This window comes from Patagioenas fasciata, chromosome 16, assembly GCF_037038585.1.
Source record: "Patagioenas fasciata isolate bPatFas1 chromosome 16, bPatFas1.hap1, whole genome shotgun sequence".
Classification (NCBI taxonomy): domain Eukaryota; kingdom Metazoa; phylum Chordata; class Aves; order Columbiformes; family Columbidae; genus Patagioenas; species Patagioenas fasciata.
This window is the reverse complement of record NC_092535.1, coordinates 4,947,137-5,004,723: the sequence shown is the minus strand read 5'-3', so window position 1 is coordinate 5,004,723 and position 57,587 is coordinate 4,947,137. Positions and strand designations below refer to the sequence as shown.

Below are 57,587 nucleotides of genomic sequence, written 5' to 3'. Positions count from 1 at the left end.
TGTGATGTGGTGCCTCTGCCACCAGCGCTGTGCAGGGGACAGAGATCTCCCTCTCGTCCTTTCCATGTTGACCCTGGGACACCCTCACAGTGACCGGGATGGAGCCAGCACCTCCCGCCCTCCTTCCACTCTCAGGGAATGAAGCAGTTCTCCAACTCCCACACAAGTCAGAGCCCGCGTGTCATCACCCCGGTGAAACCCACCTCGTCTGGAGCTGGAAGCAGGAGAACCACCAGAACCGGAGGCTGAGCCGGCCTCGTGCTCCCTCTGGATTCAGTGCGGTGCTGCCAGTGCCTGGTGGGTCCGTGCTCGTGCCGCAGAGCCCGGTACCTTACGATGCAAAAGCAAAGCCCAGCAGAGGCACCAGGGCTGGCGGCACAATGTCTGCACCGTGGAGCCTGTCTCGGGCAGAGGATGGAGCTGGCAAGGAGCCGATGGCACAGAAAGCAGGGCACCTGCTCGGGTTTGTTGCTGCTTCCGTGCAGTGGTGCTGGGGAATTTAGTTGCTTAGTGACAGCCAGAGCCCCATCCTGCTTTAGGAAGCTGGTGAGGAGATGCCATTCACGCCTCAGCGCTGGGCTGGCCCGCCCTGAGCTCCCAGCCACTCACAGGCTGGAGAACTCATCCTCCTCATTCCTCCACCTCTGCCCGCCCAGGGCTGTAGCTGCAGTGGATGGGTGGCTGAAACTCTCAGTGATCCGGGACACCGCAATCCCATGGGAAAAGGGCTTGCAGTGGCCCCCCGAGGAGCCCTGCACATGCCCGCCACCTCCTCCCGTGCACCCTGCAGCGGGAGTCAAACCACAGGCCCCAAATGCTCCCCAAGGGCTCACAGCTGGAGCCCATCCTGGACCTGCACGCACAGAACACCCACGGGTCTCCTTCCCCAGGCTCCCCCTGCACCTACCCTGACTCCTGGTCCTCCCAACAGCCAAGGCCAGGGGTATTTTTTTTATGCCAGTAGCATCTTCACCTCCAGGGTTTCAAAATCGACCTCTAATGGCCAGCGTTGACCACGAAAGGCCAGGAGCAGAGGGCTTTATGACTGGGGCAGTGAGCAGAGCACAAGCCAGGAGCAAGCTTAGCTCTGTGCCTGGAGATGCCCATGGCCAGAAGACATCTGGAAATGGTGCAGGGAAACGCAGGTGTGAAGCTGCGGTGGGTTCAGAGAGAGCACCGGGAGGGAGCCTGGGCCAGCTGAGCTCCTCATTCCCTGTAGGCAAGAGGAGAAGGGAAGGGACAGCTGAAATCTCAGGTTGGAGATAACAGTGGCGGCAACAGAGAGGGCAGAGACGCTCCACAGAACACCTCCAACACAGCGCAGGAAAAAAAAGAAAAGATTTTATTATCACCATTATCAACGTTTTCATTAGCTTAACACTGAATTGTAAATCACTCAATCATTACATATTGTCTGAATAAAACCTACGGACAGGAAAAAAATACAGCAGAATCCTCTCCTGCCGGCGGCACACCAGCCACGCCGGACCGCGTCCACCTTCCACCCAAGGCAGCCCACGCACCTCGCGAGCCACTCGCCATGGTGGCAAGCAGCCTGCCCAGCTCCATTGCCTGCGCTCCCTCCAGCTCCTCGGAGATCACATCTCACCAGATGACGGTAAAAACCTCCAAAAAGTTTTGGAGAGGGTTACAGAGCCCAAAAAGAGCAGAACAGCCGCCCCCACTCCTACGGAAAGGGAAGGAGGGGTAGCAACTGTGCAGTGCCCCTGCAAAGCTATCGGGTTTTGCGGAGCAATTAATGAAGTAAAAAGGCTGAACCCCATGAAAGCGGATTTCCCTCCCGTGGCCAGGCCCCCGGGCAGCGGGGGGCAGGGCAGAGCACAGCGCACTGGGCTGGGCGGCGAGCGGGGACGGGCAGAGGCCAGCTCTGCGGCACGGCTCCCCGCGGGATGCAGCCTGCGGTGCAGAGATGCTGCGGGCAGCATCAGCCCCCTCAGCTGGGAATAAGGCCTCGTATCGAGCGGGGAGAACCCACATAGGGAGCAGCGGGCGCAGGGGAAAGCAAAGGGACCCTGGAGGAAAGCTTGCTGGGAGCTTCCCTTCTCCCCGGCCGGCACAGATGCAGCTCCCTGCCTGCTCCATATGGCACTTCACGCCTGCGTGAGCTGCCGAGCCCTGGCTGAGACCCCTCGTCCCTACTGAGGACAGTAAAAGAATGGCCCTCTGTGGCCTGAACTAAGGGCTGCCACAAAACACAGGCAGGACCCTGGCATCCCAGGCGGTGTCAGGCCATGGCAGTGCTGCGTGAGGGGTCTCGGGGACCCATGTGTCCCCAGGGTGCCATTCCCACCAGGTGCAGGGAGCAGAATGCAGCCCACGGGGGGAAGGCGAGCCCAGCGCCGCGGGGCCGGGGGAACATGCCTTGGATTCACTCCCCAACCCTCACTCCTGCTCCAAAGCCAAAACCAGCTCCAGGTCGAGGAGATGGAATCACCACAGCAGAGACCAGTGAGCAGCACTGGGTATGGAGCAACAGCCCCAAAGAAAAAACTGCTGCAGGATTTGAAATTCCAGGCTGGTGTTTAGTGGGATCTGGAGCCCAGGTGGGCAGCTATCCCGACCTGTGGTGCCCAAAGTACAAATAAAAGTAGCTCCTGGAAAGCTTGTGGGCATGGCTCCAGCAGAAGGCGTGCCTTGATTCCTCCCTGGGGTGGCTTCTGTCCTGGAGAGCAGAGCTCAGTGCTGCCCCTGCTCTTTCCTTGCCCCACACGAGGTGCCCAGTGCGCCGTGCAAATGCAAAGGCTGCCTGCCGACCCGGCAGAGCGGGGTTTCACAACATCGCTTTGGTTGCCGTTTTAGGTACCGGAAAGCCGCGAAGGGGAAATCGTTAGGTCGTAGCCTCTGTTTTGCTGGTGCTCTGTAAAGGGCTGGTGCTGGCTCCTTCTCAAGTCTCAGCTGCTAAAGTGCAAAGAACCAAATGCTACAAGAAACTCTCCCCAGTTGTTCTCCTCCACTGGGATGAGAGCAGCTCCCGCGGGGAAGGGAGGGCAGGGGGTGTCCGCACCATGGGGACAGCTTGAGGCTCCCCGGGAACAAGCCTGATGCTGCTTTTGTGGGCGAGTGGCTGGGCAAGGGATGGACGTGTGGCTGCTCGGGCACCGGGACGTTGGTCACTGGGCAGAGGAGCCTGGCAGCCTGAGTTTAAGACTCGTTAGCCGCATTTTGACAATACCTAATCACCGGCAAACTCCCCAGGAATTCCGTGCTCACAGACGCAGGCTGCAAAGCCGGGCAGGGCGTGGAGAGCAGCCCCGGGTCTCTGCCACAATGGGTTTCACCAGTGTTCCGAGCAATGGGCTCACCCGAGGGGCTGGGACACCAACTGCATGACCAGATTTCACCTCCCCAAGGTAACCCGGCATTTTCCAAAGCGTTACTGTGCACCCTGTGCCCGTATACATTTGTACAGACACACATGTGTGGACACCCACGTGCACTGGGGTAAAACGTGAGAAGCCTTTCACTCGATCATCCTTGTTTCTAAATGTTTGGCTCAAGTTTGGCAGCTGCAATTTCATTTTAGATGCTCGCTCCAGGTTCAAGTATGCCCTTTCCATTACTAAAGGTGCTATAATGTGTTGTGTCCTGGACTTCTCTATGGACAGCATTTACATGGCTCTTTTTTATTCTCAAAGCATTTCACAAAAAAAAACCCAAAGAAAAATAATGTCATCATTGATTGGGGCTCCCAGCATCACTGGGCCAGTGACCTGCTGCCCGTATGGCCAGCACACTGTCCATCTCAAGAAAAACATGAAGATTTCTCCTATGGGAAACGCTGTGAGAAATCCACAGGCAATGAGCGGGGATGCTGCTTTGAAGCTGCTTTATTTTATGCGCTGCATCAATGACAGAGCTGAGTTAAAACCCAATATCCTGATCCTGCCACTTTGGAAAAATCTTTAGGCGAGCCCAGCATTATTTAACTTCTACAGAGCAGCAGGGAAGAGCCTGCTCCTGTTCCACACATCAGCCCCCGTGATCCCCTGCGAAGGTGCAACCTCTCTGCCTTGGGTGGAATTTTCTAACAAAATGGACAAATACCATCTATGGAATGGACAAAATAACCCACAAAGCCTTTAAAGAAGAGCAGCTCAATCTGCTGCTCCGAAAAACCCCTCCCCTTAGCTTGCCCCGGTATCCCGAGGAGAACAGGAGCTGTCAGGCAGAACTCGTGTGGCCCTGGAGTGCAAAGGCTTTTTTGCTTTATCAGGGCTACAGTGGCAGTGGGAACCATTCTCATCGGGTTACACACACTAGATAGCCTACGAAAAACAGGGAGATTGAAACAGTCGTGAAGTTTATACCGAACGTACTTTTTACCTCTGTAATATGAAGTCACCTACAGCCGCTTCATTCTTCGCCTAAGAGAGATTTCATGTCGATGGGCACATACACTCACAGAGAAGTCTATAGGATGAATATATCTCACAAGGCAATAAGCCCAGTCTTGGTTGGTTGGTTGTTTCTTTTACAATCAAAGTTAATATGGATCTTTTTCAAAAGTGATGTCATTGAGATTGAAGACAATTATAAACTGTATCAACAATATGTACTACAGCCCGCAAGTCACAATCTGTGCACACCAAATGGAATATATTATTGCTTGTTAGCCTATTAGACTTTCTTTATAAAAAGATTTTTATACAGAGTACAGGATTATGACAAAACTAACTAAGTAGTTCTCATCTGAAAATACAACATCAATTCTTTCAACAAAGGCCTGAATAGTATCTGAGAGTTAATGAACAATAACAAATACTTACTAATAATTTTATGGTCAGTTTGAACAGAATTTCTTGTAGGACTCTTTTCCGGTGTTTATTTACATATGCCTCTTTTCTTTTGGAAAAAAGTTGATAAAATAGAACGAGGAACATAGAAATCAAAAGAATGAGTAAACTTCATACCAAGAACATTAATCATTTTTGAAAACGCTAAATTATGTTGTCCGTTAAAAAACATACAGCATTTTGTCTTTAAAGAAAAATATTTCTTCCTGTTTTAAAATATTACCAACAGCATGTAATAAACTAACTTAAAATGAGTTTCATAAAAAAGTTGTCTTGCTGTCTAAACATTACCAAACATGCTCAGGTTGAGATTCTGTTAACTGCCTCAACATCTTAAAAATAGCTCCTTTACAGGAACTTGTGATATTCATACTCCAGAAGACCTGCAAATTTAGAACAGTACATTGATAAAGGTTCCGGTAGCTAGAAACAATAAATAGATATTTTAATTCAAAGCAAATAATTCTGCAACGTCCTTTTGAAAGAATCCACGGCCAAGAAGTGGGGATGTGCTTGGCTAAACAACAAAGTCCCCCGGCCCTGTCCCTGTCGTGGAGCACGGGATGCTCAGCCTGCCCAGGCGGCTTCGGCTGCGGGATCGGGACCTGGGGACTGAATCGCAGGGTGAGGACCTTGTGTGGGCTCTGCAGCATCCCGGCTGGGCCGGGGCACAGGGAAAGCAACGCCAGGAGATGGGGAAGATGTCACTTTTTATTTGCCTGAACGAGCCAGGACGCACACACGGTCACGGCCGCGTTCTGCTCGGAGCACAACGAGCACAAAGCCGGGAGGGAGCAGGTTCGCTCTGCTCTGCAGGGATTCCCACTGCGCAGAGGTCGTTCTGCTCCCAGGGATGCTCCCACCATCAGGATTTCTTTGTTTTCCATGGCAAGGTATCATTTAGGGACCAGCTCTCCATTATTTTTGGGGGTTTTTGGCAAGCAATCCTCCCATTACTACTAAAATGTGGTATTTTGGCTTGGCAGTGTTAGGCTAACGGTTGGACTCGATGACCTTGAATGTCTTTTCCAACCTAAACGATTCTATGATTTCATGCACAATGAACAGGGAATTAGCCCTGAGCTGGACAGGTGTTTCTCTCCTCAGTCTCATCCCTCACCATTGTGCTCAGACTAAAAATACTACGAAGCCTTTTTTTTTTTTCAAGTCTCCTGCTCTTCCTCTCTCCCCCTCGCTCGCTATAACCAGGAAAAAACCTCAGTCAGGACTTGCAAAGGGCACCAAAGTTGAGTTTTCAGCTGCTCATCACTCCAGCAAACTGCTGCTTTTTACACGACCACACTGGTAATCCCAGCTGTCATATCGCATCCCCTTAGAAACTGCCAAGTCAAATTGGCAGGGGCAGAAAAGGTTAGGCTTTGTAAGACTAAGCTTTATCAGCCCTGAGATTTGCCTTGGATGGACAACCAGGCTTCTTTTTTAATACGCCGTGGTTAGTGCAGGAATCGCAGGCGTAAGTGAAGCAAGGATTTAGGCCCAGGGAACTGTGCAACGCCCGTGGGCGCTCTCAGAGGGTCCTGCGAGCCCGCTTTACAAAGCCGCTCATCCCCAGGTGGCAGCGGATGGGACCGGCTGTGCGGGGCAGGCAGGGCTGCAGCGCTGGGCTGCTGGGGACAAACGGGGCTTGGGACTGAGGAGAAACAAAAGCGAGAACCACCAGACCACACAGAAACTGCAGCAGAAAACAGGACGGAGCAGATTGTTAAAACCGCCTCCGGATTGTAGGAGCTGAGACCTGAACAAAAATAACAGGAGTAGAATTGTAATTTTGGTTTTTTAACCTGACAGTGACCTTCTAGCATGATCAAAAACACAGGGAAGATAGTCCTTGGTGTTCAGTGGTCCTGTTGTAACTAAACCGATCGTGTTGGAGCCTGCAGAGCTTTCGGAGGGGTTGGATACAGAGACACACGGCCCCCGCCGAGCGCAGGAACCCAGCTCTTCAACAGTCATTAAACAAAGCGTTCTGGGGGGATATATTTGGCATACATAGTCTCCTACTCCCCACCGAAGCCTGCAAACCGTGATTAACTGTCTGTTCCTGGTAGATAATGTCCAAACTAAGTGCCAATATAAAGTTTTCAGCATAACTTAAGACAGAAGCCCTGTTAGAGCTGCCAGGTCTGGCATGGACCCGGAGCTCCCCGCAGTCCTTTTAAAGACATAGTTATTAAAAGATCCAGTGCTACAAACCACTAAATCTACCTAATCTATTCTAGTTCATACACATATTGTACAATATTGCCTAGTGCTCACTACATACCAAGAGGAAAAGATGCTGACTCGAATTACAGTAAATGTGCTTTTAAAAAAAAATGAAAATAAAAGAGAGCCACGACATAGTTTGATCAGCATGCAACAAACTTTCTTCAGCTAGTATATAGAAATTGTCTAATACGATTAGAAAAAATAATTAGTGAGAGGCCAGAGACATATTCGATCAAGGAAATTATGAGATTTATCTGAAATGTTGAGGCTTTTGCCACTGAAGACTCAAAAAACTATTCATTCTATGTCCCTTATCCTCCTTCCCTCTCCTTCACATTATATAATTTTTACAGAGATTATTGTAAGGCCTATTATTTTTGCATCTAACCTGTAATTTATCTCAAAATAATTTAAAATGCCACAGACAAGCTAGGACCAAAAGCGATTGCTTTCACCATCCACTCAACACTCATGCTTTTATTCTAACAAAGCTGAGGTCCACATGCAGAAATAAATGTCCAGGTCAAGAACCTGCTCATTCCTAAACGTCACATGGGACCTTTGCTTTTAAATTACAAAGGAAAACATCTCCAAAAGCTTATTCTGAGACAGCAGTCGTCAGATCCTCAGGAGGAACCAAGGCAAAACCGAACCGAAACAGGTCGATCAAGAGAAAATCTTTGGAGATTCTCTGTGATTCGGGGTAATAAGATTTTAATTGTCTGAAGGCTCTAGTGCACCCACTCCAGCTGCCCACAGCAGCTGCTGTAGCTCGGAGAATGTGCTTCACTGGCCTCATCTACAAGACTCGTTTAAACTTCAATTAACAAAATATACATGCTGTGACCACTGTGTCTTCAGATTCCTCACCCCGCTACCTCTCCATACTTTGGGGATCGCATCTCCTCTTGCAGGACAGTTGGCAGAGCTCATGTACTACCGAGACTGCCCACAGCACCTCTCTCTGCACCAGGAAGGTTCCGTGCTCTCCAGCACCTTCTTGTCAGATGGCAAACTGGGGTTTCTTTCTTCTGCACCCCCACAAACCTCAATCTCCTCTCCTGCGGCAGGATAAACCAGCCCTGTTCCAGGTCAGTCCACAGGCAGCATCTCCAGCAGATATGTATCAGTACAAAGGAGACGGGAGAAAAGCAGGAGGTAAAAGACATCGTGACTGAAGGATGCAGAGCAACAAGCAAGGGAGTCAGTAAATGCAGAACGTTGTATCTGACAATACAAAACATTTCTCAAGCTGTAAGTCTGATGTTCAGCTCCCACTTCTAGTGGTGTGTTTGGTGGTTGGTTTTCTGTTTTGTTTTTCTGAGAAAATGTGCAGTTAATCAGCCTGTTAAACTCAAACTCTGTTCAAACTGTCTGGCCTAAGTAGGCGCTACTTATTCTCCCACCAAGTATGCTTCATCAGCAGTGTTAGACAAGTAATGCAGTAAAGACACTTGCTGGTAATTTGGCACAGTTTGAAAACACAGCAATGACAGTGTTACAGTTAACGTGACTCACTGATAGGGAACTGATTCTAAAGAAAGAGTTGCAGGTTTCTTTCTTTTTCTTCCTTTTGAGAAGAGAGACCTTAAAAAACCCCTAATGCTTCCTGTCTTAAACTTCCTGCTCTTTTTAGGTCAGATATCGGCCTCTGAATTTTTCAGGTACTTCCTCGTGAAAGAATCCGTATTAGAAATTTCTAAGATGTACAGTTAAGAAAAACTTTCTTACTCCCCCCAAAATCTTGCAAACGCTGCAACTTTCCAAGGTTAATACTGATCTGAAACAAGGGTCCAAGAATGACAGCGAGAGAAGTGAAACAAGAGGTGTATGTCTAATTTGACAACTAGGACTCATGCCCCACGGCACCTCCTCCTCGGGCGGAGAGGGCTCAGCGCCCTCCCCTCATCTTCTGTCTAAGGTCACTGGTTTATCCTCCTCTTCCAGCTCCACAAGAACTGATTGAACATGCATTGCGCTTGAGGTCAGAGTTCCAGCAAACAAAACCTTGACAGCATGTTTAAAAAACAAAAGCAGTTCCCTTTCCTTACTCACTAAGACCTGTCACAGCAGGGTCCCACTGTGCTCTCCAGGGAAAGCTGGGAGGACTGGCGCAGGAGCGGGCCCGTCGTGGGATCCACCATCGAGGAGGTCGGGAAGAGCTTGTACCAGCCGATCGCTAAAGTTGACAAATCCAGTTCTTCCAGGAGGACCCTGGCGACTCCCATGAAGTGCTTGCGCTCCATGCGCCCGTAGTTTCCCCAGACTATCACCTTGGGAAAACGAGGGGGGAGCACAGTTAATCCTCTGACCTGCACATTTGTTTGGGAAGCACAAGTCTGATAAATCCTCCTTTTACTCATCCAACTTCCCAGGGCTTCACTACAGTCCAAGAACAGCAGAAAGGTTTATGCTACCAACAGGTGACGTGAAACTCTGGCTGATGATTTCACTTATTTTTTCTTTAAGCACAGTTTTACAAATCCTAATGTTGCCAGACTTTCTTTTCCTCCTCCATGGAAAAGGGGTGAATGCACATGGGGATGAGGCACCATTCTGCTGTTCCAGTTCTGTTCCAGCACGTGCACAAAGTATCCCCGGAGCTGCAGCTCCAACATCTGCATGTAAAGCCCGGCCCTGGCACAGTAACACACCTTGGGCACAACAAGGGGTGGTCCGTGCAAAAAGGGCAGGAAGGGCTCCTGATCTGGAAAAATACACCAACACAAAACAAAAGGAGGGCAACAGCTTGGGTCAAGAGCCAACAGTTTGAGGAAAAGAGAATGTCTTAACTTCTGCACTCAGAGCTCGTGACAGATGGTGACGAGGGACAAGCCACTCACCTGGAGAAAGGGCAGGAGCCGAGCGCTGGCAAGCGGGACGGTGACGTGAGGGACACACGTGGAGTGGCATGCAGGGGAGGCAGAACAGCCCGCGAGAGAGGCTGGCAGACGCAGAGGGAGGGCTAATGAGAGAGAGCTGGCAGACGAGCAGGGAGCGCTGAATCACGCTTACGACACGATGGAGACCGGTGGGTGGAACGACATGTGTGAGGGTCACGGGCTCGGGCATGCTGGGGCTCTGCACGTGACCAAGTGTCCCGGCGTGGCTCAGGACAAAGGTGACGACTGACAGCAGAGCGAGTCCATGTTCTGAGGAGGCGAGGATGAGCGCGATGGGTTATGACAGTGACCAGTGATCTCTGGCTAATCCTGACAGCTCCTTTCCCTAGGCTCTGAATAACCATCACGTTACAATTTTCTGTAAAACGAGGTAGGAAAAAACCAATGAATGTCAAATTAAAAGATAAAAAATAACACTCAGGTCAGCGTGAGATGGAGCAAGCCACCGCAGAGAGTTCATCTGGTGGCATGGCCACTGTCAGCCAGCCAAGCTCCTGGTGTCATTCTCTTGCAATAAGTGACTTTGCTGGCAGCAGGTAAGGAAACCATGCAAGGCAAGGGCAGACCCACCCAATTTCAGCTAAAATGTTCTCTCGTTGCAACAGGGAAAAATGCCTTTAATCAAGGTAAATGAGGAAGAGTTCACTAATGAGAAGGATCCAGCGGTTAACTGGCAATTCATAAGCCAGTGGAGGGAAGCAACAGAAACTCACAGGTTAATTACATCAGTATTACCAAGGGATTTTAGCCAGGCTTTATTGGAGGGAAATGATTTAGGTATGAATTAACAATGCAAATGACTATTTGCTCTGGAAACACAGATGCAGATCTGAAAATATGAGTGTGGCAGAAACTGTATGGCAGCAAAAGAAAAGAGGTAGAAAAAGGGAAGATATGCGACTGGGTGATGGCCAAAGCAGAGTGCTCTGAATACACGTAAATGCAGAAGACAACCTATGTTGCAAGATTGTTTAGCACCTATAGGCACTACCTACCTCCTAACAGGAAAAAAGAACTAAAAAACATAAAAATAACCTTTTCCTGGTAGGCACTCACGTTAACCTGGCAGGGTGTCAAATAATCATCAGTTTGAGCACGAAGAAAAGGTATTCCTTCCCATTTGTTACATTCAGACCGAGTGCATTTGGTTCAATTAAACATTGGCTTTTTCTCATCTATAGTCATTATACAGATCCCTTGCCAGACTTGGTATCTTCCAGCAGAGGTGGAAGAGACAGCGTGGCAGACCTGAGACTTGCTCATCTTACCTGTAACACTTTGCCCTGGGGGCTCTCAGGAAACAGTAACACCTGATTGTACAAAGGGTCTAATGATTTGCGAGCCACTTTTGTCTTCTTTTTCGCAATGCACACGCCATTCTCTAGCAGGTAAGCTTTGATGTAAGCAGCTGGAAAAAATAAACATGGTCAAATATGAAAGAATCTTCATGCTCACTTTAGAAAAGACAGAGTGCCGTGTCTCAGCTGTTTCTAAAGAAGGCATTTAGAGCAGCGAGATGTGCTCAACCAGCCTTGTTTTCAGTACCGCATACAGACTGCTTATGCTTGCAGAAGCCAAGCGGAATTAACATTTTCTCTATTCGCAAGCATGGCAGGAGGCTGGGGCTCAGGGAATTACTTCAAGAGGTCAAAGCACACTACCTGGCAGTGTTTTGGAGCCGGGTTTTGGTGTCAGTCCTCGAGCCTGAATGATATCCACTTCGAGCTGCCCATTGCGCTCTTGCAAGCCGATTTCCACATCCCCTAAAGCCAAAATGACAAAACAGACAGAAGATGCTGAAAAAAAAATACATGTGGGCTACTAAAATGTTAAAAAAACCCCAATTTTCACGTCACGCCTGCTACAAGCTGTAACAAACTGTGGGCCCTGAGTGCCTGATCTCCTCCTGCATTATCTGGAGCAGCTCTGAGTGACTCAAACCCACATCTTCAAAAGCAATCTCTAATGTCAGCCCTCTAACACAGAATCATAGAATCATTTTGTTTGCAAGAGACTCTTAAGATCATCGAGTCCAACCATAACCGAACTCCAGCACTAAACCATGTCCCTAAGAGCCTCATCTACACATCGGTCAAACCCCTCCAGGGATGGTGACTCCAGCGCTGCCCTGAGTAGCCTGTTCCAATGCTCCACAGCCCTTTTCAGGAAGAAATGTTTCCTAATATCCAATCTAAACCCTCCCCTGGTGCAACTTGAGGCCATTTCCCCTCATCCTAGCACTTGCTACTCAGGAAAAACATGGCTTGGGTGACTCAGTCCCACACTCTTCAGCAGCATCGAGCCTCCTCATCTCTCCCAAACTGAAACCCCTTGAATTATAGTCTGCTTTGGAAAAATGCAATTATGGTGGAGCACAGGAAAATCTTTAGAGAGCCCAGTGTGTCTCAGAGAGCAAGTAAACCGTGAAGATGCACAGGATGCATTTTCAGGATTTTAGCTGAGTTTTACTTAGCCTATGCCTTTCGGATGTGATGAGGAAAGCACAAAGCTGGTGCTCGCCTACTGACACCACATCCGCAGAAATCAGCAAACCCCTTCAGCCAAACTTACTCGATTTAACAGAGAGAAACAGAGCCAGGGAGTGGGAGGGCAGCAGACGCCGGACACATTATTAAGCAGCTGGTAGAAGTGGTCTGGTTCAAGATTAAATTAAAGCCTCCTAACGCCTTTCTGTTCCTTACCCATGGAGGTGGTGGCCAAGGTCTGACGGCCAACGAACTGCGCAGGGCCCATGCTCCCCAGAAAGTCACTGAACTGCCCCGCAGACGCCAGGTGGACTCCACTGAAATTCAGGCTGCAAAAGAAACAGATTTCGGTAAGTGTTTAATTTGCATTTTAAAGCAACCCAGTAACAAAGCACCAGATTTAATAGATCTCCAAAACAAATGACAACAACGGAAGCCTTTTTCCCCTTGCAAAACTCAGAGATTTCCAGGAAGTTCAGCTACATGTGATATTTTTGTGATATTTAGCTCCAGGTGGTATTTTTGAGATACAACAGAAACAGCAGGATTTATAACTGGCATTAATTCCAGGGAAGATTTTTCTTGGTTTTCAGTGTCACCAACTCCTCAGGGGCACAGGGCACATCCCCAGTGCCACCGTCCATCCTGGGGACAGGGGCAGCTGTGGAGCCACCCAACTCCTGCCCCATTGCCCAGCTGGCATCTGCCAAACCTGATGGGACAGACCCCGAGGACAGGACCACGGCAGAGATGCTGGATTGTGCGCAGGCAGACAGGCAGACAGACAGACAGACAGACAGACAGACAGCCCCAGGCCCAGTAAATCTGCAGGGATGGGGAGGTGCGACAGGGAAAGGAGGGGAAGGGGGAGCCTGGAGCCAGATGGGTTTTATCAGGCTCAGGATTTGCCCATACAAGGAGGGGAAAGCGAGTCCTGTTCCAGGGAGGACCAGAGGCTCCTCACGCCTGCTGGATCAGGCATTTTGAGCTGTCCATAGAGAGTCAAAAAAGGATGAAAACTAGTGCTTAGAGAACCTAAAACAGTTTAAAAAAAAAAGTGACCTGACAGAGGAAGACCTAAGATTCAGCAGGAGATGAATGGACTATCGGACAGAAGGTAAATGTTTTCTTTATTCTCCTCAACTCATGGAAGATAAATGGGCCAAGCTCAGGTCTCACTCCTGCCCTGGGGAGTGTGTGACCTGAACCAGCGCGTAAATAACGAGCTGGCAAGACAACTCACAGCCCTTCAGGGAAGTGTTCACTGCTGTGCTCAAAACAGATGCTTGGGCTCATTAACAAGATGCTGAGGACCAGGTCAGGGGAGGGGAAGCCCCGGACTGAGCGAAGCCTAACGCTGCGAGAGGCTGCGGAGCACCCGGCGCCATCCAGGGATCTCTCCTCACCGTGGGGACTCAAATGTGGGGGACAACCGCCCACAGAAACTCTGCTCGCTGCACACCACCAAAGAGAAACCCTCCTTCTGGCCCTGGAACACCCAAAACAACTCCCAAGCCTGCCAGCAGACCATTTCCCCTTACCTGCTGGGGAGAGAACTGCACTGAAGGCTGATGCCAAATATTTCTCCATGCTCAATAAACACATGGAGAGAATCTGCCTGTGCTTCCACACACCAGCTCAGCCCTCCCATGGGCCACACTGCTCCCAAAGGCTCTGCCCAGCGGCTGGGGCAGCTCATGAGCAAGTAAAATCATCTACTAACAGAACAACCGATGCTGCAGCCCACATCAACAATACCCCAGCGTGAAGCAGGAGAGAACGAAGAACAGTGCGAAAAAGCATTAGAACACAAGCTGTTGGGCTAAAGGTGAACCAAGGGCAACTGGAAGTGTTTCCAGCAAAGCCAACGTTGCCCTTATCTCCGCACAGATGCAGGAGTCGGAGGGCTCGGGGTCATTAACAGTGCCATTCCAGGGAGGGGACAGCATGTCACTGCGGGGCTGTGCTCCAAGCATGGACCATCGCAAGGGGAGCAGTCGAGCCGCTGCCCGAATGAAGCTGCTGCTGCTTTGTGATAGGAGAGAAACAGCAAAAACATGCTTAAAAACACAGGCCAAGGTCAAGACTCCAGCAGTTTGGATAACAGGCTCAATTAATAGGTTTACTAGCGCTATATGGAAGTCAGTATTAGGTGAAACAGTTAATGTCCCCTGCTGTTGTTATATTTGACTGGGAAGGGAAAACATAGGGAATTAATTCTTTACTAGATGATGCCATTAGCTGGCAGGACTGACTGCTACGTTGCACAGAGGCTGACCTTCCGAGGCCGCTTTATTAGACATTAGAAGCAGCAGCTCTAAATCAGGCTCCTCAGCTTTGACCGATTCCTGGACGTAAATTTGGGTATTGCCAATAACCCTGGAACGGAAACAATTTTTGTCTGGAAAAATCATAAGCCACCTCCAAGAAATCCATTGCTTCTCCCTAGGGAGGAGAGGGAAGGGGAAAATAAAACTGCAAAAATTTAGAATGCATATGAATTAGAAACAGCAGGAACCATTTAGCTGCATCGGCTAAATTTAGGATGCTCAAATCCATCTCGCTGAGCTGTGTCTGTCAAGTGCTCGGAGAGGAGCTGGGATGCTGAGGTGAGGGGGCTGTGTATGGTTTGGTTCTGAGATCGGTGGGACAGCCCTGCCCCATTCACTCAGTTGCTTTTCACGCAGCTGAAGCAGGGAGGAAAAGAGCTCCAGGCACACCAGTGATTTCTTTCAGGTGTTTAAACACAGCCCTGGTGCTCCCAAGAGCTCTCTCCTGCACACTCAGCAGATTATTCCTGCCTGATTTCTGCACAAAAATGAGCTGTTTCTCACCTGCCCTTGATCCAGCAACCAGCTCTCCAGCTGAACCCGCACCGCGGGTGCACGAGCAGGGAGATGTGCTCCTGAAGGGACCTGCCGCAGGTGACAGTGACGCTCCATCCCGGGTGACAGCCAGCAGGCGGGCCTGGAAAGCCCATCGCCAAACACGCCTGTCCCTTAACGGGAGAAATCCCTACAACCTGGTTATCACCAATATCACCAATTCGAAAAGAAGTGCTAAGAACAGCTGCAGGAATAAAGTGGGAGCGTTTTGCAGCTGACTTGCAAAAAACCAACTGTCATAACCAGCAGTGCCCTAGGGGCCGGGGCTGCGGCAGGGCCACCTCCAGCTGACAAACAGCCCCACACCGAGCAGATTAACAGGTGACACTCGTCAGCCTTTCGTCTAAAGGGCACAAATTGTCCTCTGAGCAAGGGCAGCGCAGCCTTTTGATCAGGAAAGAGAAATTAATTATCCCTTCTCTGGCCCCCTGCTTTCACTGATCATGACTCACGTGCTCTGCTTTGCTGCAGCTGAATGAGGGTGATTGTAATGAAGTTAAAGCTTATGGGTTTTGCTGGGGAATTGGTTGTAACTTGAATGTGACTCTGTTAGTGACCTGAAGGCACGGGGAGACCAGCGAGACCTCCTTGTTTGCCAAGGACAAACAAAGGACACGTTGCAGGAGGACCTGCAGACACAGCCCTGGGCTGTGAGTGAGGATGCAGAGCAGGATGACACCAGACACCATCGATCCTGGGGTCTCAGAGCCCACTAATGTGGGGCAGCAACAGCAGAAACCCACACAAACGTTAATTTTGTTGGCACAGGCACCACCTGCACCTCCAGGCTCAGCACAGGCTGCAAACCCCGTTTCAGACACATGGATTAAACAGCCGTTTCTAAGCCAAAACTGTCCCTGGTCCAGCAGCCAGGGACACCTCCGCATCGCAGCACAGACACCGCTGGGGACAGAAGGGGACAAGTGCTCTTGCTGCAGTCGTGTGGACACCCGCGAGAGGGAGACAAGGCCACGCTGACACCGGGCTGGAAGCTGCAGGCAGCGCCAACCACATCGTGACACAGCCCGCATGCAGAACAGGGACCTGACCACCCTTCCTGACTGTGAAAAACACAGGACCACATAAACTACTTATTTATTTTGTGACACGTTTGTACGCAGAATAAAACTGCATGTTTGCTCAATCTGCGGCACCGTCTGCTCAAACTCAGGCTGAAATTGCCTAGATGGTCTTCTTTTTAAACACAACATTCATAATCCTGATTATTCGGTCTCTGAAGACTGCGCTCCTGTGTTGCACGCTGTAGGTCAGGGCATATGAAATCTGTCCTCTGTAGTGTAATTTAAGAGCGGTTTAAAGGCTCTTTGCCAGCTTCTCTTAAAGGCAGCAGCATTTCCCGACCCACCCAAACATCCGTGTCCCTCCTCTGCACGTGCGAAGCATCGAGCAGTTGGTTCCTTCGCTGCAAGGTCACTTTTCTTCAGATATATTCGAATAGAGAAACAGCTTTTCAGAGCTCGCTTGCAAGCTGATCAGGATTTGAGTGCCTAGACAGGCAATGCCAATTTCAATAAAAAACGGTAAGAAGCAAATTCGGAGCCCCCGTGCCGATCCCTCTCATGCCGTACACACGGCTCTGCTCAGCCTCTCCCTGCGCATCAGCACGCAGAGCATGGAGCAGCACAGACACGTTTAGGGAAAATGTATCATTAATTTCTTTTCCTGTCCACGTGGAGTTTGTCTGACCTCTTTTGTAAAGCTATTTTTAAATTGCTCCTGGGGATCTGGATGCCAGGTATACCATTATGCTGCTGCAAGCATCTGCACAATGGGCTTGTCAAAACCTTGCAAAACTCGCAGAAAATATGGCAAGAAGGCACATCCACAGGTCACTGAGTCCACACCCAGGTCCAAGGCCAGAGCAGCTTTATTTTACATCATCTGTGACAGCTGCTTGTCTGACCCGTTCTTATAATACCTCCCTAGGTAATTTATTCCTGTGCTTTGCTTTACTTTTTCCTTCCAAATCTTTTTCCAGTCCTTCCTCTTTGCACATAAATCCTCAACACCATTTGTGAGTTATCAACTGGAAGCACAGACCAACCTATTTCCTTTCTTTTGCCCTCGATACAGTGCTTTTTAATTCCACCTTACAACACTTTGGGACTGGTCTCAATTGTACCAGCTTGTAACGGCCACACACTCGCTGCCGTGTCCACGCAGAAGAAATGCAGAGCGAGGTGTTCATCTCCTCCCTTTGCAGGCTGAGTGTGATATCCTCTATCAAGAAGCTCTGTCAAGAAGAGGGGGATTCTGAGACGACTTTGTGTGTCTCCTCCTTGGACCAAATCCCCATTACTGCCTCTTTATCACACTTGATTTTTGCGGAGCTTCACTGCTGCGGGTTCAGCCAGGCGGGGGGTGGTGGAGCCAGAGCCGCCCCCAGCACACCCAGACAACAGCTTTTTTCAGAAGATAACATTTTGCCTTGTGCTCTTCATGGATTTGTTTACACTATCCACAAAACCACCTATTTGCCATCGATTGAAGCCCTTAGAGCTGACACACTCTTAAAGAGGTGCCCATGGTACCCAGGATGTACATGGGATGTGTCTGGGGCCAGGGTTCGGAAATTATTGTTCTGTTCTTGTAAATATTTTCTAAAAGGCACCTTTTTTTGGTCCTCTTAGCACACAAAGTTGCAATTAATAAGCAAGGTGCTTAAACACAGCCATGCAACTTAATGGTTTGACTTGCACAGCTGAACTAACAGATTTGCTATATGCCTATATCCAATGCATAGCTAAGTTCTCCAGCTCTGCCTTTGAAAACTGGGACAGCAACACATGCTTCCCTCATTCAGAAGAAAAAAAGGGAGGGGAAGTCTCCTCTGAGACCGATAACATATTTGCCAGTTATTTTCCTTGACCATTAAAAACAAAAAACCAAAACCAAACCAAAACCCCCACCATCAGAACTCCAATTTCAGGGGGCAGAAATGTTCCGTATTACAATCACACTCATCCATATTGCATGATAAGCTCTTTTAAATTGCATCTTACACGCAGAAGCCAAGTAGATATCTATCGGCTAAGGAGGCATAACTGGTTAATTTAATGTACACTGTCCCAATCCTTAAAATATTCATGGTGCACATGAGGAATTATTAATGCGACACGCATCTGACTGCATTGTCAGGGGACTGGGCACACAGTCCCTCACCCTGTCGGAGTGGATGTGAATAACGTAGGAGCCTTCACGTTGGCTTTGGGGGTTTCTTGGAGCAGCGATCCCTGCGGGACCCAAACCCAACCTCACCCCCCCACCCGCACAACCTGCTCTGCCTCCCAACCGGCTCCACTGCTCTCCCAGGCACTCCACTTTCCGGAGCATTTTTAGCACCGTGACGTGCTGTCTTATGTGCTGTAACACACTGTACTGCGCTCGTGTAGCCGGTTCCGTCTGCTCTACAAATCCTGCCACCTAAACGGAGCTATAAAAACCGTGCAGCGAATTATGTACAAAGACCTCCCCCCATCCCCCTCCCCGCCTCACCAGCCCAGCTCCGTTTTTAGCAATCACAAGTCATCTCAGACGCGTTGAATAAAAGATAACTACCTGTCTTCAGAGAGCAATATTGCCTGTTCCCAAGAGGCTGCTGGAAGTGGGATTCACTGTATTTACTGCTGTAACTGCAGCTCTCAAGGTCACATCCTCTCCGAGCTGCGCTGGTCAAGCTTAACGGCACCAAAAGATGTGCTGGTGCTGAACAGGTTGACTCATTTCTTGGCATATTGCAGAAACAATCCCCATGCCTTTCCTGGTTTGCATCTCTGAAGGCCTTGATTTCCTATAGCCTGGACTGTATTAACAGCACATTTCATTATATTTCTTTAAAAGGACTTGGATAAAAGGAAAGCTCTAAAGATAATTTGCTATAAAAGAGTCTAGAAGTCCCCTGGCTTTGGATACTGAAAAACAGACACCCAGTGAACAGCTATGACATCAATCACCCGAACGATGCGTTCGGGAATCAAGGCTTTTGGCAATTCTCAAACGACGATGGCTAATTTTTGGTGAAGGAAGGTGAATCTTCACATGGCCAGGCCAGTGTTTTCTCCAGCTCACTTTCAGTCCCTGCTCCACAGTGAAGCAGGGAAGGCAGGCAGCTCTGCCGGACTACGCCCCAGCATTGGTTCACATCAGACGGGATAAGTGGTACAAGCCATATCTTGTAAAACCAGCACAAAACAGAGCAAAACCGAGAGGCGTGAGCTGCCGGCACACGTGTGCCAGGCTGTGTTCTGCCCCCAGCCCTCGCCACAGCGGTGCCTTTGGGCCGGGCTCAGCCTGGCGCTGCCCACACGATGGGAAAAGAGAGATGATTTGGCTAACGACGAGATGATTCCTTGCTGGACAGGCAGACTCATCTCAGATAATACAAGAATAATCCTCTAAGTCTTTGCTACTCATCACCTGCTGTGCTTTTCTAAGGTAAAATTCACCTTAGCTCTCCATAACTTAATCATCTCAGCAGTAGCCAGCAAGAACAAAAAAGCTGACAAGTACCACTTATAAGGGACTATGGCAGCTCGCAGTCTTTTGTTCCGGCTCCATTTTTGTCTTTCTGCTCTGTTTTCAGAAAGGAAAGTGGTTGGCAGAAGTGACACGTAAGTCCAGAATCTCTTGCTTTCTGAACACTGCACATGGTCTCGTGCAGCTGCAGCAAAACCCAGCCAAATCAAGATGTACGTTGTGCAAGAGCCAGGATGGAGCTGGAGATCCCTGTGAAAGCTCAAGGGTTTGTTTGTGAGCTATTCCTATATTCGGAATTTTATCCTTGCAGAAATCTCGGTGTCCTGAGACAGACTGGTAGGCACCTGCTACAGGGGGTAACTGGCCTCTCGTGCAGGTTTTTAAGAACATACATTGAATAAAATACCCATTTCTGTAGAGGCTTGTAACCAGTACCGAGACCGGTCTGGATGAATTACAAATGGAAACATCTGTGTGTGTGAGAGCACAACCAACCTGCCAGTAGCAAACCTGTCCCCTGACCACAGGAGGAGGACAGAGAGCACATCACTTCCACAGCCTGTCTGGGGGCAACTACAGCCCAAAACAGCCCCCGAACAACGAAACAGAAAGGCAGCGGCACTGCTGAAGATCTACAAAAGCCAAAAAAACCAACACCCTGAGATGAGAGATCACCCCATAATAACAGGTAAATCCTAGAAAGTGTAAAAAACCATTCCCAGAGCCCGTCTGTTGCGAAGAACAACTCGGAGGACACGGTGAAGGTTTGGCAGAGGGTGCTCCTGGTCCACCCCCAGCCCTGCGTGGCTGCAGCACCTGCCCGGGGAGCTGAGAGCACAAGTGAGTGAAACCCAGAGGCAGGAATGACTGAAACCAGCTTGGTTTAGAATAAATATCACCTTTCCCTTCCGTAAGCTCTCACATTGAGTTTTATTATATTAATTTCCTACACTGGAGCACAACCACTGTGCAGTATAAAAGCTGGGTAATATAGCTGGGGGACTTAATGCATAGCAAAAAATTAAATGGAGCGGTGTGTTGACATTGTTGGCACTTGCTGGCTCGCGCATGAGCTTCAATTCCAGTCGACACATCCTTCAGACCAGCTAATCTTCATTATACTTCATCACCAGGTAAAACCCACGAGGGAAAATTTTCTTGAAGGAGGGCCTAGCATATCTGAGAAGTATAGACCTACGTAATAAGCCTCTCCGTAAAAAAAAACAACGTGGATTTCATGCACTCTGCTATTCAAACAAAAAGCAGAATTGTGCACTACAGAAAACCCTTTGGCTGCGATGCTTTGCGCTGGCACTGAGCAGCTGTAGCTGCCTGCAGCCAGCTCATCACAACTAACATACAGACCTTTTAAAAGCATGGCTGTATGACTGTGAACAGGTATTTAAGGCCTTCTGCAGCAAAATTTCACCAAATCTTCGATCATTTCAATGTGCCGCCTTTGGAAGTTGTCCTTTTCATCCTTAAATTGAAAAGGATTAGGAAAACATATTGAAGTTGGGAAACAAGCCCAAGCTCTTGGAAGATGAGGTTTTGAATCCACTTTCTTCCCAGTGTGAACGTGCCAAAGAGATGTATGGGTAGGAAGAACTAGGGTAACCTCATCTTGTTGAAAACCCAGTTTTTGACACTCAGTGCTGAAAACTGCCTCGGACCTGGGAGCATCTGCATCAGCCAGATGCACACAGCTCAAGCTACCCCCAACACTAAATAAAAAGAAAATAAACTTGCCACTGCTAACACAATCATACAAATCTTCATTTTGCCTCCCTGGGAACACAGCTACAGCAAACGAGAGAGGTCAAGAGAAATCTGATTTAGCAGAATACGTTTCTGTCTCTCGGAGCTATTCCCCAAACAATTCCTTTCTTTGCTGCAGGAAAAGAAAGCAGAGGAGTTCCCCTCCCATCATGTTTCAAGAGAATAGAGCCCTCTTAGCGCTTTGTACTCTCAGCCCTGTTTGCTTATCACTCGCAGCTCAGACAGATCGCTGCAATTCCCACCAGCCTCCCAGAGGAGATCAATTACCCACCTAGGAACAAAGCACCCAGGAAACAGCACATTTCTCGGAGAATTAGGAGGAGAAACCGTCCGGTCACTGGCAGAGGGGCTGGCAATGATGTTCTGGGGGCGTTCGGGGTTGGAATACCAAATGTTAGGCTTGTTCTAATAAAGACATTCGGATTGCAAGACAGGATTTTTCTTTCTTTGTAGAGCTGATAAGATACACGCCGCCTGTCTCCAGGATAAAACAGCGCTTCTATGGGTGCAATATTTTGTTGGCAGGAATATTCTCACTCCAAGAAAGCCCAACCAAAGCAGCCAGCATATGCAACGACAGGACACAGACCTGTCCTAGAATTATACCCCTTTCCCAGGAGAGTAAGCTACGTAAATATAAAAGGAAAGAATCTGACTTGGCATGAAAGCAGATTTTTGCCCCATATTGCCAAGGGACTGAACTTTATCACCAATCCTGTGCATCTCATAGAGGAGGCAGAACTCCAAGCCGCAGGACTGTGCTGGGGTAGCAGGAATATTTCCCCGGAGACAGCAGCTCACAGAACAGACAAGGCACATCGCAGCTTGGCAGTGACAAGATTGCTGTCGCAGCCTGTGCCTATTTCCAACCTTCAGCACAGATCTGCAATGCCTTTCCAGGATTAGCCTACTTCTAACGCTAAAGAAAGGCTCTTTCATTTACAGCCTGCTACTTATTTAACACCAGAATCACGTTAATTGAGAGCGCCTTTGGACTATCCTAGCATTTTAGCAGCACAATGTACTTGGAATATCACGTAGGACTAGAGAGAGTGTACAGAGAGATGCCAAGTGTGGTACTTGGCTTAAACAGAGCATGTTTTAGGTATACAAACATTTTGGCCTCATACCTAGAAGCACAGAATCTGATGGTATATATTGCCTCTGGTTCTAAATACCGGGCTTTTTTCGTCTCCAAAGATTCCCATGAATGGTCATCGTAATAAAATGATGATTATCTCCATATATGGCTTCAAATAATGGAAATACAAAAATGAGAACTGAAGACAAGTCAGCCCTCAAAGTCCTGGCTTAAGGATCCCCTGGTATAAAGCCTGAGTGCAGCGAAGTGTCAAAAACCACTTCTAAAATACATTCTTTTAGCACACTAACTCAGATGAAACAAAGAAAGCTTGTTACCAAAGGTATATACAAGCTTCTAAATGTGTATTTTGATATCAGAAAGATTATTTTGCTACTTGCATCCCTTTCATCACCTTCAGAGTTCTTTTTTTTCTCCCCAAACCAAATGGCTATTTTGAAATAAGCAAGATGGACAACTGTTGTGCAACATTAAAGAATATCGGCTTACAATTTATACCGGTAATGAGCCTCAGCTGTTCACCGTGAATCTGCTTCAGCTCAGAATAATGAGGAAACTAAAAAAGTACATGAAAAGCTAGAGTATGTGCCAGCTATGCAGACAAAGATCCACTCCACTCAAACTGAGCGGGGAGTACACCTGCAGCATAAGAAAGTCAGACAAACACATCATCTATCACACTGGACATAAATTAGTAAGTGTAAGAAGAACAGGGCATCCCACAGGGGACTACCCAGCTCCCTTTTGACGACTCACTTTCCCTCCGATCCATAGCTGTTCATGCTGTCCTCAATGGACTCGTGGCTGGCTTGGCGGACGGTCCGGCTGGGCATTTCCACAGCCAGCCCCGTTTCTGTGCTCCTCTGGATGGCTCCTTTCAGTCTCCGACCATCCCCATCTAGGAACAAGAAGGGAGAACAGACAGTCAGCTATTGCTAACACAGCCTTTTGTAATGACAGAGTGAAGGAGAAGCAGAGAAGGTATTTCAGGCCCGGCACCGAGCACCCAGGCAGCATTTTGCCCTCACGCAGCGTTTCGTTACTCAGTCCTGCTTCATCAGCAGCTCCCAATCACCTTTGGAACCAACCCAGTGCTCCAGCAAGCCAGAGCTCAGCAGAAACCCAAGATAACCTCACCTACTCTGACCATTTGTACCAATTAATCATGCCCGGAGCACAGGTGCACACAAGCTGGCTACACATGGAGCTGCTTGGTTTGGGGTCACGGCATCAGCACCCATGGGTAGAGGCGAGGCACACAGCCTGCCCGTGCCTCAAAACAGCTCCTAAATCCCATGTTGCTGCCTTGGATTGTGTGGAGCAGCAGGTCTCACCAAGGGAGTAGATGCGAGGAAAAGGCCAGAGGTGATGTGAAGGCAGGATCCCTCCCAGACATGCGATAGGGGAATGGCTGGGCACAGCCAAAATGTTCCCCGGTGGCACCTGGAAAGGCACCAGCAGCAGAACACCCCAGAGAGGACCATTTCCCTTTGCAGACACCCTGGGCCACAGTGCAAAGGGAATTAAGCAGGTTCTGGTTCCTCCACGTGCAGCCCTCAGAGGCTCAGCCCTCTGAAATGAACAGCTGCTATTTTCATCCTCCATCTCGAGCGGCCTGTTGCTCAGAACAAACCATGTTATGTAATGAATATGTAATGAATACCATGACTATTAATTGCTTTCGCTAGTGTTAGGAAGCTCCAGATTTCAACCCACATACAGCAGCACTCATCCTGAAACGCATCTGCTACGAGTTTTCGGGATGATCAAAATCCTTTAATGATGCCCGGCCATTAACCTGGATTCAGGTGACAAACCTCTGATCCAGGGTGCTCTCAGAAAGCCACCAGCTTTTTGAGTGCCACCCCTGGAGAAGAAATGACCTGGTGACTCAGTCTAGAGAACTCAGGATCCCCAGATATTAAAGAAAACAGGTCTTTCCCAACTACTTTAGAAACATGAGGATATCTGCAAGAACCTGTCTAAAATACACAGAACGCTGACTAGCAAGCCGCTTGACCTAAAACACTTCTTGTCAGATCTTGTGTGAAAAGGCACTTAAAAAAAAATCTGTAAGATATCAGAAATGCTTCCTATCCTGCTTCTCAAATTACACTTACGCTGAAATGCAGAGACAAAAATTCTCCAATAAATACAGCTATAAAGTCCCTTTTCCTCTGGTATCATGAGGTTTCCAACTGGGTGAATGTGTTGGCCCCAGGGCTCTGCACCAGCTGCTGTCCCCACATACAGTGCAGAATGTGTGCGCACATCCCCACGGGCCAAGAGGAGAGAATGCGCGTGTTCCGGGTTAACATTAACTACGCTTTGTATTTGTCTGCCTACAGCAATGTACGGAGCACATTGTATAAATCAGGAAGTCACACAAACGTAAAACATTTTTAACATGTGTTCAAGATCCGAACCTTCAGGCAAGAATAATAATATAGGCACCAACAAAAGCAAAGCCTCCTGAAAGGGCCTGACTTCCCAGCCGCTGCAGAGCGGTTCCCTTCGCTGCAGCTCCTCCAAGCCTTGTGCAGCTCTGCTGGATCCTCTGACGGGGTTTCTGGGCTCCTCTCAGAGAGCTTCCCACAGCCTTGCGGCCACACTTGATGGTCCATTTCATTTGTCTCACATTCACCTCCACAATCTTTTCATCATCTACATCCTTCTGCGCCTTTAATGTTAGCCCCTACGAGAGCCTTGTAGGCAATCAGAGCCAAAGCAGCAAATGACAAATGTAAGAAACAAATTAAAAATGCCTTGTTGCCCATCTGCTTCAAAAAAGAAAAAAATCTCTTATTTTCCCAATCTAATGCCTGGAGACATTCATACTTAGAAGATTATGCACCAACATCTGGCAATAAACTAGAGGCTTGGGACAGAGCGGGGCTTTAGAGCTTGCTGCCCCCTATTAGCCATCTCCCGATTCATAGCTAATGACGTAAAGTAGAAGGGCCCAAAGGCCAGGAAAGGTGGCCCCGTGAAGCCGGGCGGCCCCGTGAAGCCGGGCGGTACAGAGCACCGTACCGGAGACGAGCCGGCTGGCGCAGCTCAAGTTCAGCTGTAGCACCACATGCACAGCTTTGCGTTGCTGGCTTCCTACATGGGGGTGGCTTTCTAGTATTCCCAATTGCTTTCACAGATATGACACATGGATATTCTTATTTAAAAAAAAAAAATATATATATATATATACACAAACATAAAGGAAAAACTACGGAACGCAAGAAGACAGAAGACAAGAGTCCCTTATTCCTCCCTCCTCCTCCAGGCAGGTATCCAGAGCGACTGCTGCATCTCACAAACCATCTCCCCGTATTCCAGAGAAAGGCTTCTCCAGCCTCCTTCCCCTCCAGTCTCCTTTTTGAAGAAGTTTCCCTTGAACAGATAGGGGAGGAAACTTTTGTCAAAAAGGCAAGTTCCCAAACCACTGCGGCCAGAGTCAAGACTGAAACAGGATGAGATGGACATAAGCAGAAGAGATGCCACCAGAAATGGGACAGAGGTTCCTAAATCACACCCTTAAAAGCTTTAGTCAAACTTTGCTCACACTCAGCACATTACAAAAATACCGTGTTTTAACCCCCTCCGTTGGGAGAGATGGGCAGATGATAAACGGCACACCTGGAAAGGAAATAAATATGTACAAAGCTGCACTGCTTGTCTGGGGACCAAAACCATTTCACAAGCCGCAGTCACCCAAGAACAACCTTCTCTGCCCAGTGTGGAGCATCGTCCAGGGGCTGTGCCTCCTCCCTCACCCGAAATCTTGTGCTTCAACAGCTTTGCAAATCAAGGAGGCAGGTCATCTGTGAGGGTGTTGCCTGGCAAAACCATTTGTCTTTATTTATTTGCTAGTGGTATCTGGAACAAGTAAGAGTAGCACTGATGTTTTCTGTGGGGTCACCAGATTGATTTTCTGCACCTTTTCCAATGAAGCAGTGAACGACAAAGGTTAAGCGGCTGGTCAAGAACACAGTGCAACACGCAGCTGAAGAGCAGATTCTGCTTCGGAATGACCTTGAGAAGAAGAAGTATTTTGCCCAAACACCCAGGCTGAAGCCACCCAGCACCTCGCAGACGCCAGGAACCAGAAGGGACCAACCACTCTGCCAAGTGTTCTGTATTGACAGGCGCTTAGGTTTTGTTCTGTTCAGCCAAACAATTTCTGTTTGGCTAAAGAATATCTTCCAAAAAAGCCATCCACTCCGGATTTGAAGATATCGAGAGATGAAGAATCTGCCATTTGCCTGTGCAGTTTATTTTACTACTCAATATTTAAAGATGTGACTTAAATTTGCCTGGTTTCAGCTTTCAGCCATCAGTTTTTCTAATGTCCTCCTCCACTGCAGGGGCTGCTTTGTGTGCTCGCTATAAAGGCTCTTCCGCAGTGTTATCAAGTCATCTCTCAGTATTTTTTGACAAGTTAAATAGACCGAGCACTTCATGTTTCGTATGCTCTAGCATTTTTTTTTTCTCCTGGCCTTGAATCTTTTTAATGACCTCCCCAGGTTTTAAACGCCCCTTTGAGAACACGGCAGAACTGGAGATGGCATTTTAGTGCAAAAACATGCTTGTATTCTCATCTTCACTCCTTGTGTTTGTAGCTCCCCAGACCACAGTGACCTCTCGGTACAGCATCGCACCTCTCCTGGACACTGCAGCTCCTGCCTGTCCTGCTGGTACAACCTTGTAGAACATTATAATATATAAATAATAATAATAAATATAATAAATTATTCTTAATATATTAAGAAATATGTAAGAAAACATTTAATTTGAAAAGAAACAGCAAAAGGTCCAGACAGCTTTTTGCAACTCTCCCATCCTCAGTGCTATTTATTACCCTGCTAATGGGCACATTGCCTGTGAATTTTGTAAGGTTTAAACTTATGCCTGCTCCAAATAAAATGAAAATGTTGAATATCATCACAGCCCACAGCTTAGGGGAGGAGGGACAGGCGCTGATCTCTTATCTCTGGTGAACAATAACAGAACCCAAGGGAATGGCAGAAGATGAGCCAGGGGAGGTTCAGGTTGGACATGAGGAAAAGGTTCTTCACCCAGAGGTGCTGGACGCTGAACAGGCTCCCAGGGAGGGGTCACAGCCCCAACCTGTCAGTGTTCAAGAAGAGACTGGACAATGTCCTCAGACACATGGGGTGAACTGTGGGGTGTTCTGTGCAGGGACAGGGGTTGGACTCCATGATCCTTGTGGGTCCATCCAGCTCAGGGCATTCTGTGATTCTACGAATAGCACCAGCCCTTCGAAAGAGCCTCCTGGCTTTGAGGCTGCTCCTTGACAACTGCTTCTTGAGATGCAAAGTAAGTTTTTAAGCCATTTATCACTATCACATTTTTTAGGGTCATGTTGTTCTAGGACAAAACCCTTACATGCTTATCACATTTACCCAGATACCTGCTCCTACTAAAACTCAAGGGAAAAAAACATCTAAGACCCATTTTCCTTAAGTCCTTCTTGACTGGCGTTAATTATATTCCATCATTTTGTTCTTTATTAATTAGATCTCATTATCCTGTTTTCCCTAATTCTGTGACACTAGACCAAATAACCAAAAGCTCCCTCCAGACAAGCCAGGAATGGACAAAGATGAGTAAGGCGACGGTGCAGGTTCCCTGCACAGCACGGAGCATCCTTTGGAGAGCTCCCTTCCTAAATACACTTCCAGCTCTTCTCACAGATGATGCCGCTCCTGTGGCAGAACTGCCGGCCACCCAGAACTGTATTTGCCTTCTCTGGAGAAACAAGACTCTTCACAGCCCTTCCTCTCTGCTATGGACAGGTCTCTCCATGCTCCAAGGACATCAAGTCTTGAAAAATCTATGCGAATACTGCAACGGTTCACCACAAGGTCACGATTATGTAATTATTACTACCACACAGAACCGCTCTACACTAGATGTTTATTGAGTTGATGTTTCTGAGGGACAGATCATGCCCCTTTCACCGTTATCCTTGCACCATCTCCTCTCTCGTCACCTCCTTCTCCTCCACCCAGGTGTTTGGTACCTTCCTTCTCTTTTCCAGTTTGCTTTCAATTTTCTCCTCCATGCTTGCTCAGTTTGCTGGATGCTATTGACACAAAACGAAACCAGCATGATACATGTGCTACAGACCCTCACAAACTTTAGAATTAATTGATATTGATTTAACCCTGAGATTAGGAATTGATGAATTTCAACTCAATCGGCTTTGCTCCTAAATTAACCAACTGCTTCCAAACATGGAACATGTTGGTACCCAAAGCACATGGCCAGGCAGCACCAACACCGGCCACCCAATACACACTAAGGATCTGGCAAAACAGCCCAATTAGCTTTTCACCTTCCCAAACTTCACCTTGGGGTGCAAGGCGAGAAAAAAAAATATCAAGAAGAGAAAAATCGGTCGGACACTCACTTTCAGGTTGCATTTGTTCCTATTGCAAAGCTCTGGAAAAAAACACATTTTGCATTTTCCAGGAAAGCCCAGTCCAAGCCTGAGCAAACAGGCTGTGTTTCTATTGCTCTTCTTACCCAAGCCAAGCAACGTGCATAGATCCGCATCCACACGCGTGCAGGGTATCGACCGGGGCAGACTCTGCTCTCCGGTTTCACACCCGGGTTCTTCAGCTTTGCTCCAAAATGAGGCGCAGGTACAAATCAGCACTCAGTAAGCATGGAGAACTGACAACCCCAGCGGGAAAACAGAGAAAAACCCACTGTCAGAGTTGATGCACCCTTCGGAGCATGTTGCACATCATGTAGAAGCAAAGATGATGAGGGGGATGAAGGTCTGTGGTAGCAGAGTGCTCTGCAGGCAGCATCCAGCACAGGGACAGGACCGACTGCCTGCAAAGGAGATACAGCCTGAGCTATGTGGCACATTACACCAAATCTTCCTGCTCTACCCTCAGCTCAAACATGGTCTCTCAAGCGCTTTCACTTCCCACAGCCACGAACTCCACTCTTAAGTTCAAAACCAAAGAGTCAATTCTTGCTTTCTTCTCCATGAAGATCTGCCCCAGGGAAAATATGATGCACATTAGTTTGGGGTTGAAAATGAAGAAGGGAAAACATCAAGCACTCATCTGGATATTATCACCTGTCGAGATTAGGAAGAAGGTCCCCTAGTCCAGCAACTGGTCTTTGACACACCTGTGGGCAAAAAGCAGCAGTGGGAGTCAGCTCAGCACACTGCGAGACTGCTGGTGTGCTCACCATTTTACCCATTTCTTATTTTCAAATACTCTGATAAAAGAGCCAAAACGTTAGCTTCTCCGCTTCAGACTTCGTCACCGCACTGTTGCTCCTAATGGGCTTAAAAATAACAGGTTACTTTCTGTTTAGTCAGATGCTGAGTCCCTACAGATGTGCACTCAGATTTGTGTGCCGTGAATCAATTCTGAAGTGAATAAAAGTCTTCCCACAGCCTTGCACGACCGTCCAACACCTGCGGCAGCCTGGCCCACGCTGAGGGAGCAGCTGTCGGGTGGGCATCGCACGCCCTTCCACATCGGCATCTGTGTTCGGAGCAAGGCGTGCTGCTCTCTAAGGGGATGCTACTGCTAAGGGAGAATATATATATATATATAAATACTGGATTGTCACTTCAGAACGCAGTTTAACAAGATGAACTCAATCTCATCATGCCTGGCAAGCTCTGACATCCTGCCAAGTATTCCCTACATCGACATCCTAATGGAGCGTGAATTATGAGCACCTGAAGAGAGGCAGTTTGTACTGCGCTCCGGAACACGCCAGAATATCATCACAGCCTGAATAATCCACCAGAAATGTCAGAAAGCGGCTGGGGATAAGCAGGAGCACTAAGCAGGCTGTTTGCTTCATTCCCTTGTCCTAGTTTCAGACACTAATAAAATCACGCCCTTCCCAAATTAAGCAGAAAATCTTCTGTGAGATGTAAAAAAAATATATATATTATACATATATTTCAACATGTTAATTCTTAATCTGTGCAAATTGAATACATCGACAGGGTTGGGAAAGGTCAGTCAACTGTTCTTGTGAGAGCCAGAAAATAGTAAAATTAGCAACTATTTGTATGGATGCGACAGCCACAGAGCCCAGCAGAATGCAGAGCAGGGCCAGGCAGCCTATGGAGAAGCCAACGAGACACCTCCTCTGAACTCCCACCCATAGCAGAGTCACCAACACGTCCCACTGCTCCTGGCCCACTACAGTATTTGATATTTCAGCACAAAAAGTCCTTTCTCTCACCCCAGTGTTCAACCCTGCCCACCGGCAGTGGTCACACCTGTGCCCAGATGCATGGACATCAAACCCACTCCCCCTGAACGCATGGTTTTTGCTGTTTCCTCCTATTACGAGGACCAAAACCCATTCACCGGGTTATTTTTATGAGGCTGGCAGCAGTCTGGGGGGCTGCCCTCCCTTCTTCACCCCCTGAGCTGGAGATGAAACTTCCTCTGGCTGCAGAAAGGCAAATCAACTCATAGTTGTAGACAGCTCAGGAGCTCTGCAAGTCTTCAGAAACCCAACAGCCCTGTTTTTAAAGCCTAACAGTAGCTTAATTTAGGTAGGACATCGCTAACCTTCCTCCTCTTCCTTCCTATAAACACTAAAAGCAGAGCACAGATCTAACACCCCCTGTCTGTCCCTCCACAGCCCCAGCCCTGGGACAGGAGCACTTTACCCTCTAACCCTCTGCCAAGCACCAAACCCCCCCGGGGGTTCTTAGCCTTGCCTGGAGTGTCCAAAACCCCCCAGTCCAGCCCAGCCCCCCAACTCCTCACCCACCTTAAAGAAGCAAATGTTTTCTCCCCCAGGCTGCAGTTTGTTTTAAACCCCACAATATCTGTATTTAAGCAGATCTCCACCGCAGTGAGATGTTACCACCTCTTGCAGGTTGGCTGGAGCGCTGCTAAACCACCACTTTCGCTTCCTATCTTCGCAAGACCCATTTTTGTGTTTTAAACTAGGATAGTGTGATACATTTTTCCTGTTCCTTTTTGAGGCTAAATCCAAGTAGTTCCCATGAAACTATTTTTAATTTTGACCTTTTTGATAATTCATCTATAGAACAAAATTAAATGGCCAAAACTTTCACTTAAAAATGTCTAAAGAAAGAGCTCTGTAACTAACACGTAGCCAGGAAAATTACTTGGAGATTTTTTTCCTTTGCTGACAAGAGAAAAAGCTAATAAACCAAAAGGTAAACATATATATTCCACTGTCAATGACTTTTAAACAATTTTTGACTATGATAAAAAATTGTTTAGCTTTTGACAATAAAAAAGTTACAGTACCATAACACTAACAAAAACATTGGGATCTTTCAGAGTATTTCATGGGAACCACCTTGCAACTGGATCCAGCTCTTCAGAATTCTTTCCATGTCTCTATTTTGCTTGCAGCAGTGGGATCCAATTAGCTTCATCTGTTTCTGCATTTTTATTTTTATAAGAAAACGGAACACACTGCCCCTTTCTTTTCCCCCCAATCTGCCAGGCTCTGCAGGAGAGTCTGATGCAATGCAACGTCCGTACGCGTACAGAAAATTCACCGCTGTAATATTTCACCAGCAGCCAAGCAATGAGACCCAAACGCTGTCCCGGCTGCAGGCCCAGGTCTCCAGGGACACGCACGGGACGGCTGACACTGCCCCGGTTGTCCCTGGAATTGCTGCACGTCTGGGACACACACAGCCCAGGCCCATCCTGCAGAACCATCCTCTGCTGCTTTGTGCTTGGGCAAGGGCTAATGACTTAAAAAACCCACAACTAACTATGATATTTATCATTCAATGAGCCACGTATCTATACACACGCACACACACACACATCCTGACTGCACGGCCATGAGGGAATGCAGTCTTTCCACTTTTTTGATTTTGCAGTTTAAGCCTGACTAAGAGTCATGTCTATCTTAGAGTCTGCCAAGCCAAGGAGAGTTTAATTGATGGGCTCAGAGAACAGGTACATCTGGAACAGCCGCAGACAACTAATAACAAATAACTGGTTTTATTTAAACTACTACATTGTAGTATTTATTCCCTAGAAAGCTGTAGTATTTATTCCCTAGAAAGCCGGGGGAAATGTCTGACAGAACTAACAACCAGCAGTGCTTTAAGACAAAAGGTTCTCAGTTCAAAACTCTTAGAACTTCGTCAGCTATAAAGGTCTGGGCATCAGGAAAACATGAAAAGCCAAAAGGTGGGTGGTTAGTTCATCTGCCAGGGCCATCCCAGGGCTTGCTTCTTGTCACCTCACGAACAGGACCAGCGGTGGAGCCGATTTGTGTCCCAGTGGCTGGAAGTCCTCCAGCTGACCAACATTAGTTACCAAAGCCAGGTCAGGATCTCTAATTACAAGTGAGTTGAACCAGAGCGCCCTGTCCTAATTCTGCTGTCCATCTCACACTATTAATAACTCTGAGGATGTTGCTTAAGTCCAGAATCTGAAATATGAATGAGCCTGAGCTGCAGAAAACCTCTCCATTTAGGAGAAGATGACAAAAATGAGATGACTGCACAAAAATAAAGCCGCTAGAAAGTGTCATTGCAAGGGAAGGATGGCATGAGATGAAAGAGTTGCCCTGTCTACATTTCACTAATCCAGGGAGCTTTGCATGAGGCTGGTCCTAAAATGTGCTACATTTATAGGAATGATGGAGAGAGGGGAGAGGGTGAGGCCAGGGCTCTGCCTTATGTATTAAAGAAGTAAGTGACTCCCTCAAATTCACAGCTAGAGCAGGTAAAGTTTAGTTTTGGTCAGGTAAAATTCAGGGAGAAAGAGCCGACAAGGCCAGATTTATTAACAAGATCTTTCCACTTTTCTTCTGTCCCATTGATGCTCTTTTAGGAGGAAGCAGCTTTGTCAAGACCACGTGTGTGTGAACACACAGAGCCAGCAATGGCCTTGGCACAGTGAATGAGTCATGCAACCTCTCGTTCATTTGTTATAAACACAATTAAAAACACAGCCACATTTCTTTAACAGGCATGAAGCCACAGAACCCTGGAGTCATTCATAAACTAGAATCATGATGCGGAATCGCGCTTAGAATAGCATTTGATTTGTGTTTAGCTTGGGTTGTGACTACATCATATTTTCCTTAAGGAAGTGAATGATCAGATTCACAAGGAGTTGACTTTAATTATACACCCTGCTTAACAACTTGCATCCATTTGGAAGCAATTATTTGATCCACTGTGGAAGCAGAGAGGGGGAGATGATGGTCTGGTTTCCAGAGAAGTCAAACAATTTCAGGCATTCAGCTTCTAATTCCAGGAAATTTCACCAGACGATAAACCATCTGTGTCAGCCTCCACCAAAGGTGTTGTCATGTAATACCTGCAGCAAAAGCTAAAGAAAGCCATCAGGCCAGCGTATTTTCCACCTCTAATTCTACACATTGCTTTGAGCCATGCACATCCTTTGGCAGCTCTACGGCCACACAGTGCCCCTTCTGCTGGGCAACTACCACATCCCACCAGAGGTGGTGACCATTTGCTTCCCAAGCGGTAGAAAGAACAGGATGAAAACCTGATCTTGCAGCACACCTGCGATGCCAAACGGTGAGCATGGACGGTGGGTGCATTTCCCAAAAGCCTGGGGATGAGCTCGGTGCTTCCCAACAGGCGCAGAGAAGCTCTGGTGCAGCAGCAGCCCAACTCACTCACCGGCTCTTCCAACCCTCAAACGAGAGCTCTGCTCTTCCAAATGGACTGAGCTCGTTCCTGTTCTCTCATACGAATCCCTTGTCAGGATCTGGGATGACTTTAATACAGCCTACGTGCCTGGTTCTGCTCGGGTGGAGGGAAAGGAGAGCACGCTGCCCTTCACGACCATGGTAATTCGGCTGGAGGCATCTCTGGACAGCTGGATGAGAGGGTCAGGCTTTCACCAGGACAGGACCAGCCGTCACGTTGAGGCAGTACCTTATAATATAAAGTGATTCATGGTGTCTAAGAAATCAAAGTGGTCAAAACACTGGGTTTCATCTCACGGCAATCAGCCCTGCCAGTCACACATCATAGATACCTTCAACCGGCGACAAGTCAAGCCGTTAAATACAGAAAACACCATCCAATACCAAAAAGAGGCACTGAAATTCAACTAGCAGCCTCCTAACAACAACAACAACAAAATTTGAGCAAAATTTTCACCCTGAAGAGATGCACACAGACTCATCCGAGTGACAAACTCTCCCACGGATGAACCTGGCAGACATGTAACTACATCTGCCTCCTACATGCACAAAAGCAGCACTCGGAGATAAATGCCCCCCAAATCATTTGAAGTCCACTGGGAAATTCAGTTCACTGTTTGTCCAAGCAGAGTATTGAGCTGCCAATAGAGGAAAAAAAGCCCTGTGGCCAGAGCTAGAAAGCAGACATAATGTCTTAATCTCCACTGAAAGACACTGGAGAACATGGGAAACCAACCAAAATATCATGTCTGTCTGAAGAATACTGAGGATTTGAGGGGAAAAAAACCCAACACTGATAGTGTAGATTAATGTTTTAAGAACAATACCAAGAACTAATCTTCTCAATGATCAACCATTAGATGCAGAAAGAATCTGTCCTTTGCAAAGAAGAGATACACTACTGTGTTCAACATTGTATTAAATGCAATCTGTGTTAATCAGTCAGTGCAGAACGGCCATAAGAAGCAGATGGCTGTTTGTAGCATGACAAATATATGGCAGCAAGTTCTCCAAAATCCCATTAACTGTGCCAAATACTTCTAAATACGTTTTGTAGAAGGAGAAGAGATGAACAAAACACTTAAGAGCACCTTGCTGACTTGTTTCTACTGTGAGAGCAGAAAAGGGAGTGGATGAAGAACTAAAAGAAGTACGGACTTGTGATATAGCATCAATCTTACAAACACTGCCAGCTCAGGAAGATCAAACATGCACTCCAGAGCAATATTTATATTTATTTGGGAGTGAAAAAATAGCTTTAATATAACTAACAACAAAAAAAAAAAAGCTTGATGGAAACTTCTTTGTAACTGACCACCAGTAATGACCCGAGGTCAGAAGAGGACACTGTGCATTAACCTTGACTTACGAAGCATCAACTTGCTTTCTTCTGATACTTGCAGGTAACTTTGACACTTGTGTGCTCACACTTAAAGACCGGGCTGACACAAGGAGGCCTTGGGATCTCCTGAGGTGGCCCTGGCAAGCTCAGAGACGTTCACGTCAGGGGCAGCACAATCCCTGTTCCACAACCACGCGGGTGACCTGCGTCCAGCCACCCACCCCAGGTTACCGGTACCAGGGTGAGCTCTGCTGTCAGGTTCCAGCCTCCACATTTATCCAAACACAGAAACAAACGTAAAGGACACACAATTTTGAGTGTGAACTTCAGAGAGAGGCCCTTGGTCCCAACCCATTCCCAGTGCCCCATAATGAGCCAAAATTGCAAAGCGAGCTCAGGAGGTAAATAATGTCCTTTCCTCCCGCTCCTGCATGCGGAGCCACAAGTTCAGGGCTCCGTTTCCTTGGCAACAAGGAAGAGCATCACAACAGCGTCCTCACTAGCAAATGGCACAAGAAAATGTGTCATTTCTTTTCTCTTCAGTATCTTTTATCCCTAGGGAATAAGCCTGAGCTCAGAATTCACCACTCAGCAAAGACGGAAATAGATATCTATTATTGCTATTTAAAATGCAAGTATCTTTGGAGCCTTTAAGCTTGTCCAGAGATAGGTAGTGAATAAGGGATATTAATTTATTAAGTTAAAAAAACCCCACAAAACTACATCACACTGAAGTCACCTTTAAAGACAAATTATAGAACTCGAGGAGTTTGGGGAAAAAAAATGCAGCTCATAAATTTAAGATCTGTATTTTAGATTCTGTTAATATTCACTTTTGAAAAGCATTAGAAATGAAGATTACAAATTTAATAATGCAACACATGGGAGGAATTATCCTCCTCCCCATATAAAAAGGCAATCTGTTCTTGCCTATAAATTGACTTTCTATTACTGTCATTAAAACCAGCACTATGTGCTAAAATTAGGGTCTGCCCCACCACAGCTCTGTGGCAACCCACAGCCAAGAACTCATCATGGTGGCAACTAAGAAGACATCCCAGCGAGGCGAGACGGGCAGCGGACAGCGCTCCCTGCCCAGGACGGGAGGTCTCGCTGCAGGGCTTTGTGGTGCTGCTGGTCATTAACGAGGGATCAGAAAGCAACTGGACAAATTCACGAGGAAAAAAGCCAAGAGGAGGTCCCCATGCCATGAGTCAGTGGCTGGGCCAGCATCCTGATGAAACATCCCGATAAACCTGTACAACCCCCACTCCCCGGGGTACAAGGTGGGCACTCGCAGAAGCCAAACTCCCGGCTGGCAGACGTGGGGGCTCTGCAAGAAGCCACACTCCTCATTTCAGGTTTCCTCTGTGAAAAATGCAGTTGTGATTTGTGCTAAGATGTTTAATGTTTACAGATATAACCAAATGAGGCACGGACTCTGAACCTGGAAAAAAGTGATTAAGTTCTATGTAAAAAGTTATGATACTTGTTTAAGAAGTTATATTGATAGAGGGAACTAACATTTTAAGGGTTAAGCAACTACATAATAAGGGCCTACTAACAAGCTAACATTTTAAGCCACATAATTAATATCTAGTTTAGAGCTGTATGTAACCAATTGTGCTAAAAAAGCAAGACTTCATCAAATGCCGAGATAGGAAATTTTACAGCACCAGCTGCAACCTTGAGGAGACAAGATAGCCAAGATTTACAGCAAAAAGGGGGTGTCAGTCTGGTTTCAGACGGCTTGGTAGCTTGGGTTCCAGCCAATTCCTCATAATGAGCCAAAGGTAAAAAGTCCACTGTGACCCCCAAGGACCCCTCCTCAAATTCACCAAGTGACACTGCGCAGGCGCAACAGGGGAGGGTCAAGGAGGGGCTATGGAAATGGTTATTTGAGACTCACTTTATGAATATGTATAGGCATTCCCGGGGTCATTATGAATACGTAATACCTTCCTGTATTTAAGCACACTTCTTATTGTTAAAAGTGTGCGTGTTGGGTGCAGTGAGTCCCCCGCACACCCAGCGCTATTTTGCTTATGCTCTAATGAACACATGTTTAAAGAATACAATTAAGGAATTGGATTAAACGTTGTTTATCCATAGAAAAAGCGTAAGTTATTTATTTCACCTCCATGGTGTCAGACCCTCTTACCATCTCCCTGACTCTCTCCAGACACAAAAACGCTTACTCCTTCCATTTTGCCACAACACAGAGAAGATCAGAGTCCTCAGACTGCGAATCTCCCATTCACTGCCTAAGCTGCATCTGAGTTTCCCTCCTCTGCAGCTCGTGCAATAGGTTTCATGGATGTCCCGTGTGGTCTCCGTGCTCTGTTCGTGCCCAGCTCACCAGGGCATCTGCTCCTTGTCTCTCACTCAGCATGCTCACATCCAACCCCACACGTGCCTGGAGCACCAGGGATGATGCTGCAATGCCCACACGAGAACTCGCTTAGCAGCACCAGCATCAAAACCTGTATTCAGTGATCTCCTCGAGCAACTGCATAGAAACAGCTCCACTGAAAGAGCGTTAAAATTGTACTGCCAGCTCTTTAACGTCCCCTGTCCCACAGCTCTTCTCCATCTCAAAGTTACTGATGGGTTATGACACATTTCAATAATAGAAACCTCTCTGCCACTTCTCAGCACTGGCACCATTCCTCCCTTTCACCGCTAACGTACCTACGCAGCTATACATTAATTCTGCCTTTTGCTTTATTTTTTTAAAAATCTGTTTCACCCGTACTTTATGTGACAGGCAGCTAGAAGGTTTGCTCACACCTTAGCTACTTCTAGAAGAAATCTGAGCAACTAGCACTGGGAAATGAGTTGACAGCATCTGCTGATGGTTCTCATCCTTCCTTTGCTCATGAATTGTCCTGAGTTTTAAAAGAAAAGAAGCTGGTCCTTGTTCAGGATTATCGAAGAGTAACATCGGTCAGCATACCCAGACAGTGCGCTGTTCCTGGGCAAGTAGGTGGGCAGGTCAGGCCAGCTCAGGGCCCTCAAGCACTGAGGGGTGGCTCTGATGGGATGTCACTATGCGAGAGTCATCTGGCAGCGTAAGAACTGAGTGCAGCCACCAGTATTTGCTTAAAACCCTCCCGTTTACCCAAATATTCACTCAAAGAAGCTTAATGGTTGGAAATTAACACAAAGGGGACTTGTGATAACCAAGGCAAATCCATTTGTGACTCTCACACGTGCACAGAAAGCACCTGGCAGTCTCCAGCAAAGCCTGGCTTTAGTCTCCCCGCTAAAGCAACTCCTAGGTCATGACACGTGCAGGTGTTTGGGGGTCTGTGCTTTGTCCTTGGCCTAATTTGGAGAAAGATGTTATGTTTTGCTTCTGCTCTGACTGCACATTTCAATCAGAGTAAACCATAACGCTACACTTGGTTTTGAAGTTCCCACTAAATTTTAGTCCTCTGGATCCACACACGACTGCACATCCTCCTGGTATCCTCTAAGCCATATTCCTGCTTGAAGTGTCTTCCTCTTGTATCTGTTCTCCTTAGAAATTTCACTTTACCAAGCATGTTATGCTATACTTGTCTTTTTCATGTATTTTCTGCTACAGATATGTGACTTTTCACCCCTGTATTTTACAGTTGTATAAAACAGCTTTCCCCTTCCCACAGTAACCCCCCTTCTTTCCACAGCTGCTTAGTGCATTCCAAGTGTGACATTTCGTTTTCCACAGTGAGGGTTGGGGGAAGCTGTAAACCATCCCTGAGATGAACCAGAACCCAGGGAAGGAAGCAAGTCCTCCCCAGCAGGAGCCGCAGCTCTCTCAACAGCACCCACCACACAGGGCAACACTCCACTTGCATTCAACTAACCAGCGAACTCCCCTAAACAAATCAAAACATCAACTTTAGGAAGTATATTCAAGCTTCTATACACAATACAGTTTCACAAGCCCAAAAGAGAGTCTCTCCTTATTTTCGATACTCGATGTGCTATCCCTACCTGGTCACTCGCTCACACAACAGCTCTAAGTGGATTTAAAGCCTAGAAAGACTTCCCAGAGCGCTGCACAAATCGCTCTGATGTTGCCCACACAAATTGGCACCAGTAGTTGTCAACATTTTGTTTTGATCTTCCAGCAAACAAATCCACCCTCTGAAAGGTTTGCAGGATGCAAAGCTAAAATGCAGTAGTGAATAAAGACCAAAGAAATATGCAGGGTTTATTTTTACCAAGTAATCAATACCTTCTGGCAGTCGTCCTCCAGCTCTAATAATACCAGCAAGGGCAGTAACCCTGGGCAGGTTTTCTATGCTGCTCTACAAACATCATCTAATTAACCATCCCAATCCACTTCTAAAAAAAAGAAAGCATGATCATGAAGTTCTTCACACATAAAAACGAGAGGGAGAGGATGAGTGTTGGGAAGGGACACTGATGGACAGAACAAGGTCAGAGCTTAGGAGCTCCAGTTCTTGCACGCCCAGTCTACCAGCCCTGCTGCCCCCGTGGGACCGGTTCCAGGGAAATGCTGTACTGGTCACACAATACGGGCTCACGCAACCCTTGCTTCACTTTGCAGTGATAAATCATCAGGACAGCTGTCTGAGCCAACTCATTAATAAATCAAATGGCAATAAAGCAGTTGGAGGGACATGAGTTATTGAACTCAAAGCAATTTAGTGCTCAGAGGCAAAACTAAACTCTCCAAGTTGGGAACTACCGAACACAGAGCCTGATTTCCCTCGGAATGGTTTTACGTTACCGACTGCCAGTCCAGTAGGAACCTCAGTGACGAAACACCATCTCATCTCTCCATTAAACCACGGCAAGCGATGGCAGCAATCTTCTCAAAGTACCACCCCTTGGCAGTGACTCTGGATACTTTTACACGACCGTTTCTCCCGCTTTGCTCCACTGGAGCCAAGCGGCGGGTCCATCCCTGAAGCACCAGCTGTGCTGCGCTGTGCGAGTGCCCACGGAGAGAAAAGAGGTTTGAATCTGTGTTCCCAGCAAAGGACAAGCCTGTTACAGTTCAGTCTCTTATCTGTCATGAGAAGCAAGAGCCAGGTGATCGGTGAGGTGTTCCAGCTATGCCCAAATCTCAGGCTGCACATCCCGACGGGCTGCGGATGACGGCAGGAGCCGGCAGAGCCCGGGGTGTCTGCGAGGGGAAGGTGTCATTAGATCAGTTGTGCCTAAAACAGCCCTTAAAAGGCCAACCGAATTCGAAATTGACTTCCAAAAATGAGTCAAGACCAGTTCAGAGTCCTAAATCTGTTCCCTTCCCTCTCACATAGTATTCCAGCTTCTGTGATTTGTCAGATTCATGTATTTGAAAAGGTTTCTCCCTTCTCTCCCAACACAGTATGGAAATCCCCAAAACGTGTGGGGAATTTCTCACCTGCAAATTTTCTGCGAGGAAACAGAAGCCGAATGTGCTCCTGCTAAACGAATGAGACACTTGTGACAATTACATACCATTACTTATGTCCAACTCTGTTGTGATAAATACACGGTAACAGGAAAAATGTTACTTTTGACAGTAATGAGATTTTGTTTAAAAACAAAAAAAAAGGAACACAAACAAACCAACCACACACAAAAAGCAGAGAAACTGCTTCCTCCAACACTGGCTGAGTTCTTTGCAGCACGGGACAGCTCGTGCCCGCTGGAAAACACACACACGCCACCAAAGGTGACCGAATAATTTCACTGGGAATCCATACTGCAATATTAACAGCAAATCTTTCCACAATACCCATAACCCACACGCTCAGCTGCATTCAGAATTTCCCTATCCCGCAGTTTTGCTTTAATATTCCCACTGGAGAAATTACGTCAACCACAAATCTTTGCTCGAAGTATCTCAATATTAGGATGGCACTTCATTTTCTGTTGGCTTATATCGGTTTGAGACAAATCTTGAACTTTAAAACATATTAATATACAACTTTGTTTCCTCTAAGAGACAAGAGGGCAGATCTGAGAACGGCTTGAGGCTCAGTTTGAAGGGAAAATGTCTCGGAACAACACAAGCCCTAATCCTAAAGCAGCAAGAGAGACAGATACTACAGGAAAGAGAAAACTGAGAGTTTGGGCAAAGTCCTCAACAGTATATTTACCAGATACACAGAGGAGTTCAGTGCCTCCTTGAAAATTAGCATTTAAGATGCAGTGATAAGAAAACAGAGTTAAAATCCAGTCCCAGACCAGGCACTATATAAATGACATGACAAAGTCAGCACCAAGGCAAAAAGTGACACCCTGCAACTCCCCGTAACCGAGAGCAACCCCTGCTGACTCCCCTGAACACTGTGGAAGTTGCACCTTCTCAGATTCTTTTTGCTATAAACCAGTTTCGTAGCACTAAGAAAAACAGTTCCATCACAGATACCATTTCCTCTAATATCAGACAAAGAGCCATCGATTGCCTATTGATCCCAGGCAGTTCTGATGCTCCCACTTGTACTGAGGCTCAGAAGCAGAATAAATTCACACTGTTTCAGTGGAGTAACTGATATTTTGATGCTGATCATTAATATTGAAGATGGAAGATTAATCTCAGGTCATCAAGTCAACCAGGAAAGCATCTCAGGGGATGCTCACCTTGACCTAAGCCAAGCCTAAGAAACACGTCTAAACCCAGAGTCAGCACACGTGTCGATACAAACCCACTTCTGGAGTCTTCTGAACAAAAGTATTTTCTATGACTTTGGGGCAGCATTCACAGAGTCACAATATATAGTCAATCTTTTACTTCTACAGTCATTAATCATGCACCATTTAACGACTGGTTTGTCATTTACCCTCCTAATCCTTTTCAAATCCTTCTGCTTATTTTTACATCTTTTTTCAATCCCATTCTATGTGTCTTGCTAATTACACTCCTTCACTGTCACAGGCTGTTTCAACACAGACACGTTGAGCCAGAGGTGGTTTGACCACCTGCTGTGTTATGTGCCCGAGTAATTGTTTGCTATTGCAATATTTAAAATATAAACAGTGTTACCAGAAGATGATCAACTGTACTTAATTATCTGGACGGCTGCTTATAACTCTAGGGGAGGAAGGGTGAACTTGAAAACAAAGTCTAACCCTGTAAAAAAAGAACAATGAGAAAGGGGGAGAAGTGCCCGGGATGTCCATGCTCTCAAGATAAGGAATTTTGCTCCCTCGCCAGACGGCACTGTTTTCAAAGGACTTATTTGCAATTTTGCTGTGTCCTGAGCCAGCCATTCCTGCCGGTCCCAGGGGACTCTCTGTCTCCTGAAGTCAGCACACAAGCCTGAGAGTCGCAGGTCAGCAAAAGCAAAGTCACATCCAAATGACAGATGCCAAAAATGGTGATAGATGAATGAGACAGGGAAGACACCACCTGAAAACTTACTCACAACTGGATTAACCAGGGCCAAAAGGCAGAGGCACTGTAATGGATATGAGGGAACAAAGGTAAAGGAGGAACCGAGGGAAGATGACTGATGCTGTGAGGAGCAATGCAGGTCTCAGAGGCACCAGAGCATCAGAACCTCCAGCCCAAATGCACATGTCCATAGATTTACTCCAGTGCCAAGTCTACACGACTCAACATTGAGCCAACGCCATCCTGAACAATTCCTCTCTTGAATTTCACCTTTCATTTCATGTCTACAACAAAGCGTTGACTGGTGATGCAAACCCCAAAACTGCCCATACATAATGACTTCACTAAGAGCCTGGATGAGTAACTGACTCGCCCACCCCAGAGGACAGTTAAGAGGCTGCTGAGGACTAGTTCCACACCACCATCATTAGTTACTGACTCAGCATCTTCAAAGAAGATGGTAGGAAGCGACAAACACTTCCACATCCTCCGCACAACCTCCTGGGGGGCAGCTGGCAGCCCACACCGAGGAAAGCAGCGAAACTCCAGGGTGAGATGAACCCGACGCACTCAGTACAGCCTGGAGAGCACCGTCGAGCCACCGATTGTCACGACCCCTTCTGTCGGAGCTAAAGCCTTCAGCTAAAACAAGCGGAGGACCAAACGCCACCCAAAGCATTGTCAATGCTCTGCAGCTTCCACGTGCCAAGAAAAATGCTGTGGACAGGCTGCTGAAGCACACTTCACGGCGTGCAAGCCCACTAGACCCGCAGCTCCTAATTAATTTCGAGTGTGGATCAGTCCTCAAACACCTTCTGGTATCAGTAATACCTACTGAAAGTGATGAAGAGGAATCATTATGCACAACACCTGCAAGAACTTGCTGTAAACACATTTGGCAACACAGGGAGGTTCCTTTATGGCATAATCTATTTTTACATACACCTAATATTTTCAAGTTTTCAACCGATTGTCAGTGTGTTTGTAGAGGCTGTTAATGAAACTCATTGCTAAAAGCAGCTACAATTCCGTAGCTATTAATACAACATGACATCAGTTATGTCAGCTTCCGAGTGAATCACAGTCGCAAACCTGTAGGTGTTCAATAGCTGGTTGTCAAGTCGAAATAGAACATTGTTAAATATAATCCAAGTCTGTCCTAGTTTTGCAGCTCTTTTCCCCTTCCTGCACTGCCGCCTTAGTGGCCGGAACACCTGCAGGTCTGAAGAGATAAGCATGGGAATATCAAGGGGAAAAACAGGTCGCCTATTAACCACTTAGATCAGCGAGTTTTAAAACGTCCACTTTTGACTGCAATTTCCCCTCAAATCTGATGACTGTAAGAGCTTAAGAGAGCAGGTCACTAAATCTTTTACCATGTCTAACCCTTGTAAAACGTACCCATATCAAGATGTTAAGCTTTTTTTCCCCCTCCTTAAACTGAAATAAAAGGCGGAGAATCTTTCCTGACATAGTAGTTTAGCATTAGAGCAGAAAAAATCCGGTTTCCAAACCATTTACTGAACATCAAGGGGCCAAATGCTGCTTTAATCTGCATTACTGACACTCGCAGAACACTTTTGGGTTGGTCAACTTATACATGAAAGCACATTCTTAACAAAACTGACAGGAGCCTGGGAAATCATTGATGAATATTTTGATCGGTGAAACATCACGTTGTCAAACCTTCAGAATACCCCCCCAAAACATCTTTCATGCAGTTAATACCCTGTACAGGTCATCTTTGGAAACCCGCTCTTAGGGCTCCAGGGGAAAGGTGGTTTAGGAAAGAAATAGTTTTATAGTTTCAGGAAATTAAACAAAATTATGGCCTGAAATAAGACTTCCTGATTTGCACGGTCAATCTGTCCCACAAGATTGCTGTCTCCCTGCAGCAGATGGCGGTGAAAACACGGTCAAATCCACCAACTAAAATGGACTGCGGATAAATTGCCTGGTATTATTCCTAGAGCAGCAAGTCAAACTTCACCTTAATCAACCATGCGATATTTCATGGAGCTCTCTAGCAGGTAAGTACTGAGACAGAAATAGGAAAACAGCGAAATTGGGCTGAAATGATGCCAGGTTTAGAGACACTTGGCTTGGGTTGGGTCTTGGGAAAAACTGAGTTGAGGATATAGTAGCTGCCTCCCGCCCCGGAGCAGGAAGAGTGTTTGTGCAGACACAGAGCAGACGGCACAGGAACAGACCTGCTCCTGTCACCAGGCAGAAGCCAGGAATTCAGTGGAAAAAAAGATGAAAAACACATTTATAGAAAGATAACTTGGGACTCTGGCACGGCTCAAAGCAGAGCCCTGGGCGAAACGGGGGAGCTGAGAATTACCGTTGTGAACCCGTCCAGAAGCGCGTCCCCAGGAACAGATACGATCAAAAGTCAAGTTCTGCTCCTTCCCCTATTCGCAACCTGCACTTTCTCAAGTGTCCCATTTATCTTCTTAGTCCCTTCAAGTGAAATACTTCAGAGCAGATGCTAAAATCACACACGCACAAAAAACTAAACCAAGCTCTCTCTTATTACTCTTTAAAAACACCAAGCAGAAGTGAAAAAAATGTGCAATGCTGGAAGAGCCATGGGCTGCCATACAGAAAATATCTTTACCTTTATTATTTCTCGCCAAAGCTTTAGCTTACCAATAAAATATTGAGAAGAGCTTTCTGTGTGTCAAGGGAAATGAGCCAATAAACATATGTTGCCTGCACAGTAAAAAAAACCCCATGATGCTAATTTAGGAAAATGTAACCTGGTGGAAATACAGAAATAGAGAATGAAAAAGAGGAAAAAAAACACAGGGAGAATACTGAGAATCCCAGTGGGACATTGTTACTGCAGTATAAAGTATCGAAATATTTATAGGTCAAAACCATTGACCAAGACAAAAACAAAACCAGGAGACAGCCATGGATCAGACTCTACCCAAAGCCCTCAGGCTGCTCCAAAACCAGCCCCACGGTGGGCAGCGTCCGGAGCAGCCGATGGAAATTGGTGCTGAGCGTTCCTCAGGATGAAGGGATCAGACCTGGAACAAACCTGGGGAGTCTTCACAAACTGAGCGACCTGGGAGCCGCCTCAGAGCTGCGGGATGGGAGCGCGGGCGGCTCTGACGCCAGGAACGGAACAGCCCCTGCAGCAAGAGGCCTGATCCGACAGCAAAACCTGCTAAAAGCAGCGCAGCACAAAGCAAAATCAGGCGCTTTTGAGTCGAATTATATGTATGCTAAAAGCAAAAATACCTGCCCTATTTAAGACACCTGGTAGCCCAGAGAGAGCACCTCTTCCACCCCCAGCCGCATAACCATGAGCACTGAAGAAATCGGCCTGATCAGAATCACGGCGTTCCTGCAGGCCCCAGATGGAGGAAGAAAGTGCGACGACGACAGCACACGCTGACGCCGCGGTATGAGAGCGGGTGTCATGGGATGCTAACGTTGCCATGGAGATGTCCTCATACCACGTAACATTTTGACACTGTTTTCTGCGAAGCAGCAGCGCTGGGGCAGCCTGCGACGCCCGCTCCAAGCGGCTGCTCGGAGCTCGCCGCGGTTATTACTGCAGCCGGCAGCCAATTCAAACACTCTGGGTATTGGATTTTGACCAATCTGGCAGCTCCACTTCCTAAAGTGCACGAGGAAGCTTTTAACGGCAACGGTTCCATAAATCACCCTGATTTAATGTGCGCTGTCTGCCAGGCTGAGCGCTGGCCCGCACGCCTGCCTTCGGTGGCGCTTGCCCTGCTTTCCGGACCAGCGTTTCCCATGTTCCTTCATCAACTTGTTGGAATTGCAGGATCCCCGGGAGAGCCGGCTCCTCTGCTCGCCTGGCTCAGCGTGACTGGAGCCGCAGTCTCAGCCCCACGCTTGCAGGGCTTTGGGATGATGTTCTGAACTGCCGAAGGCACGTATAGCCCCAAAAACCCGTTGCTTTCAACAAATACTAGAGACCAGAACTCCCAGGCATTTGTTAAAATATCCAACTTTGCATATTTAATACTTAACACAAGCACAGACTATTGTCAAAACTATGCTAACGGCAGACGCACCAGGTAACACTACCCAACCTTTTCCTGCCTACTTATGTCGCAACAATAAATCCTGAGTCTGGTGGGGACACAGCTGTGGACTATAGGATTCATAAAGGCAGATGCACGGGGATCAACCCTCACAAAAATGTGTGCGTTTTTTGACAAACATACCAAAATCACCATCAAAACGTAACACGGGGTTGTGAGAGCAATTCCTGCAGTTCCTTTGAGCTCTGGGGGATCTGGGGGAAAGCAGAATGCTGTCAAGCCTCAAAAGTCAGTCCGGACCGCCATCCACCTTCAACACAAGTTTAATTAAAATGTCTATAAAGGTGAAAGGGCTCTGCAGAACTGCTGCAGAGCAACTGCTCTAATCCCCCAGGCCACTGGTGAGATTTCACAGCAGCTACAAGCGTCTGAGCCAGAGGGACGGCAGCATGAACTGAACACCAGAGACAAAGGAAGCTACTGGGTTTGATTCGTCATGGTATCGCCATCCAGAAATGAGCCGGCTACTGCAGCTGGGAGTCTAACAGGCATTAGGAAGGCGAAAATCCTTCACATTTATTTTCCTGACAATCTATTTAAAACCCAAATATGGATATAAAGCAGCAACCTTAAAATCTTGAATCAAATTTTCCTAACTTTTCGCTAGCACTGCGATGTCATGTGTCAAATACAAGAAAGGTAAATAGTAAAAATGAAAAAAAAAAAAAAAAGCACCCACCCACACAATCCTGGGATGCTGAGAAGCGCTAAAAGAAGAGCTGGATTTCCAACAAAAAAAGAATATCTTAATCTTCTTAGACATCTTGGCTGCAACACAATGAACACGTTTTCCATCCGTGTGGAAGGATAACTGTAAATACGCATTCTGCTGCTGGGCAGCTGGCAAAAGCCCCGCACCCCTGGGAAACATCAGCCTCACCCGCGCTGCCCGTGGAGCCGAGCGAGGGGCAGGTTGTGCCCGCACGCTCCGTCCATCGGGGATGCCGCCGGTCCCTTGCCAAGTTGGGCCATTCTGCAGGTCACTTGTGCCACGGGGCGGGAGAACATAACCTCCGAAATCAGATCTGTTACCAGCGTGAAGTAGTGCTAACTATAATTATCTTTATTCTAGCTATTAAGTGTGAAAGACACAACAGTCCCTTGAAACCAGCGCTGCAAAATGAGGCGACGAGAAGGTGCCTGATGAAACAGGCCACTCCGGGTGCACTGAAAGCAAAGGTTTTCAGGGGTGCTGCCCTTTGCCTGTAGATCCTCAGATACAGAGCTCTCCTCCAGCTGCCAAAACCATCCACAAAATGGTGCAGCATTCCTGGAGCCCGAAGGACAAAGTGCTTTATCACAGCTATTTACCTCCGTCTCCCAATCCCACACACATCCCAGCAGCACGGGTCTTGCTAAACAACACATACAGAATTCAGAGCGATACTGACGGCATAAAACAGCTCACCCCTCCACATCAATACAAGGAAATTCAATAAAGGCACATGTAAAAGGTAATAACTTCAGAACATTGAAAAATCTAAGCGCACAAATACCACAGAGGGAACGAGTAGCCAGGCAGCAGTCCTGCAGAGAATGATCTGGAAAGCGGCACAGATTATATCCCGAACGTGAGTCAGGACACTCTTGCAAAGCACTGTGTGTATTTACAGGAATATTGCACGCACGGTGCGGGACACAGTTATTCCTCCCTGCCAGGGACCAGCCAGCAGCCGCCGTTCACACTGCTCCTCCTGCAAGATCCAGAGTCCAGCACCAAGGGCAACACGATGCTCGCAAAACTGCTCTATGCAAAAAATTCTGCCAGGCTCCTTTAGTCCAAAAATCAAAAGGTTGCGAAAAGAGGGAGAGGGATGCCAGGCAGCAATGGTCATGAGTATGGTCATGTCTGGGCTTGGAATATCAGCACTGGGAAAAACAATTTTGCAATGTGAAGAGTTGCTCTAAAGACAGTAGTTTCCCATGTTTCCAGGAGTAAGATAACAGTGATCTGTTTATTTAAGCTAAATTTCAGGGTAAACTTCAACAGGAAGAGGTTAGCTAGGACGAGGAGCATACACAAGCGACTCCTCAGGACCCTTCTACCTCCACATTTGTAAGAATAAGGACACACAGACATCAGCACAAGCCCCTTTTAGTCATAAAATAGTTTAGAGAAAAATGTGACGTTTACCTCTGTACACGCTGTGCTCTCCAAATGGTTGAGCACTCACACATTCAGGCTGGCTTCTTCACCAGTTCTCTGTGTGTTGGACAATGGTGATATAACACTCCAGTGGCACAAAGCTGAAACATTATCAGCCACGGTGATTTACGGTTAAAAGACAGGGCTGCTGAGCTTTGCTGTGTTCCTACATGAAGCTGGGCTGTATCAGGGCTTCCCAGCCTTTACATGCATGCTGTTTTCCAAAAGCAAAGCCACAGATATAACTTAAACGCAGATCCCAAGGCAAGCCTAGTTTGACAACAAAATCCCAGCGTCCCTAATTTGTGCATGTCGCCAGCAGGTGATCTAAACAATGGCACCTACTGAGGCATCATTTGTGTTGCAGGATCCCTACCATGACATGTTTCCATACAGTATAGCGTGGCTTTCACACATTCTCGCAGAAAATAAAACCAAGCCTACAAAGCAACACCATTTGGATAGATGGGCATTCAAATTGCATTGAGCGCTTCTGCAGAAGACCAGACATCCTTATTCAAATGTGCGAACGGTGCTTCGTGACGGATGGATGAGGGAAGAGGAGAAGCCAGCGGGGCTGAGGAGCCCACGTGAACCAGGTCTCACTGCCCCATCAAAACACATGAGCAAATTGCAGACCCTTCCCTAAATTAAAACGTTCACATTTCTAATCTAACTAAAGGCACTCAAATATGAGGAGATAGGGCTTCGGAAAATAATTGCACAGATAAATTATTCCTCAAAACAACTACTCCAATCAAACTTAATTCTTCCCTACACAAAGCAGATACACACATTCTGTCAAACGGAAACGTTGAAGCAAAGTAGTAACAGCGTTTTACAACTTGTCCTGATGTAGGAATCTGACAGAGTAAAGATAATTTTTTTTTTAGCCTGGAGAACAGAGTGCTTTTGAATTAATAAATGTTGCATTAAAATTAACTTCACATGAAATAGAAGCACTAAGGAAACAGTTTCTCCTAGACAGAAAGCTTTCCAGGGACAGACTCCTCTATCTGGAAGTAAATTGACAGCAAAATAAGAGGAGATACCATTCCCTTGCGGCTGGCAGGGGTCACGTACAACCAGCCCTCTACAACTCCTGCACACGTGGCCGGAACAGATCATCCTCCGAACACTAATAATGTACATTGGGCCAGACGCCATCACCTTTGAGGAAGGGAGACAATATTGTGCTTTCCATGACTGCCAGCGTGTGCTGCAATGGGCAGTGCTGGGGGGCAGCACAGGGACCTCATTTACGTCCTCTCTCCCTGTAAATCCACACCTGGGTGAGCACCAGGGAAGCATCTACCGCTCTTTGGGACAAACACTGCCATTCTGCTTCACGTTCCCACCGGCACAGCATGAACCTGGATGAGGACTATGGTCCTTGCATGTGGCCGTAACACCAAGAGCCACACAAGCGAGGAGAGGGTTTTGAATCACTTCTTCCCAGTGCTGACTCATTTGCAGGGCTCCTGCTCTGCTCTGGTCTCACACGGCCACAGCAGAAGACAAAACCCGTCCTCTCTAATTGCAGTTTACAGATCACATATGCGGGCAACAGATGCAGAGAGCAGAAAGCTGCCTGCAGTGCCCAGGGGATGTATGGAACAGCACGGCTTGCCCAGCTCTGCACCAACTGGGTGCATCCCCTGTGTAAATCAGTCATTGCATTTACGATCCGGATTAACTCGTGAGAGGTTGTGAGATCACCAACCTCTGCACGTATCATCCATGGCATCTTCTAGGAGGTTGGTCTGTCTCATATACTTCCTTCTGATGAAAGACTGATTGACAGCAGCCCTTCTAAAACTCTTCTCATTTTTTATTTCATTTTAATCCATCTGTAAAATGAACATTTGCTTAACTAGACCTAGAATTTGCCCACAAGGGACAGTAGCATTTCTTACAATCACCAGGATAACCTGTGGCCAAGGATACACCCCTTGCTGTGCAAGAGGCAAACGCTGTGGCTTCTGCTGCTCTGCACCAGCCGAGAGCACCGGGTACCTGCACAGGAAGGATGAGGCCACAGGCAACTCTCTACGTGTTTGTATATTCCAAGATCGATTCAGATTTGTCCTGCAGCATTCCTGGGATAAAGCACGGCCAGATGAGCCCTACAGCCTGTGTCTCGGCAGGATTACGGGTATGAACTATTGTTTCATTTGTAAAGGATAAGAAAAATAGTTAAGATTCAGCTGTGCAAATAACTTCCCTTGTTCTCTGTATGTTTGCCATGTGAACATGGTTACCCACCTAACAAACAACAAAACTGGTCAGAGGCTTACAAAACTTCAAAGGTAGCTTGGGATGGAGCAAAAACAGACTAAACATCAAAAGGACTTAACACACTTGATATACATATACACTTTAAAAATATATAAATGGACTAGTTAAAAGACTTGAATCGTAATTGTCATTAAAAATCATATGTACCCCAATCTAATACAGTGCTGTAGCTGAGAAGTATCCATGGCAACTTGAAAACACACATAGGGACTCTATTTAATAACTTTGTGACACTTCAATATTTAAAATTACAGAGAAGTTTGATGTTTAAAATTATAAAGAAGTTCAACAGACAAAACCCAGACAAAAGAGATTCTAAACTAAACTACATGTCCACAGCACAATCCTCCATCCCAATGTTTTAAATGGTTTTATCAATCCATTAAAATAATATTTCACATAGCTTCTCTTCAAAGCAGTGGATCGTAACCCAGTGCATCTGCCAGCACTCGATAGCGTGCGGAAGCAGCAGCCTAGGCTGAATTTTATCTCTAACCCAACTCCTTTCTGAACGAGCAGCTGACACGAGGAAGGCTTACCGTCAGTATCTAGGAGACATTTTGACTTTGGAAACCATTTTCTCTCTGCCAGACACTTAGTTCCAGCTGGCTGAGACATGACTTGATCCTGCCATGTTGTAATCAGGGCAGAGATCTGCCAAGCTGGACAGTCCCCGTGCTGGGGACCCTCACGGCTATCCTGTACCTTCCCCTGCTTCCTACCAAGGCCTCCCTGCTCACCAACCACATTTGCAAGGGTACAAGATCCCTCTGAGGAACACGAGTTTCACCTCGTGCAGATGGTCAAGTGGCACCTGGACCCCAGGGCAGCTGCCTGGCTATAATCTCCCAAACATCCAAATCTGCATCCCTCTCAGGTACACCTCGGTTGCCTTCTGCCAGTGCAAGTGGGCGTCCTTCCCGAGGAAACCAGGACACACGGCAGAAGGAAAAGGAGCTGGAGCTTTACTGCATCTCACCCACTTAGGCCACAGCACAGGAGGACACACCAGGCCTCAGAACTTCTGGATCCTGTGGTTCAGGCACAGTGCTTAAGGAAACCCCAACCCTTTCAGTGATTTTTGGTATTTCCCAACCTTTGTTTCTTTAGGCGTAGCCTTTGTCCTGTGTAGTATGCAGGGCCCTTGTCTGGAAGCTCTCATCTCTCCAGAGCTGAGGACTGACTGCTTCTGGCTGCCCAGCAGGCCCACACTGACTGTTCCCGCTACTTAAACCACCTTCACTTTCCTGCCCAAAACTCACTGGCTTTTGCACCTGCACCTTCAAATCAGTTACAGCTGCTGTGCACCAAAACTGCACTTTCTGTCTGCTTTTGCAAATTTTCCAAACCCCATGCTCCGCACATGGAGCGAGCTGGTCCTGCTCCATGCCAGCAAACACATCCCCATTAACCTTAAGGATGCGCCTCATCCCTCAGACATGTGGTGTGAATTTTGGGGTTGCCCTGTGCAGGAACAGGGGTTGGACTCGATGATCCTTGTGGGTCCCTTCCAACTCAGGACATTCTGTGATTTTATGATCCCAGACTGGGCAAGGTTGTGTTGACACTGCTGTCAAAGGCAGATTTAATGCAGCCCCATTTCACTATCCTGCAGTTTTAACTGCAAACTGCACCCAGCACTCACAAGCTGCAGGTTCCCACAGTCATCATGAACCCTCAGCACCCTATTTTTAACCGCCATGCACTTGCCACTTCATTTTTTGATCCCTTCCGATGTGTCGCCACACAAATACCAGCATTGCGAACAGCTGAATCCCAGCCAAGACCAAGATCAAACATACGGCAGATCTTCAGGACAGCCAAGACTCGTGTTCACACTGCTAGAAACAGGCACTGATTTAAGGCTCACATTTCTACAAATGTGCACACAAAGAGCGCGTGAATTATTTTTACCTCTTTTTAGCCTACTACTCCATAACTCAAAAATTATCAGAACTAAAGACGAACATTTACGTAAGTTAAACCAACAATTACGGTGATAACTGCAGTTTCAAAATCCTTAACTTCACATTGCTGGGGACCTCAACAGAGCGAACACAGCGACACTCAGCCAGCAGGAAGGACAGCAACATCATCATGCCAAGACCAAAATTAGCCCAGAGTCCTTACACTAGCAAGCGCAGACAATAATTCCTGTAATTTTAAAGCCTCTCTGCAGCTTACTGGTGAGCAAAGCTCAGTGTTGGCTCGGAGTATCCTCGTTGTAACGCAGCTGAGGAACGAGAAGTGTATTACAGAGGAGCGGCAGGGACGTGGCCTTATTTGCCATAGGACACATCTGAAGCTCAATTATCCTCACACTCTGGAAGCATTCAAAAGGGATGCAGGTTCTTGCTCCAAGTCCTGTCGCTATCCTGCCTACACCGCCCTCCTGCTTTTGTACACTGACATATAAGCGGGTACCATCCTCACCCACTTCATCGCCGAGAACTCAGAGCAGACCCGCGGGTGGTGCGGAGGCAGAGGAGCTGTGCAAGATGAGAACAGTCCTCTCAACTCATGTCCAGAAGGTGCACAGTAAAGAAAAACAGAAGAGCCATGGCAGAAAGGGAAATACCCCATAAGTAAAAGCATTTTTCAAAAGCAGAGCCATTTTTCCACGACCAACAGTGGGAAATACTGGAACCCAGAGGTATCGTTAGCGTGGCCCAGATGTGGCTGTTCGCACGTTGCCGCAGCTCTCAGAGTAGACAAGCCCTGCAAATCTCCTTTTATGCTCCTTTAATCTGACCCACCTGTAATAACTTACATGAGACACCTCAATACTTTTTTGTCATTTTTAGATTTGAGCCCACATTGGGCTGTTGTCCCTTTTCAGAGGAAAACGTCGAGTTTCAAGGAAACTTGGCCATTTATCAGCTCCTCTCCTTTTTCCATAGGATGACAATTCTCTTAAAGATGTGGTTCTCCCATTCACACAAAATGGATGATGTGTCTGCTTGAAATAGGATTGTTTACTTTGTCAGTGCTCGTGGGATCAATTTTTCTTTCTTTCCCTGCCATCTCCTATGGAGAACATCTTGCCAAGTGCAGTATTCATCTCCCTGAATGAGCTATCAAGATCCGTTTTTCTGACAGAAATCACGCTGCAACCAAAACTGGTCAGAATCTCTCTCATTTTCAGCAGCGTGCATGGGTATGAATAATACAGAATCTCGTCTGGCAAAATTTCAGCATTTCTTTTATCATTTCTCTTTCACGACAATTATTTTATTGAGAAAATTATACTCCTGTAGTTTTAACGCAAAAAAATACAAAGCAGCTCACATTCTTTCCTGCTGTTTGCTCATACGTGTCTGAATACACACTCACAGGCACAAAATACAGGAGCAATGCTGCGACGTCCCCACTGTAATGAATGTTACTCCACGCAGCTTTACTAACGAGACTAACTCAGGCAGGCGAGATCCAGTAATAAGCTGCTGGAGAATGAGGTCTTAATTGTAGATTTATTTAATTCAGAGACAAGTAATTGTGTTGTATTAAGAGCAGCCTATTAACATTCATGCATGAGCATCCAGTAAGTGTGAATAAATACAATTTAGTGCAAAACCATTTTTCTAAGTGCTGGAAGAGGGAGCATTCATTGAAACTGTCACCCTGCTCAGAGCAAGAGTGGTTGGATGCTGGGGAATGAAACACTGTTCCAGGCATTGTGTGGGGTTCTCGTACTCCAGCATGTCTCGCTATCAATCATTTCAGAAGCAACAGCGACCAGGCTTCCCAAAGCTCCCGTTATTGCCATGTACACTCCCCAGCATTCAAATCAAACATGAACTGCAAAGAAATCATCAGCAAAATTTGAGAATAAATTGAAAATAATACATCTGTTGGAGGATACAATCTTGTGCCTGACACCCCTGCATGACGCTGATGACAATCCTAGGTTAATCACGCAGATGATGAATTTATTCTTACGTCAATCCCTTTAAAAACAACAAGGTTACAGGTGTAGCAGTTAGCGGGCTGATCTGCCCGTTATTCCAGCTGGCATCTGCACATCTCGGGATGAGCCGCCAGACAAAGGAGCATGCCGGCATTTTGAGGGATGCAACCATGACAGCCAGCGTTACAATACGCCTTAGTCACCAACTTTCATTATTTGCCGCTCAGAAGACTCACTTACAAGGTCTGGTCTCTGGTACAGTGTGTACTGTAAAAAGCACCCTGCATTTATAGGTGAGCTGCAGGGAACAAAGTGCTTACCCACGGCTCCCCATCCTCCCCCTCGCGTGTCCGCCCTCCCCACGCAGCCGCTGCGCTGCCCTCCCCGCCCAGCACCTTCCCCAGCACCCAGCACCCTTCCCTTCCCCATTCAACCCCATTTCTTTCCTACTTTTCCTTACCAACACCCCTCTTTTTGAGGCTTTCATGACCGCTGCCAACTCTTTGAGGCCAGATAGGTTTTTATGAAAAGGGCAAAACAAAATAAATCACTGCATCCATTCTGAAAGGCTTTTTGTACATGCTGTGTGATCTACTTTGCCCCCATTTTAACGGAATCCCTTTTATTCCCCTCTCCGAAAGCAGCACCGTGCTCACGAGCCCTCAGAACAATTAACCTGAGAGTTCACGGTGTGTAAATCAGCGGCAGACTGGGCACAGCATGCAGCAGAATAAACGCCTTCTCCCCGAGCACTGCCCTTCACCGCTTCACCCAGCTCGGCGCAAGAGCAGGACGGGAGCGTAAACCGCTCCAGCTGCAAACACGCCGGGCTCGCCATCGATCAGGAGAGCGTTTCATCGCCATGGATTAATTCCCCCATTCAACCTCCACAGGCACACGCATCCCTGCACAAGCCCCCGGGCCCCCCAGCACCCTCCTGCACACGCTGACAGCCCGCTGGGAGGGGAGGGGGGACCCCTGACACCCCAAAACCCGGACATCGGCCCCACGCTCTGACCCCAGCCGCACCGGCACCCCCGGCTTTCCCCCTGCTTCGGGCGCCCACCCCACGCACACCCCCGCCCTCCCTCCTGCACCCCCACTCCGACCGAGACCCACGGGCTCGGCTGCAGCCCCCGCCCCACCGCCCGCCCGTACCCGCGTCCTCCTCGTCGAAGCTGTTCATGCAGGGGAAGTAGATGGCCAGGGCCTCGAAGGAGGCGGAGAGGCTGAGGCGACTCTGCGAGCGCTCCATGAAGAGCCCCGGTCCGGGGGCGCCGCCGGGGGCCTCCCCCGCCGCCGCCGGCGGCTTGGCCAGCTTGGCCGCCCCATTCTTCACTCGGAGCACGGCCCGCGGCGTTTTGGCTGCGGCGGGGGCCGCGGTGAGGCGGCGGGGCGAGGCGAGGCGGGAGCGCGGAGCAGAGCGGTGCAGACCCACCTGCTGCCGCCCGGCGCTGTGCGCGCCGCCCCGCCGCCCGCCCCGCCTCACGCCCGGCAGCGCCGCCGCCAATCGCCGCCCGGAGGGGAGGGACGGGACCGGCAGAGCGGGCGGAGGGGAATGTGGGGGTGTCTGGGCACCCCGGCCATCTTCGTAATGGGGCCGACGGAGGAGGCTTTGGGGAAGCGGGACGGGCCTCCCTCCGCCCCGCCGGCTCCTCACACGCCCCTGTGTGTCGCCCCCAAAATAATCTTGAGACTTTCAAGAGGTTTTTGGTTTTTTCTTTCCAAAAGTGGCAAAAAATAAACGGCAGTGGTGTAATTCAAAGAGCTGCCTGGCTCCTCAGCCCCACAGTCTCGGGGGGCAGCAGCGGGGCCAGGGGGTCTCTGGGCACCCGTGGAACCTGCAGCCATGGGAGATCATCCCCACCTCTGAAGGGATGTTCCAGCCATTGCTGGTATCAGAAGGCTCTTGTTTGCCTAGAGAAGGCTGATCCCAACCAGGCTTTAATTAGCATTTAATTCCACGTATCAAACTTTCTCCCTTTCCCTCCAACTCCATCCCAAGGGTCATTGTCACCACCAGCAGAACAGTCTTCTTCCCCCAGGCACCAAAATAAACAAAGCCACTG

At 47.6% G+C, this 57,587-nt stretch overlaps 1 protein-coding gene across 1 annotated transcript; it reads right to left on the bottom strand.

Moving 5' to 3' along the window:
* Positions 1–1,324: 1,324 nt before the first annotated feature.
* Positions 1,325–56,983, bottom strand: RIMS4 (regulating synaptic membrane exocytosis 4). The gene is made up of 6 exons (XM_065849507.2): positions 56,677–56,983; positions 23,452–23,593; positions 12,649–12,761; positions 11,608–11,709; positions 11,215–11,354; positions 1,325–9,316 (listed from the first exon to the last, which is right to left on the bottom strand). Exons 1-6 carry the CDS (start codon positions 56,771–56,773, stop codon positions 9,098–9,100), a joined length of 813 nt encoding a protein of 270 aa, XP_065705579.1. The 5' UTR covers positions 56,774–56,983; the 3' UTR covers positions 1,325–9,097.
* Positions 56,984–57,587: the final 604 nt, after the last annotated feature.

Excerpts from the sequence above, each read along its gene's own strand:
- RIMS4 (XM_065849507.2), bottom strand. The coding sequence starts at position 56,773 with ATGGAGCGCTCGCAGAGTCGCCTCAGCCTCTCCGCCTCCTTCGAGGCC. Across the intron at positions 11,710-12,648 it reads CTTGGCCACCACCTCCATGG|GGGATGTGGAAATCGGCTTG; the intron begins GTAAGGAACAGA and ends TTTTGGCTTTAG. Across the intron at positions 11,355-11,607 it reads CGGCTCCAAAACACTGCCAG|CTGCTTACATCAAAGCTTAC; the intron begins GTAGTGTGCTTT and ends TATTTTTTCCAG.